Genomic DNA, 72,089 nt, shown 5'->3' on the forward strand with positions numbered 1-72,089 from the left:
TTATTTTTTTACCTTTTGTAGCCGTCTAGACAAATAGGCAAAGTCGCAATATGTCTGTATTAATTCACAAGGAAATTACACCGGCAAACGAATGCAAAGTTATGTCGGGCGCGATTCCAATGCCGCGGCCAGGCGGTTGAATGCCCCCGTACAACGTACGGATTAGTGCTTGGTACTAACGTAATCGTATGCCTGGTGAATATTTCATGAAGCGCGGAAAAAAGAGATGACACCTGTTCGAAAACCGTTAGCGTACTCCTTTTGCCCGCCAACGACGGGGCGGCGATGGCAAACGGACGTTCGGCGACTTATTTCGATGCAAATTTTTAAAAGAATGCTCTTTGGGAAGCGGTTGCGCGCCCCGTCTCGTAACATTGTGCCATTCGCATACCAAACGCGTAAAAAAGTCATTTGCGAAAAGTATCTTCCTTATCAACAAAATCTGATAATTAATCGAACGCGTAGACTATCGAGCAAGATTAACTTTTTATAATATATTGAAATTTCATTCATATTTTTTTAAATTTTTCTAAAAATTTCGACCAATAAATTGGCGGCAAATGTGTCTAATTATTGAACTACGAATTTAACGCGCCTATGACGCATACTAATATGGACAATATATGCAAAACGTATACCAAATGTATTTCATTACTTAATATAGTAATATTAATATATCACTTTGAATTAGTGAATATACTCTGTATACGTTTACTATATGTTACTCGTATTTGCATGTTTCATAAATGCATCAAATTCGCTAACGATAACCGATCATTTAAATTACAAATATTTTAATACGGTAGTGTAAAATGGCAAATGTTGGTATAACTGAAAAATGATCGATAAAATGCTTTTGATTCTTGTGAAATAATTGACAAATTATGGCACTCTGACGAAAATGAAATTGATATGTTTACATCATACTCTTGATAGAACTAGACAAAGATATCCTCGAGTATTCAAAGTGCTGGACGATACCTTCTTCCTAATCAGTTTACGTGAGTTATTGGGCAGTCGGCGAGGATCCAACGCGCGTTGTTTAAGTGCTATCGATGATTTACGATTTTAGAGAAAAGCAAAGTCGCCGCGGGTCGACGAACTCGACCATACTTTGAAGCTGAACACGATTTACAAGCGAAGTCCTTTCAGTTATGGCTATATTTTATACACAGCTTCTGTCACGAATTTTCAACCCATCCTGGACCGGTTGGGTGCGTTTGTTCATGGTATAGTTCAGTAGTACATAATCATCGTGTACGTTAGCAGTAACTGTTTATTCATACAGCTAACAAAATTGGACATCTCTTTCGCCTTTCTCTTTTTTATTTTTCATTAAATGCTAATATTCGCGACGCGTTTCGAACGACGAATTTCGTGAAACGTTCGGCGTATGCTTTAAACGTAGGACATCGATTCCTGTTTTGAGATAAAACAGCGAACCGGTATTCAAATCGCGTGAGATACTTTTAGTCGGAATTCGCAAGTTAATCGTATTCGAAGTGCTGTTTTAACCAAATTGGATAGCAGAACAAATTAATCGACGCCACGCGTTCCACGAGATTGCAAACAGACGGCAAAGATGTGACTTTACAATTTATCCGTAAGCATCTACCACCATTTGTAACCTAACGCATACCCTTTCCATTTTTACTGTTATCTGAGTCTTCTTTTCTAGAACAATTTTATTTCTAACCTGTCCTTATCTTCATTTACAACATCGTAATCAAACGCAGTCTATACTGAAATGTTTTATATCGAAATTTGCAAAATAACGTCGACAATTTGTCAGATATGCGAGCACTTTAATATAACATATTTCAGTAGAGATTTACAGACTGTGTTTTATCAGTATGGTTGTTTAGATAAATGCAAGACAGTTCTTCTAAGATTAATTTTTTCAATAAAGGAAGGTCATGTAAAAAAATTTCATTTTATATTTTCGATTTGTTTTTGCACAACAAATCTCTTTGCTGGGACGCTCTGTACGTAGTGGGCGACGAATGTATTAAAATGTTGTATTCAGTATGGCTTCCATGGGTGTCCTCGGAGAAAGCCTCTCCCGAATGGGTTCACGATGCTACGGAATCAATGACACGGCGAATCTCCGAAACGAATTCTTGAGCGGCTGCAGGTGTACCTCAGGTGTATGGAGTTCTTTTGCTCGCGCGTACATACTGATGCTCGCGTGTATATTCGGTGCTGGGACCACGTACCGAGCGTACCTGAATCGGTCGCCCTAGTCGGGCTCCTTTGCAGGACCGCATAATAGGTCGGTAGCTGGGCTTACACCGTGAAACGTGTCGAACGGAAACGAACTCGCTGACATCGCGTAGAATTCGATCGTTCACGGGTCGTTACAGTCGAGTCGATTATTACCGTTCGATTCGTACAGCTCAACAAGTTCAACAAGACCCCTGAAGGAGTAACTTAAGCGTGGATCGAGTAATGGAGGGTGCAAACGTACGACGAATCTACAGCCTAGACGATTGGTTTTTAACTGGCTTTTTACGACGGACTAATATTCTTAAATATTAGTTAAATCAATGTTTTCTAAGAGGTGATTTAGTTGATGTTCTCCAACCTAAATGGTTAAGTTGCCGGGTTCATTTTGGCTAAATCGACTCTGCTCCATGTTGGGACCCCTGGGGCACGGTACAGAATGCGAAATAATGGGTGGCAAGTGAGTAATGTGTGAAGTGATTTGGAAGTGTTGTTGCAAATCAAACTCGATCAAAATTTAAAGAAGACAGAAGGGTGAAATCCTTGAGAGGTCTGATAGTTTCGGGTTATGGTCCCTGACAGTTAGATAGAGCCACAGGGTGGATTCGTAGATCAGTAAAGACAAGGTTCGGTCAAGTACATGTAAGCTCGATACATTTTCGAAGTTGATCCCTTTGATAATGGAAAATCCTACTACAAAATTTCGTCGAAATTTTCGATTTAGTTTTGCATAAAGAATCACCCCCTTTTCTCGATAATGGTGGGTCACTCGAAAAAGTTTCAATTTATTTTTGCATAAAGAGTCATACCCTTCTCGGTTTTACTACGAAGCAATCTGTATACTATGAATATCAATTTCTATGATCGAATTTTAGCGGCACAGATGGTATAGGAACGGTTCGTGTGCTTCGAGGTAAAATGAATGATATTATAAAGTTTCATACATAAAGAAAATCTTGAGGACGTTTTCATAATGCGAGTAAGGGGTAAGACGCTAAATTGACCAACTTTAATAATATTTTCAAGTTTAATATTAACCCTCGCCCAGCAGACTCCGGGACCATTAGAACCCATGCCGAATAGTTCAGTATCGTGATGTGTTGTCTTTTAATAAATAACGAATATATTAATTCCCTGTCGGAGTACGGAATAATACAATTCAGATTTGCATCTAAAATGAACCCGTTACGACGGTCCACCCCGAGGGTTAATTTTCTACAATTTTTCACATTCAACGCCATTTTTTAAACGGTTGTCATTGCTCGGGCTTGAAACTAAAAAGGTGTTCGCTTTCAGCGTGCGAAAAAATACGGGGAAAAAGAGTGAATTGGTCCGTGGTAGCGAAGTAGTCGTTACGTGACAGAAAGATGGGGGTTTGCCCACTCGCCTATTGGCGGGATTCCGTCAACGCGTAACACGTCACGCGATCCCCCGTTTCCGATGTTTGGTCGTTGGAGCACCTCGCCGGTCGAATCGAGTCCCTGAATGACAGCGGCAAACGATACCAGCGTCGAGACGGGAGGAACAGAGCAACGGTTAAGCGTTCGTCGGACCGCTAACCGGAATGCGCGTGCTAACTCTTCAGCGTCTCGGGGCCCCGCGAGGCAGTTGGGTGCTCCACTCAGCTTCGACGAGGAACAAGAGACAGAGAGGCAGGCCCAATAGCGAGCAAGACGGAGGAGAAGAGAGCGGAAAAGAGGCCCGCGGGAACGGAGACCCTGCGTTCGCGATCGAGGGAGACGGCGAACGAGAGAGAGAGACGCGACGAGGGGGTTTGCCACGGAGGGAAGGAGAGACAGTTTCGAAGCACGTGGAGATTCGAGGCACATTGCGCCCAGAACAGCGGCACGAAAATTTGGTGAGGCCTCCTTGCTTGCCGACCGACCACATTCCCTCCCCACCCGATTTCCTCGTACGAGAACCTTATCCGCTTGGCTGTTTCGCCGTGGTCCGCTCTATCCGCGCGCGCGTTTACATCGACAGCCCGGATCATCGGCCCGGTTTGCATTAACTGTCGCGACCGGGCAGTCTGGCTTCAATGGGAAGCTCGTTGAGCGATAACGGACGGCCCACGATGGGATATTCTTCAGGGGCACCTGATCAAAGATCTTGGAAAGGGTTTTCATTGATGCCTCGTCTCCTCGTGCTCGGTTAACCGAGATTTAACGCTTTAACGCTAGCTTGTTTCGGGCAACGTTCGATCCTCCCAACGATTTTTCGCTCGGCGATTGCTTCAGCGTGGATATCAACGTTCGCACGAGGGGTTGTAGCTACCAACAACTTCTTACAATGTTCTGGGACCAATAAATTTTTATGAATGTTCTTAATATTGTCTTGTATCATGTAGTTTTTAATGTTATTCGGTGCTTCGCTGTAGGAGAAAGAAGCATTTCAGAAATCTTTGATCTTCGTCCAAGCAGGTTACAGTCAGCGAAAATAGGATAGGTTTACTAGGTTTTATTATACTTTCCGTTACTTAACACAATGGAATCATTCAACTTCGTATTCATGGGTAATTTCAAGGCGTAGTCACGATATAGCATGACAGGAATAATTTACTGTTACTTTTTATGGCGTAAAAGTTTTATTACAGTAGTATAATGGTATGATAAAAAAATACGTTCGCTCGATAATAATTAATTGAAACATTGATATTAAGTGTCATTTTTTTATTTCAACAAATGCTCGTACCAGACTATAATTTCGTTTCAGATTGGATTCGGATGCTATTATGTCGAGTAACGTAAAGTACAATAAAACCTAGCGAATCTATTCGGTGGTCTAGATCTTTAATACAAATAAATGCTTTCTGTAATGGATCTCTGTTGTTTTTCTGTTATATCGTTTTAATTACTATAACGTACTCCAAAGGAATAAGTTTCTAATCGGTATAGAAATAAGTTCGACTTATTTTTTGCAACAATAAATGTCGTCTCTCCAGTAAATCCGGTTTCTTATCACGACAATTTCATCTACAATTACGTATTTGCTTAAGATCATTTGACAAAGTATATACCGCATAATTATTGTGTTTGCTATAACTTTTAAAGTGACGGTTATCAAGGAATTCGAGATAACTTGAATACCTTCGCACAATATTATTTTAATTAATAAGAATCTTAATATATAATGCAATTAAATTATTGTATGAATACATTTATTCAGCAATAGATAGAATAGGGTTCCGATACTATACTATCGATTTTTTAAGTAATACTTCATATTATCTCATCTTCTTAGGATAATTTTCACGCTAGAAAGTTAGTCTAGTTACCCTTATTTTTAAGTAGGGTAATGCATCGAGTATGAAAAACTATAGTCTATACTACCAATTCTTTTTAAGCGTATAAATGTGATTAGCAACACGGTTTTATGTCCGACAAATCTACAATTTCTGACCTAAATTTTCTCTAACTTTTTCACTTCCTCTACAGAGAGTAATTCACAAGTAGATACTATTTTTACTGATTTTAAGAAAGCATTCGATACGGTGGTTCACGTAATTTTAATATGAGAGTAGAATAATAAGGGAACTTGCTATTATAATCAAAGTGTTATTATTATTTGACAAATACTAAATTTAAAATCTTAATCATTCCCTATAAATTCTATAGATCCATTCCTAGGATCGTTTCTCTTCAATATCTTCGTAAACGTATATGTAGATGACCTGAATGTACATATGTGGATATTAAATCTCGATTAGAATCATAAATTACAATCCAATCTTTCTGTATTTAAGAAGTAGTTTATCGAAAATAAAATGGGATCAAATTCTTCTAGATATCATGTTACTAGGTCGCTTACGTAGTTTTTCATTTACTATATACGTACAAAACTTGACAATTTTACGTTAACAATTGATAAAGATGCGTAATAGAGGCCACAGACGTAACGATTTATATGTCCTTTTACTTACTTATAGACGTCCTGCCGTCTAATAAATCTAGCCAAAGAGTAATACGTTTCGTCATAAGACGAAATACTTACGCATCGACTCTTCAGTTTCAAAGCTGAAATCTTACATAAATTCTTTTCGATTGGTTGCTAAACAGCTTCATACGATCGAATCTGCCATTCAACGAATAAGTAATGCCGACAGAGTTTACGGCAGCTCCGTACTATCAACCAATACGACTGTACGACAGGTTATACAGCAACGTTAGACATTTAACAAGTATCGTTCGAACGGTCATAGAAATTATGGTACGATAAATCGTTACATAAAACTCTTTATAAAATAGATCGTTATGTCTATGGCCCCTATAAAAGTCGTTTCCTCAACTTTCGAATATGAAAAGACGTGGAAATGACTGCGTCAATAGCACCTACCTCGTGAAAACGAACGGACGTGGCAGTATGTGATCCACCGTTAAAACGTTAATAGGAATTTTTCTATATTACTGGTTCCTTCTTATTCGCTCATCGCTATTACAATCTCTTACCTGCTAGCGTCCCACTACTTTTTTTCTCTAAACACGCACCTAAGACTTCTATCGTGAACCATCCCTTTCTTTTTTTAACCTAACGTTCTATTATAATAGACATCTGTTCGTGAATCGGCAACTTCTACATTCGTACCATTAAACTTAACAAGTTCACTGTCCGGGCCTCGAGCGATGGTTCCATTCGCACGTCCAGAGAAGCGATAAAATTCTCATAGCATAAACTGCCTTCTTTTTTAAACACTATAGCTACGTTTTCTACTTTAACGAGATCTTTCATAATATATACAAGGGCGATATTTTTGTATATTTGAAATTATTTAATAATCGAAGCGAATTCGTTCTATAAATTGCATTGTAATATTGTATAAATAAATGAAATAGAAGAACTGTGCAGAGTAAAAATAATACAGGGACCAAAATACATCTATCGTATGACGAAAATCTTCTGGATGTTTCAGTATCTTTTTATTTCAGTAGCGTGACGATGAGCATGGACATGATCCATATACAGGACATAGGACGTCTGACACGAGGACACTACAGCTGTCTCGCCGCAGATTTTCATAATATTTGAAGGGGTGTATATTTCGTTCCAATGGGTATTTTTTGTTTATAAACAAAATAAAGAAGGTCTCGGAGATTGAAACTCAGGATCAAAATTTGCAATTGTTTACAAAAATATTCTTCGAAATATTATTGAAAATGATATTATTCGACTTTCTACGTTCATCCTTCCAAATCTTCGATGGAACAGCTGTAGGTTCTCTTCGTGAGTCAAAACCGCTATGGCCCGTATATAGGGCGTGGACAGTAAATGTGTTAATAGTGATGCAGCTGAACATAGCCTTGAATACCACTCTGTAAATTTATTTTCGTCTCTATGGTGTAATAAAGGCGTTATTAGTATTGCTATTCCCAGTAACGATTCCCTTCGTTCTTCTTTTCTGGAGATCTAGGCGCAAAGGTCGGAAATCGGTGCAACTGTCTATTGACGGCACATCGATACGTTACGGTTGTTTGGCGTAACTATAATTTAGCTCAGAGCGAAAAACGAGAGTAAACCAGTTACGGATAACGAGCACCCTGGCGCAAGAATAAGGCTCACCTAGCGATCGCGGAGTGCGTGCGGAGTCGCCACGTGTTAGCTGCAGCTTAGCGGCTCCTCGTGCCGCATCCCGGCAGCCGCTTTATCGCCTTATCAGCTCCGCCTTCCTTCCTTTCGCGGTTTCAACCCCTGGGGATGGTTCTTCCTTGGTTCTCGCCTCTCGTTGCGTTCGTCGGACCGTTGCAAACCCACCGATCGACAGAACACCGTTTGTCAGTGGTTTCGTTGCTCGCGTTCCCGCGTCCTATCGTTTCCTGCTTGGGGTCACTTAACACAATTCACCGACGACCAGGCTACTCTCGGCGTTTTACATCGGCGCGATCGCGATCATCGCGCGATATCGACCGGCACACCGTTCGGTGATCGTAATTATTCGCGCGACCAGCTCGATGGGATATCACTGAGCGTCGATCAAGATCGATTTCTTGACGGAAAGAGACTCCGCGAAGGAGCAATCGCTGTCTGCGAATCGTTCGCGTCCGGGGAATAGATAGAGCGGTAGGATGGAGCCGAGACTCGAGAACTCCCGTTTGATCGTGGCCGGTGGAACCGAGTATCGATAACGGCAGTGGTACCAGTAACGACGAATAGTATCTGTCAAAAGGTTCCGCGAGGTTGGTCAATTTGTCCTTTCCTTCGCTGCCACTACTTCTATCTCTCTGTCTCGTTCTCTCTCTCTCTTTCTGTCTCTCTCTCTGTTTCTCTCTCTCCCTCTGTCTCTTCACGAAAGAATGAGCAACCACACTGGTTTACTGTTCCGTTCGCGACGAAGATGTTCTGCGGACTGATAACCTGCCGTCTACTTACCTCCGGCGAACGCCCCTAACGCGCCGAACTCCCTGGCACGACAGGTGCTCCGAAGGAGGAGTGGGAATAAGAGGATGGTTTCGCGGAGGGGACAGGGATAACCTACTCGCAGCAGCGGCGGCGGCGGCGGCGGTGGCGGCCGTTGCCGGTGTGTACGCATTGCGAGAGAGAGAATGTGAGAAAGAGGGAAGGAGGGGAGAGGGAGAGGAAAGGTTGAGAGAGAGAGTGATGGGAAGGAGGGCGAGACAGAGTGAGCTGAACGACGACGGCGGCGGCGGCAGGCTGTGCAACCAGCACCGAGCAGACCGAAGAGAAGAGGGCAACGACACCGCATCGCGGGTCGGTGGGCTTCGACACATTTACCGAAAACTACATCGCCACCACCGCCGCCGTCGCCGTCGCCGCCGCTCGGATTCTCCGAATCTCTCGATAATTGATCGATCGCGACACCCGAGCAACCACTACGCGATCCACGTACCCCTTCGAGCGGACCGTCATTCTCATTTGTACGATGAACCTAGTTTCTCTGTCTCGAGCACGGAAACGGGAATCTTTAGACGTCGACTATCCGAACCCACCACCCCTTCGAGCAACCCGAGACGGTGGATCGGTAACGGCGGAAGTAGGAGGCTAGAGGAGGAATTGGGGTATCAAGATTGTTATTATTTAGGGGGACGTCGGGTGGTCATTCTCGATCGTTGGCCTCATCGGGGCCCGGCCATTTCGTAGCCGGGCCGCGTTTTCCACCTCCCATCCTCCTCATCTTTGCCACTATCGTGCCACCTCATCCTCTACCTCCTCCGTCTTTACCCTCCCCTTCTTTCTCCTCTTCGTCTTCTCCCGTAGTCTTATACGTACATGCTTCACCCTTTTTCTTCCTCTCGTCCGTGCCTTTCCTCTTCCTTCGACTAGGGCAGCTCCGGGAAGACCGATATCTCGAGAACGATCTGCGATGTGGCCCTTTCCATGTTGCGTTCCACGCTCGAGAAGTCGCGATTACTATTTGCGAGGGCAATATCGTTCACGATCAAACATCGTCGATCGGATCGTCATCCCTGACGTTCAGCGGGTGCTATCGGTCATTCGTTATTTTACTATCTGATTGACAATGATTCCTGTCCCGCAGGCTTTTTCTCCCTCGCGTTCGCTGCCCTAGCTTCCGCCGGCCAAGTTTCATCTTCCTTCATTTTTCTTCCGCGCGATATCGGTCTTCCTTTTCAGCTATCGATATCTGTCGTGCCGCTCTCGTCCTTTCTCATTCTTCCAATTGTGGCATTCCTCATTCTTCGTGCATCGTATTCCGGGTTTGTTCGACATCTGAATGACGTTCGCCATCGATCATTCTTCTTCTCCCCTGATTTCCGCGTAGCTCGCCTAACTGTTCACCGTGACACATTCCGACGGTGTGTGCGTGCATGCGTGCGCGTGTGCGTGCGCACGAGTGCGTACGCGAGTTCGCAAAAATTCTCGAAAGTTAATATGAAATTTAATTCGAATTATTAATTCCGTGGCCCGATAAATATTTATAAGCGCGCTCGGATAGGACAACCAGTGCGCTCACCCTTAGCCAGTGAGCATCAGCCGCAACTCCCGAGGACGAGGCTCGAGCGTGCGCGCTGATGGGCGAGTACGGGCAGCGGCGTACGGTTCGACGAAAAAAGAAACATTTTCCGTTTTCAAGATCGCGCTAAAAACCCGATGCAGTCTCTAGCGCGCGTTCTGAGAAGGATCGGGGTCGCGGGACCGTCGGCACAAGCGTTCCTGTACGCGAGAAGATGCGACGCGAGGCGGGGCAGAGCGCGATGGGCGATCCGATCCGATCCGAGGCGAGGCCAGGCGAGACAAGACGAGACGAGGATCAACCGAGGCGTCGTCGTCGTGCGCTTAACTGCCCTAAAAGGCAGTTCTTCTCTCTTTGCTACCTAGTCACCGTTGTCTCCAGGAGTACGATGCCTATGGCGAGGTGTCCTGAACGCGCGCCGCGTGATCGCGCACCTTCGATCCGCTACCAACGCCTCGAATTTCCCTCGATCTCCACTGTACAGCCTTCCGTTTCCCTCCATTTTTTTTATTATTTTCCAACGTAAGTGTAATAATCTATTTGTTGCCCCGTCAAATATCGCCGATACAACGTCGAACAAGAGTAGAATTTATTGGACTATCCGGAGCAGTGGTGGCCAAACCTTGTCACGATAGGAGCCTCGTATCGTTTATCAGAAATACTTGACAGCATTGGAATGGCATTTTATATACATAATTAAGATACTACAGCACAGGGTTTCTCAAACCTTGCCTCTCTGCTGATTCGCTTCTATAAATGACCGTTTTTGAAAAAAATGTATATGTTTCAATAGTTTTTATTCAATTTTATACTTATCTGTTTTTAACTTAAACTTTTATATTGGGCACGTTAAAAAGGAGACATTTTAAAATTTATTTAGGATTATTTAATAACAATAAATTTGTTATTGAATAATAAGGAAATGCATTTTAACGAGTAACCTACGTAGTAAGAATTTAATGTGGATAAATACAATGCTCGTCGTTCGAAGCGACTACTCGTAACTAATAATTTCGTTCTATTATAAAATATCTATCAAAAGTTTAATTTGAATTTGAGAAACACTGCTGTAAACAACGGTCACCCGGAAATCGAATAACGAATGCAAACGACACGTCGATTTATCCGTGACTTTTCCAGAAGTGAAGAAACGAGACTCGCGCGTCCGATGATTCTCGATTTTTCGGAAAAATTCTCACGGCGGCTTTCTGGCGACAAGCCGCAATCGATCCCGCTCGTTGATCCTTGGGACGTGTCGGTAGTCAGAGAGCACGTTTGGTCGCACGTGAGGCGCATTTTCGGTCAGGGCGTCGCGTCGCGGAGCAGGATCCGCAGACGTCGCTGGCCATTGTCTTATTCCCCTTGTACCGACGAATCCTCTTAAGCCGCAAGCCGCATATCAATGAATCGGCGAAAAACGCGCCGGCAGTCGCGCCACGATCGTCGTTTAAACGGTGTCACGCTGCGTACGCTAATGACTTCTCGGTAACGAAGGATCTCGATCGCGAATCGCTTCGCGCGATTACGTTCCACCCGGTTCAAGGAATCGTTCGTTCCATTAAAATCATTAGATTCGTTCGAGTCGTGCGGAGCGATTGTATTACCAGCCGATCTTTGTTACCATCGGGGACGTCTTCCGGCATTTCAAACTTGCGCCAGTCAACTAGCCACCGGAATTTCTTTCGGAATTTTTATCGCACGCAAGAAGCGCACAGTAAGCTATTGTTCGAGTCTTCGCCTCGCGCAAGATGCGCCGCAGGAAGTTCGTGACGTTTCTTGCACGCAGGACTGACTCATAATTTCCTTATTTGAGGATAATCTAAACGCTGGGGGAATTAGATGGATACGCGCGTTCTTTTACGACAGGTAATTCAAACTCATTTTCGCTGGAGGGTCATTTTTCACTTTGTTACGGTTTTACGATTATTCTAGGACGGTCTAAAATATTTTAAGTTACTATACTTTCGTGCACTGCTCACTGCGACTTAGGGAGAATGTCAGTGAGTTGTTACCCATTATTTTAATTAGATTACCCAGTTGAATAAAGAAAGAATTAAACCTTGAAGTTGAAAACTAGGTCTTCATTTTTGTGATTATTTTGGAAATCTAATTTTTAATAAGAATAAGGGACAAATTTTCTTTGAAATTTGAGAAAGACTAGAACTGAGTCATCTGTTCACACATTATGCGACTTGAAGAGCTACGCACGAATAATTCGTTAGTATCGTAGAGTTCAATGGCATCGGACGCGATAATTGAAAGCGCTAATTTCATATGGTGAGAAGTAACTTCAGATGTTCATTCAGAGACTGAGTTTCGTAACGATTCGAAAGTATTACAAACTGTACACACCGTGTGTCTAAGCCGTAGATAAAGTTTTAACTGACCAGAGACGGACCCAGGAACCATGATTTACAAACTAATCGTTTCCAGCTTTACATTTTCTGAGCTAAGTTATTTGTATCATTGTACTTAACGTGGAATGATAAATGTGTTTAAAATAAATTATCAAATTAGCGACCATTCATTTTAATAGATGATTCAACAATAAATATCGAGGTCACCTGTTATAAATTGTTGATATCCTGAACCCTCGAGATATCAGTCATTGTACAATAATGATACAATGATCTTAATTTTTGAAAAATGATTACTTTGCGATTTTCCATTTACTGACACATTTTCGTTTGTTTTTATTCTATGAGGTCCATTAGGCTATAGTTTCGATTGACTCTGTATAGGATTTTATTAGATTTTCGATTTTAACGAACCCCCCTCGATATTGCGAAAAAATATTGCATTCCGCGGGTATGCAGTCGATCAAATTGATCGCTGGAAGTTATTTTCCGAATAACTTTATTATTCCGACGAATGAAGAGGAAATGGTTCAATATTTTCACGAAACTCGAGTGTACCAAATTTTTTACACAGGTTCCATTTTTTGCAAAAGTTCTACCAATCAGTGGAAATATGTTCCAAGCATCGTTGCTGAAAATTTACCTCGTAGTTTTGATGTGAATTAAATTAAATAGTTCGTAAACCTGCTATTTTTAGGTCCCTTTGCACACTTCTTTAATAACGTAAAAGCCTTATTTTTTTTTAACAACATTAATAGGATTTGACGTTGTTAACAATTTTTGTTTGGATGTTAATCGACAATGGGATGATGTTTGCCATAAAATTTCTAATAAAACAGGTTTTATTTACTTCGTAATAATACATTTCATAAATTCGCGCGATTAATTCGACGCCAGATCTCGGAAGCGGGGTCGTGTATCGTTGATCGAGGTTGTGAAAACTTCGTAAGTTTTCAATTCCGTCCGCGACAAGTTGATTTCTTCGAGAGCGTGAGATATCGACTAGAGAAATACGTGGAGGTGTAGCGTCAGTATCGTGTTCCTCGTAGGATGGGTTACCAGATATCCTTTGCGCCTCGGGTGACATACAGATATGTAGCTACCACTAAACTTCGACCAGGATTCAAGAGCGTTTCTGGCCAAGACCCCGCGGTAACTTACGGCTACGTGATCCTCATGCAATGGCAGGTATCGCTTTTAGGTCAAAAGTTCGAAAGTGGTGCACACGTCGCTGATTCGCCGACTGACGCGAGCCTCGGTTGAACAGCGAGTTCGCAAGGATCAACGATGAGTCTCAGGACGTTCAAACTGTATCCGACATGGGCACGTTCGATCACGAGTTCTATTTGAGAGCGTCACGATACCAAGATGAAAGTTGATGAGATTGTGGGTAAACAAAAGATGACATCTTGAACGTTTTGATAACATTTTTTCGTTAAATATCTGTAGAGATTCAAGTCTCTGTTTTAGTCCTCGCCATTTTCAATAGAATTCGAATTCAGTGATCAGAATTTTTACAATAGATAATTTCTGTTGGGATTTCATACTACACAACGTAACGATTTAATAACATTTATGGACGAAAACACGAATTTCCTTTCTCGCAGTGAACGTCACTCGGGGGTAATCTTTATTGCTGCGTGTAATTCATGCGTCAGAGAATCGAGAATCTTGTAATCCTTGTGATCCGAGCAGATGACTGTTTCGATGATAACGGGGAAAGTTTCGCGCTAATATTGCCACGTTTCGAGCTGGTTTCTAGGCAGCCCGGTGAAACCCGGGATAAGTGTCTCGTCGGTGATTTTAGCACGGAACTCCGGTGTTTATTGGTGCGGATCGAAGTATTTTCTAGACAGACGCCGATGGGGAAAGGAGGCTGAAAATTACTTTCGCACGATTTCCCCCCTCGGGACCAAGGACGATCGATGTCAAGGTCGTACACTCGCGAATCTTGAGCCAAATGGAAGAAGACACCCATCGGCGCAACGAATAAGGCAATCGCGGGATGCTCACCGGAATAAACTCTCTTTAACTCGGCTCGTACATGGAGCGATGGGGGCCCGACGCCGCGACGGAGCGCTTTTACGATAATTCACTGAGAAACACTTTTCAGCCACTCTTGCTTTTTAAAGGTCTTGTCTTGTACCCTTGTCGGAGACACGGTCGTTTTTATATTTCAATCGCGCCCCTATTCTAACTACTTTTGCTATTTTCTTCTTCAACTTGATTTTTTTTTGCATATCGTAACTCGAGGCACGTGCTCACCTTTTAAGGTTACTTTGTACTTTTGAGAATTTACATTCTGCCGCAAAGGATCAAATTCGGAGCTCAAATCTCGGAGCGAGCAAATATGTTCTTGTAAAACAGAAATCGAGTCGAACGAGACAAGTTTCATCGAAATAATACCCCACTTTCTACTTTTGTTTATTTGAATACAATTTCTACTTGTTCTAACAATTATGAAATTCGTATAAAATATTGTACATATCTATATTTACATACGTGTGTATAAAATCAAACGTCGTTCCACTTTCTTCGTGCACCAATTTATTTTTCCAGTATAGTACTATAAATAAATAAATTATTATTTCAATTTACGTCTGTCCGAAGAACTGTTAACATTAAGGGAGTTGTCGATTTTCTTTTCGTACGGTGCAGATACTAATATGAAATATACGTAACGTTGTTAAAAATACTTAATGCAATCTACGTGCCATGGTGTTCCGTAAGAAAATGTATTCAGCCTCGAGACGTGCGCGCTTTACGGATAGATGATTTTTACTCGATCGATTTTACTACTCGACCCCCGTTTCATGTGGACGATTTTACTTAGCACTTGCCATTAGTTAGCGGCCATAATCATTTCTAACGCGTGCATCTAGAATTCTACGATCTCTACGCACCGGTGATCGTGGCTGCGCGACCGAAATCAGGAATCAGGAACAACCGGACGTAGAAGAATTTTATACGTGTCGTGCACTTGGCAGGCATGTATGTAGAACGAAGTGCAGTAAACCGGGCGCGTTGCCACGAATAACGTGACCCTAACTCTGCGTCACAATATTCGCGTCCACTTTCGGGCTTCCGTGTGCGCGCATTTTGTCTCAATTTTCTCGCTAACAGGGAAGTTTCGCAATTTCGAATTAAAAAAATCGAATTATTACATTTTTTTTTTGATTTCGTAAAATTTGAAATATTAACGATTTTATGTGTTCGCTGGGTCATAATTCAGCTACAAATTTCCGTAGATCGTTACAATTAATATTGTTTGAATAACAGTTGCTAAACGAGTGCGTTAAATGGTTGCCTTAATAGAGAAATTATGCGAAATTGATAGGAATTCGTATCTCCGGTTGGTATTCGCATTCATTTATGCAGAATGAATTACTGAGTCGTTTTCTTGTTCGCGGCTAACATTTCTAATGGCGGGGCATTTAATTTATCGCGACACCGAGGACATATCTGGCTATCGATCGAGGTTTGAGATTGTATGAAAAAGTAATTGTGAGCGCGGCTTGCCTACATCGTGGCCTGTATTAACGCGAATCGCGCTTTGAAAACGTTCTTTTACATTCGTGGAATTGCTCTTGACCCACTCTCTTCGGTACATAGTAATGGCTAGTAAATTTACGATTATAGCGTGAAGCCGGATACTCGACTTTTCGTCTTCTTCACAGCAGGACTGTGAAATACAACGAGCAGCAGAAGCGTGAACGCTTGTCTATACGACCAATATACCTTTGTTTATGTTCCAAATAAACGGTAGAAATTATTGTATCCTGTGATATATAATTGATCTTACGAACGTTTATATCAAAAAGGTTTCTTTTCACCGTTGTTCCTTTGTCGTTAAAAGCATGATAAATTTATTACATGACTTTGTATAATGTTGGAAAATTCATGATCGTTGCTAGAATACGTAATTTCAGGTTTCAGAGAAAACATTAACGTTTACTAGCTTTTGCCACATGCTGTTGCCGCGACTAAAAAGGATCGCGAAATGCTGCTTTGATTTTTAAAAGTAATCTTTTTACTAATCCTTAACTATTTTATTCCCTACACGATAATCAAGTGCAGTTTTGTTTTTTCCTATCGTTATAACTTACAACATTTCTACTAGCTGGTAATGCGTGTACTCTTTACGTTGTCGTATTGTTGCCAAGCGTAGGTTTAAGCCACTCGACATCGATTCCAGCAAGGAATCCTCGAGTTCCCCTCGGCTCATGCGTACGCCAGGAGAGAAATTTTAATTGCGCTCCCTTGCATTACTCCAGCAGGTTCCACGTATTTCCATTTATCTCTTGGTGCCGCTAAGCAGCCGCTACCTGGAAGAAATCGTTCGCCGAGTGGCTACCGTTGAATATGTGCGCGTGCCACGATCACGTACGAGATTAAGAGGATCTCCCGTAAAACGAGATCGGTATTTTGAATCGGCTATCACGGTATGCGTTCTGCATAGGGTTCGATCGCGCGGATCACCAGGCCCGTCGTTGTTAACCGTTTCCGTCGTAAAGCTGAATTAACTATTTCAAGGAGGCGGTCTGTTATCGTAGTACGCGAGAACGGCGAACCCGAAGAGGGAGAAAAGGGTGAACTGGCGCTCGCAAACACGTCGTTGTCTGAGTGGGTAGCCTGCTATTTGTGTAGCTCGCGAGTTAGCTTCGTCCATTACTTCGCATTAACAGAGTGGTCTGTTTCTTCTTTGTTTCCCTTTGCCCTTTCTTCGTTCCTCGTCTATGTACCTTCTACGGCGCGCGCGTTCCCCATTGATAGACTTGTTCCGCGACGCTGAGAATACTCCGCCTAATTTGCCTTGGATTCATCATTGCTTCATGAACCATGCAATTTGAGCATTACCGCCTGAACCTCCAGGGTCGTTTCTTCGGTGCACAAGACGATGGAACGCGCAGAAAGAGCTGAACACAGACGTCGTCGGTAATTATGGTCATGGAGACTCTAGCCACCGGAAGCCATCGTGCTCTTTGGTAGCAACGTTTCTTGCGTTCTATGATTGATTAGGTATGATAAGGATCTCGAAGCCTACTTAATTTGTCGAGTATGAAAAATTTTTACCGTTACGACTAAGTACGGGGTTATTTTTAACACGTCGACGGCCGTGTCACTTCGATTACGTAGTTCAAACGTAATATGGAGCACCACGAGATCTCGACGAGTATCAAATGGTACTAGCAAACGCATGAATGATCTTTTTATGCAGAAAAATATTAATTTCGAAAAAACTATTTCTTTGCATTTAACAAACTTATAAAATAGTGTGTTGCATATTAAATATACCCTGTAGTTCCTCAGGAGGTTACGTCACTTGTGTATGAGTAACCATTGGCACACCCAGAAATTTAGCAAGAATGGTCTAACTAAACATTAACAAAGACAAATACGTCATAATATATTCCGACACTTTACACAGCTTTATTGGAGAAAATAGAGAAAAATATTAACTCTTTCCATTCGGCTGTTCCCTCTGAAGGGACATCCATATTATTGTTTTAAAGTGATGATATAGGACAAAATACATAAGCAAAGAATGTAAAAAAAGATATGTTTGCTTGGAGTATTTATTATGTATTTCGTAAGACAGTGTGCTCGAGTTAGTGGTAGGTGAAACGACATGTACTTTTTAATTTTTGAACTCGTTACTTGAAGAAATTCGGTTGTTAAATGAACAATTTCTGAGAGCTACCTCCTATTTTGATAATCTGTTCGTATATACATTTTTCGTCAACAAATTGTTCATTCTGTTGTCATCGATATTACTCCAGGGATATTCGTCTTTCTATCGGAACTACAAAGCGGGGTAATCTGACCAGCAACCATGTATGTATTAACGCCGACCTTGAGTTATGATAGCAATACACAATGCAAGACGCAATGCACGACGCTATAAAGCGTTAATACGCGAAGAAGCATTCAATGCAGGGGCAAATAAAACGCAGAGAACGATGCTCATATATTCCAATGCCGTTTCTACGATCGCACGGAATCCTTTACATAGGTTTCACGAGGCACGGTCCAGACCTCCGTGGAATCGACGCGAAGCGTCTCGACCGCCATAAAACATATCGATGCCCGCTTCCGTCAGACACCTCGGGGTGTCAGCTCGACAACGCAAATAGCATGTCCCGGTTGCACATAAACCGGCAGACAGTGCTCGTCGCGATTTCTAAGATCGTCCGCATTGCCTCGGTGGATTTATCGCTCGCGACTGTGTTTCGTCGCGCGAAGGCGCCCATCGAGATATCTCGATTGCGGGAACAAGTTTTAGATCTGCGATAGCGGCGAGCTAATTATACGTTGAGTACGCGCGCCCGTCTCAGTCAAGGAGCACGTGCCCGCTGTCACGGTTCCTTGATTATTCACGCGACCCGCGAAATATGTTGACATGGAACGCAATTTTGTTGAATTTTCTAAATAAAATTCAAATAGAGTTTTTAAATATTTACATTTATACAGGGTGTTTGACCAACCCTGGGAAAAATTTTAATGAGAGATTCTAGAGGCCAAAATAAGACGAAAGTCAAGAGTACTAATTTGTTGATTGAAGCTTCGTTAAAAAGTTATTAACAAAATTATTGTTAAAAATTATTAATAAAATTTGTCCACCACACGAATTTTTTTCTCGAATAGTGCATAGGATTTCGGGGGTATGTGTGTTGACAAAAAATGATTGTAATTGACCCCTGTAACCAAAAATAATTTTTTTAGAATGATTTTAAATTTTTGAAAAATTTGTCCACCTTCCCGAATTTTTTTCTCGAAAACGCGTAGAGTTTCGAGGGTATATCTCTTCAGTAAAGATGGTTGTAATTGACCCGTACAACCAAAAATAATTTTCTTAAAATGATTTGAAATTTTTTAATTTCGCCGAAAAATTTTCCGGTCGGTATGGAACTTTAAACGTTAATAACTTTGTAACGAAGCCTCAATCAACAAATTGGTATTCTTGATTTTCGTCTTATTTTGGCCTCTAGAATCTTTCATTAAATTTTGTCCCAGAGATGGCCGAACACCTTGTATATTTTCCATTTCATCGTATTACTGTTTGTCATTTGTTAAACGATTCTGTTCTCTCAGAACATCTTTTTGGGCGATAAATTTATCGACGTCGTTCGTTATAATGGGGAATTAATTCCGTTTTGGAGGGTCTAACAATCAATACAGCAACTAACATTCTTAATACTGTTCTGTTTAATGCTACCAATCGTCAGTTTATGCGAGCCGAAATATTCACTAACAGCGATATAACCTTTCCAAAAAATTCTGGTCGCTGAACCTGAATTCTATCTAGGGGCAGTCGCCCCAGGTCCCCAGTGTACTTACCAAGCGATTGAAACGCGGTGGTAATAGAGTGACAGGAAGCAAGGCAGATTTCAAGCTGGGTTCGGATACATGCAACGCCCATGAGACGAACTACTTGAAATGCTTATAAAGGGTTGGATTTTACTTTAAATCGAAAATATCTCGATAACCATCGAGTAACCAAAGTTTCCTTGTCCTCTTGTTAGGATTTCTAAAGGTCAGGTTCATGATACGGACGAGTGAACGCTGCTATTTTTGAGAACTTTTTCATAATAATGTTTTAATTATTGACAAGGAAACTCTTGGCCATTGCACTGTAATAAACACGTGTGTTTCTGGCATCCTTACCCTAAATCAATAGCAATTGACGCACGATAAACCTGGCAAGCCAAAACAGTAATTAGACGCGCGGAATCTTTGGGCCTAAGTCACCGATGAACTGTCCCTTAGCGAGCATATATCACAAGTGGGCTGTGACAACTACCCTCGAAGAATGACCGCCCTCGGCAAGGAGCAGAACCCTGTTAAGGAGCCTTTTTTTTAAATTGTAGTTTTAAGGACAACTTTAAATGTAGAAATCATTATTAAGAAAAAGTCGACTATTCGACGGACACTATCGCTTTGAGAAAGAATCGACAAACGACTCTTTAATATTCATACTCGATATCTTGTAAATATTGTAAATAATAAATTACAGTATAAAAACAAATTCTCGCCGCGAGTTGGCACAATCGTCCAAAATTACACAAGATCCAAACTGACTTCTTAATCAACGGAGGATTTGGAATCTTTTCTTTGTTTTTTTTTTTCTTTAACGAGTTTAGAGTCGCATCAACAACGGGGGTTATTAGCGACTATTAATGACCCGATTTATCTATCTATGGTAGTTATTTGGTTGGAATCTTGTGGGGGAAAATTTATAGGATTAGCGAGGGTGGTGTCATGGTCTTCATAGATTATCTAGAATTTCGATGGATTTGCAGAAAAGTAGTAATATGTTCTGGAACACGGGTGAAGTGGTCGCCTCGGTGATATCGTCCATGATTTTCAGGCCTCTTCCGATTTGATCGTACTTCCTGCAATCGAGGATGATGTGGTTAACAGTTAAGGGTGTGCTGCATGTTTCACAAATCCTGGTTTGACTATTATTTAGGAGGTGCGAGTGAGTTAATTTGGTGTGTCCAGTTCTGATTCGGGTTATTGCCACTTGCTGTTTCCTATTGAATTTTGTACTTGTTGTTAGATCGTAGAAATTGTCGATTTCTCTATGGAGTGGGCTCGCTTTATATTTCCTCCATGTGTGATTCCAGTCCTGTTTCCACAATGATTTAATGTGTAGCGTGACGTCTCTGGAGGTGTTGATTAAGGGTTGACCTTCCTCATGCAGTGTAGATGCAACTTTTGCTTCAAGGTCAGCTATAACATTTCCATAGATATCCATGTGGGATGGGATCCATGCTATAATTATTGTTTTGCCAGTCTTGACCAATTTGTTATACATTTCTTGGATTGCTATATACATTTCCATGGTTTGCTTTAAATTTTAGGTTTTTACAACGGTGGACCGTGAGTCCGAGAAGATGACGAAGCTGGATTCTGAGGAGCTATCAATGAAGTTGAGCGCTAAGTAAAGCGCAAATGTTTCAGCTGTGTGAATACTATTAAAGGAATTCAGGCCGTATTTAATTGTCTGATTTTGGGTAAAAACTGCAGCTCCTGTTCCAAATTTATTTCTAGAGCCGTCGGTGTAGATATGAGTACAACCAGGATACTTGTCACAGAAGGTCTTAAAACGTCTTTTCCATTTGGAATCTTGACACCTCTCCTTGTTGGATAAAAGTTTGAAGAAAGCGTGGATTAAATGAGACAGAAACGGGGGGTTTTCCTGTGGCTGTAAGGGAGCACGTGCCGACTGTCTCTGTTCCGTGATCCTTCGTGCGACCCGCAGAGTATGCCTACTTACTGAGCGGTTGAAACGCGATGGTAATAGCGTGACAGCGAGCAAGACGGATGTTAGGCATGATGCCGCACGTGCGCGTCAGTCCTATCCGTTGGATCCGTCATCGTAGGTGTAGTGGTGTATCCGCGGCACGGACGTGCCATTAATTAGGTACGCCGGGCATCGGGGAGGCCTTTAACGGTATACAAGAGACACGTCGCCATTAACACGAACGCCCCGACGATTCGACGCCCGATCGCTCGTTACGAGAGATGCCTAGGAGCCCGCGTCTACGCCTGATCGCGACCGGTCACGCCTCGACGCGTGGGAAAAAAAAGGACGGACGATGTCTCGGTAAATATAGGCGCAGTCCGGCGCGTAGACGCGGCAAAAATCGCCGCGCGGGGCAATGTTACCGAATAACAGTAAAAGAACGGTTTATTTGCATTTCGTGTGTACAGTCGGTTCTGGACGGGCGTATTCTTTCAACCGGCCAATTAGCCATTCTGCGCTTGATTTTGACACTTTCGGCCGTTGTCCGGTTTCACGCGACCGCGCGCGTCTCAAAAGTAGATCCAGACGCGCGTGTGCCGCCTCGACAACGAAACTGTTAGCAAATATGCACTCCGTCTTGGCACTCGTCTCTTTTCCTTTTAGTCGGTTCCTGTTCCCCGTGTCTCCGAATTTAATTAACTCTGGACTAGTCCGGCGCAACCTGGCAAATCCCAGTCGTCAAATATTACTTCCTGACTAATAAGAGAATGTACGTGGTGCGTCACGATTCCGTCTCCGCGATGTTTCGAGCGGTTTCTAACAGTCTGACGGAAACATGATTTCATCGAGAGTTAGTTTGTACTCGTATGATGATTATAATGAATATTTATCGATCGTAATTGGCGAGGGTACGCGACTGCGTTAGTATCATGTTTCGAAAAAGTCGCGAAAGAAATTGTAGGTAATCGAAGATGAAGCAAGAACGGTATAATAGTGGCGTTTGACTGGGAAAGATAGAATAATTAAGTAGGTAACCTAAGCGGCCATAAAGCTGTCCTTGTTAATTGATATATTCGAAACTACCTATTACTGGTCATTCGGTATTTAAAAGTTTACGACCACGATTCCTGAATCTTCTGCTACAATGAGGTTCGTGACCACGAAGCATATAATGATATGCAACAATTCTGGTGTGCAATTATATGAGAATCTACTTATACGGTTCAGAGTTGCATCGTTTTCATATATCAAGAATCTATTAAAAAGGTGTAGCTACGCGGTCGAAGGCCTGGTAATTGCTGCGTGGGATGTCGCGTGTGCTGCAATATCCAGGAAATGTGGGTAAAAAGGTTAATTGGCTGGTATTGATTTACGATGAAGTCTATGAAACTTCACGGAAGATATCTTTGGAAAATCATAAGCATTATTTTATCTTACGTTACTATGATTTTGTCGCCCAAAGTGCTGTTTCTATATTATTAGATACTCGTAGATGTCGGTATCAGGTCGTAACTTTGAAGAATATTAGTTCTCCTGTCCAATAAAATATTTTTCTATAACGCGTGTAGAAAATAAATATAAAATAGTTCGATATAGTTTGAGTTGCCTAGGAACGCGATCCTCTAATTATTATGAGCGATGTGATAAGGCACACTTGCTCGACAAACCTTTTTTTGCACATCGCGAATAGCTCGGTGTATCGTTCAAGTATCGCAACGTCCCTCCTCCCTACTCCCCTTGATGTACCATCGAGAGTAGAGGAAACAGTGGAAAGAGGGAAAAGAAATTCCCTGTAAAGACAGCGGTTAAAATTATAACCATTTAACGATTGTGAGAACACGGCGCAGAATGTTGATGTGTACGAGGACTCTGAATCGGGAGATAAAGAGTCGGATAGAAAGGAAAGGAGGAGGGAGCAAGGGACGAAGGTGACCTCTTGTCCGTGGCATTGTGGGTCCGGTGGCTGTGGAGCTGTGTTTCTTGCTTAGAGTAGCAGCGCACAAGAGCTACACTGCTTCTTGGAGGCCGCTCGGTTCTCCTTCCTGCACACGCGATGCTCGCACCTGCCAACTAACGTACGCGCCAAATATTTTGATTGTTCAAGGCCATGGACTGGCACATACCACCGTATCGTATTCTCCTAAGACGAGAGCCAGAGAAATCCTACTATCACCAAGCCGATAAAGATGGGAGTACACCAAGAATGAGAAGAATGGAGTGACGGAAAGTAACTTTGACAGCCAAGAATGATCAGTACGCGTATGGGACTAAACTTCGTTTACTAATAAAAATAAACATTCGTATACTTGTAACTGTATCTTCGCGAGACTATTACCAACAGATTGTTGAAGCTTTCCCGATGAAAATGAGCCCAAACACGACATGTACGTATTTTCATTAGGAACACATTTTTATTTTTATTTTCATTGTTGAACAAAATTGGATTCCACGTGTCCTCATCGGTTCGGGTTGGTTCTACCAAATGTACGTAGACTGAGTATCGTTTCACACGAATAAAAACGAGAAGTAAAAATAAAGACTAGTAAATAAAGAAAACAAATTTAAATAAAGAAAACTGAAGCTCACTGTGATACTATAATAAAGGTATTTTCGTGATTTCGTTGGCAGGCGCGAAGCTGACCTTGAACGGCCAAAACATTTGGCGCGTACCTCGCTCGAACCTGATTAAACTCTGCCCTGTGTGTCGCGTGACATGCCCCCTGTACTCCCAATGCCTTAACCTTCTCCACATCCACTTTCCACTTCCCGTTACCCCCTACCTTCTAACTTCAGTCATTCCCTCTCCTCCTCTACTTCTCTGCATCCGTTCTATGATCCACCTCCCTTTATCTTTTCTTCACTCCTTTTCCTTCTTCACCGCGATTTTCCTCTCCGTCTTTCCGTCACGATCTCCCTTTTTCTCTCCACTTGGACCGCCTCGACCGTTCAGTAAGGCAGGAGAAGAGTTACAGGATCACCGATACCATATCCGACCTGCTCGCGATTTCTTCGCCGACGTAGAAATACGTTCCAGTTGGCCAAATGCTTCTTCCCGATTCGTTACTCCGCGAGATGGTTCGCTCGAGATTAGGATGCTACCCTTTCGGACGGGAATTGCAAAAGACCGTGTTCGAGTACCTGCTATCTTTGGTGCTTGCCACTTTGCCAGTCTTTGGTAGAAGTCGATCAGTCAGGATGCTTTGAGACCAGATTGCATGTGCTTTCATAGAATTTTTAGGAGAAGCTTCGATAGGTTCGCACGAGAACGCTAGTTTCTTCGGTGCAGAAATAGATTTTTAGTTAGTGTCAAGTTTTGAAACAACAATTCACTGAGCCTTCGTTCGGAAAATTAAAACTCTACATAACGTTAGTGTAATTTACACTTTATCGAGTGATATTTGACAAAGTAACAATTTCGCGTAAAATAAATTGTTTAAGCGGTCTTTAGTCGTGATCGCGATGGTAGAGGTAAAAGAAATACTCTAACTGTTGCACAAATCGGCAAACGAGTTCCCTCAAATAAGGGGTAAAACGTGACCGGCGGATAGGTTAGAAATTCCGCCAATCCTCGACGTCCGTTTCTACTAATTTGATTAGACGATTAACCCGTGTGCCGTGTTCGGTTCAGTTTGATTACGCTCGTCTCGACGCGATGCATATGTCGTAACGAACTCGACGAGGCGGCGCTCGATGTAAATGAAAATTACGCAAATCTCGGTACAGTTAATCGAAATCCCCGCTTTGTAATTTGTAAGGCCTCTGTGCTCGGATGTTGACCCACAAGTTGAAACGCTGTCGGATTCTATGGAATAATTTTCATCGTCTCTGCGTTGAATTTGACCCCAGAATGAATACTTAGATATTAGGTAACCACACTCAGTTACAAATACTTAGTAATTTTAGCAAAATTAGCATGGAAAATATTCAAAAAAGCATCATACGTGGCCAAAGAGTTAAACTTAATTAAACTATCGAAACCTTTCATTTTGTTGGATAACTTTGACAGCCACGGTACTCCATCCTATGAAATGCTAGGACAATGTATGCTTAGCATTGTAAGACCTCTATCTTTCTGAGTCATTATTTCTCTCACACCCTGTATATTTTCCACGAATGCTATTGCAACCGGCATTTTACTCGGAAATGAGATCGAGTGAAAAAGGCAAGTTTCCTCTCGGGAGTGCTTCTGCCCTTTTGCTGCAACATTGTGAAACGCCTAAGACACGGCTCTCGACGAAACGTGAAACCTAGATAGCATTGTTTATAAATATCATCGAAGCATTTAAATATATACACACGCGATTCGCGCATACGCGTGCAAAATTGTTACGTTTTTATTTGGAATTGTGACAGCGTTCGATTTTTCCTACCACCAGAATGTTCCTTTCGTTAATACGTCGTATCATTATTTAAAACTTATGGTTCGCACTATATATTACTGCTGGCCGTATTCACAGGAAATTGAAGCTGCTGAATTTAATAAACGACGTTGAACAATAGACGTGGTATCATTCATCTCCGCAATAACGCCAGACCCGATATTGCAAAGAAAACTTCGTAAGAGTTTAACAATAGGAAAACCTTTAACAATAGAGCTGACGTGAAGCAGACATTCATAAATTCTTTTTAAAAAAAATATGTTTTTTTTTCATGGCATTAATGCATCGATTTGATTTCTTCAATAGTATAATGCGTTGGAAATTTATGTAATAATATACCATATTATAAATGTATTAAATAATATAATTCAATGGGCTGACACCCATTTCGTGAATTAAAAAATATTCCATCAGGCATATCAATGTATTATAAAGGTGAGTAATTTTTAAACTTGCTATGCCCCAAAGAATTGAGGGTATAGTTTATATTTACAATTGTGTACAATTATCTTTAACTCGGAAAATTCTATGTATGTGGCCTGAATTAAAATAGGTGTGAATGCTTAATTATTCTATAATTAGCAAATTATTACCGCGTGATGAAGTAGCAGGATAATTAATGTCTCTGCGAACGAAATCGCTTTTATAGATGTTTGTGAAGTACTAAAAGACGAAACAGACTAAGCATACTACGAGAAAGGAGTAAGCAAACAACGCGTTAATCGAATAAAGCTCCCAATTCAGTTGGTAAAGTTGACTGGGGGTTGAAAACGACAGAGAAAACTCTGCTACTTATCGACCACTTTCGAACGCAATTAATTAATCGTTGCTTGTAATTGATTTAATTCCGATCACGCTCACCACTGTGGAAATTAGAGGGAATTATACAAGCAGCGCCGCACGACATAAAACCGTCGAACTAATAATTTACCCAGGAGTACTTGTTGCACGTTTCGTGAGATGGCGCGTCCTGGCACTTGTTAAAGAACGACATAAGGTCATGATTTAGGTCAGAATTATACATTGTCAGCATGATCAAAAATCTGACGAAATTACTTTATAGAAAAATACACAGTGGGTATAGAAAGTAGGGACACAGACATTCGAAATCTCGAATCTCGCTATCTCGAAATCTCGAAACTCAAAATGTTCGAGTTCTCGCAACTCGAAACTCGAAACTTCAAGTTACAATTGTGATTCGAATATAAGGTGGACGAACCAATTACTGTTACCTAAACGATCAACTCTGACAATATTTCATTGCTTCTTTATTTGCTTATTAAAAATATAGGGTTTTTCTTATTCAATGTCTTTAATTTAAGGAAAAAATACTGTGACGCTTTGATTCAAAATTTTTAGAATCCAGATAAATAATAATTTGTATTAAGAAAGTTTAATAATAATCCGAGGCATATAAATTTCCTTTTGGAGTTACTTATTGTACTCTTTATACTCACTGTATTTTAGACTTGAAAAAATTTTAAGAACTGATTTGACATCATACAAAAAATTCTAGACTCTCAAGGGAGAGTTATGAGAAAGCTATTTCAATTTTTATATTTATATAGTCTTCGAACATCCTGGTAGAACGACAGCCAACAAATACTTCAATGTCTGCTTCGATAGAAATACAGAATCATAGTTTCGTTATCTTATCTTGTCAACAAATATTATAGTATGGACTTGCGGAGTCAGATCTAATTACAGTATGAATGAGTCCGTTTTTAAAATTAATTTGATAATTAGTCAAACTTATCGGTGCAATGCAGAGGTTCACAGCCTCCATCACGTGATTAGGTAATACTCTCTGATAAAATTACAGGTATAGACTTCTAAGTACATTCCCACGTGGCTATGATATTTCAGTTTAATAACTAGGAAGTCTGATTATACAATTTTAGACTTTCTATATTTGATAGTTTCTTTTACGTTTCTCGTGACATATTTCTTGTATTTTTTTCATCGCTAAATTTTAATTTTTATTCAATTCTCAATTAAACATTCTATTTTAAATTTTAATAATAGATAAAACGGCAAAAGAAATAGTCAATCTAGCAGCAATTAAAGTATCATGACTTTTGAAATTTTAAAATCAAACAAAATTTTGTTAGAAACCTGTGACACGAAACCGAATCATTAGTAACTAATTAAAAAGAAAATTAACCGACGAATTTAGTATTTATTGCAGTTGAGAATATTTTTAATGTATTTTGTGTATTATGTCGATCGCGCGTTGGAATTATACGAATAAAATTTTGCCCATCCACGATTTCGAAGCAACCTGAAGCTAAATGCAGTCTTTCATGCGCTGCCCGACTTTCATTCTCTTTGTTCTCGGCGTTCGCTGTTTCACAACCACGTGCCACCTTCATTTCCTTCGATGACGTTTGTCAATAGTATGCGTTCTGTCGCGAGACGCCCATAAATTTTTAGTTAATCCGATTGTAAATCGCCTGTCATGATACGGATAAGAAAGATAAGAAAATGTATCAGACAGAGTATGTCACTCCTTGGGTTCAGATGCGGGCAAGAGACGAGAATACTCTGAGAGCCGCCAAGTTTTACCCCGTGGTAAGAGAAATTTTCGAACGAACGTCAGACTTTAACAATCAAGGGAGTAGTTTGGGCCAAACAGCGCAAATTCATTATAATTACACAAGTTTTTAACACAAAAGACAATTCTAAGTCAAAACTTCCCATCGATCGGTTGACTGAATCTTGAGACATCTTATTCACCAGTCCAAAGAATTTTCTTGCGAGAAAAATGGCTATAAAGTTTCGGAGTGTATTGTTAAGATATGTGTTCGGTTCAGAGACTTATAATTTTGACAATTTTTCGAATATTTACGATCCGTTTATACCTGACATTTGAAGAAAATGCGAAAGATCGATATTTTCAAAGTTTTATACCAGACTACCCCCTTTAATGCTGGCTGTGCACTCGTTGAACGTTCCATTTTGGACATGGTTCGTTCGCAAGGAAATCGAAACTGCAACGTGAGATACGGCAAAACAATTTTCGGCTGCATGGAGCGACTGGGAATGCATAATTTAATACGATACTTTCATTACGTTTGATAACACAATCCCTCGCGATGATACGCGGATTAACTTTCGCTGAATTAAGTTTTGTAAAGAGCGGATGAATCTAGATTTAATCTTTTACTTGTTTCCTTTGTTAGAGGTTTCTATAAAAATTTTTTACTCGAACCAGTTTTTAGAGATAGGTGGATAAAACAGTAAAAGTTTTAAAAATCTAAAGTTAATCTAAAACTCTGATTGACATCTTATCTGTTAGGATGTAGACAGCCCTTGTTTCCAGTCATACCTAAACCATTAAAGCTAGGTTTCCTGTTAGGCAAACCTCATTTTCATCCACTTCTAATCTGCGACCCAACAGTAGTTTTCATTTAGCGATATATGACTGCCACAATTCACGTCGACCAAAATATGGACATTCTCTTGATAGTTTTCATTGAACCCACTATCCAGCTGCTTGATCAGTCATTTACTCGACATTCATGTTCGTATAGCCGCTCGTATCAGATTTACCCAACACTACGTATACAGAGTGTTTCTCCTAACTTGTACGGTTGAAATATTTCTTTCTCAATCAATAATACTAGCCTACGTGGGCTGCATAACTCATTACTCTCGACTTTTCTTTATAGTGTTGCTATTGTTGTAGAGGTTAATAATTATACTCGATACCAAATTGAAGCAAATAATTAGAAAATCTTCGGATCGAACGAATCTCAGACTAGTTGTTGGAATATAGGTAGTATTGTGCATGATTCGCTTTGCTGCCGTTTGCTTATAGCAATTACCATCTGTATCGAACAGCTGCTCGTCTAGATTCGTGTTGGATTTAAATCTATCATTGTTGGCACTGTTTGCCTTCCTCCGAACTCTGACGTCAACGCTTACATATTACAGTGTCAGGCCATCAAACACATACTTCGTCGCTACGCTAACATAGATGCCATACTCGCCGACTATGACCGTACAACACTCTTGCTGATCCAATACTAACGATGACATTTTTTCCTATAATTACTGTTGAAGATTTCCAATACCTCGATCAGCTGATACGCTGTCAAAATAAATTTTTGTCTGTTTTACGTTGCAACAAAGGAACCTCTTCTCCCGTTAGAGTAGCAAGAAAATAAATAAAATATTGATTTCAGTTGGAACCGTTTGCACCGCGGTATTCGATCTCGTATTTTAACAATAATAAAGAAGATAGCACGAAATCGGCGTACGAGCGTCTTCACAGCGCGGTGGATTACGATCCTGCCAAGCCACGCTGCGATCGCACGAAACCTAGCCTTTATTGGCTCGAGATTTCGAAGGAGAACAATTGTCACAAGGTTCCAATGACTTCTAATCACTGGTACGGTCGACCGAACAGAATCCAAGTCGACTTCCCCGAGAAGAAATTCAATCGGTCGAGCAAAATGCTGGAGTTCTACAGTCGGGCCGGTCTGAACCTAATCAGCGAGGACGAACGGCGGGCCGAAGTCTGTTAGGCAAACTTTTTTCGCCATTTTTCTCGTAACAATCGTTCAAATGTTTTCCGGTCGAATCAAGAAACGGCGCGAAAGGACGGGGGAAAAAGAACAGTATACAAATCGTTTGAAAAACTGCGACGCCTAGGTGTGAAATCGAGGATAATGCAATCAAATGGTTTACGATTGCAATTTCTGAGCAATTAATAATCACAACGAATAACGATAACTTTCAGAATGCTAATAACAACTGAATAGATACTTATTAATACATTGTATTACGGCGCGAAATAATAATTAGGACTTATTCTGGGTTGCAGCGTAACAGTAAATTCATAAAGCCAGCGGATGTAGAGTCACACCTTTCATACAATCAAGTTTTGCCTATAACCAAATGCCATTAAGGCGGCTAGTTAATTATCAAATTCATTCAAATCTGCATGGCCCTCCAAATCCAGGCGTTCTATGACTTTACTACCTGCAATAACATCGAAAACCGGTGCCAGATGTTTTATGGCGAATCAAGTATCGCAGGAAACATCTGGGCCCGTAGCCACCTCACAGAAAATCCCAGACGTGGGAAAATTATTAAAACTAACAGTTACATGTCGTTTCCCACCGACCAACTTCGCCTCCAAACTGATTGGCCGGCATATTAGCAATTTTGGACCAATCTAAGACCGATGATTCCTCCCATGGCCTCGGGTATGTCTATGACGATATTAGCTTCTTGAGCAACCTTGGTCCAGACAACAGATCAAAATTGACACTTAAGCACAACTAATATCTGTTTAGTTGTTATTTTAAGTCCCTACTCGCCAGTTGTTCGTTATTGTAAAAAAAATGTAGTGTGATGTATTCTATAGTTATTGAGCAAATAAAGCACAGAAAACTCGTAAAAACTCGTTGCACCTTAAATAATCGTCGTCCACTAATAATTTGGCGGGTAGTTGTTGAAGTACATATAAGAGTTCTAGGGAGTTTGAACAAAAATTTGCTCTGTTCCTGGTATTCCTGGGTAGCTGGCTTTTTAAACTTTCATTGCAATCATTTATTTAAAATATTTACTTGACGAATAAAAAATAATTAATGACACAACAATGCCCCGACAACGTCGATAATTTATTCACGTTAACGCTTTTGAAAATCATTTTCCATAACAGCTCGAAGTACAACATTAATTACCATATTTTACATATTACCTGTCCCAATGAATAAAACTAACCGAGAAATACAATTTCGCGAGTTGCGCACTGCTGTTTGCGTTTAATCCGTGCCATATGCCGATTCGACTGAAAAATTATTCGCTTGGCGGAGCTCTGTTTGCATAAAGAAATTAATTCATTTGAGGCACGGGGCCGTCGACGGCTAGTCCAAAAATGGTTTTTTCGTTTTCACGTGAAACTACTTACAGTTGACACAGTGCTCGGGTAAACACGGCCAGCCGATCGTTTCCCTCAACGACCAAGGTTAGGGCGAGTAAATACCAGTCGATTCATTCGCGGAATAAATTTTCGCGCGAACCAACTTCCTCGAGACTGGCATGGCGATTCATAAAGGATCACGGGAACAACACTTTGCTTTAACATTTTCTAAAGCAGGGATCACGAATCCTAAAAAGGAGGACGCTATTATATGACTTAAAAGGGGCGCGAAAAAAAATTCTTAATGCAAAAAAACGTGGTTAACCTGACCCAGAATTTCCTTTTGAAGCATAAAAAACTATTGAATATAATAAATAACTAAAGAGATAACTTTGTCTTACATCGCGTAAAAATAGTACATTGAATCAATTCACTTTTAACTTCCACCAGAAGTTCTACCATAAGATACTTATAATTAGTCATTTTCAGAAGAAAGTTAAGTTGTTGTACATATATTTAATAATGGACGTTGTACAATAGACGAAGTGTTATTCTTCTTCGTAATAATTTCCGAATTCACGTTGCGAAGAAAACTTTGCTGAAGTTTAACAATAGGAATACCATTAATGGAGCAACCGTGGAACAGATATTCGTGAATTATTTCAGGAGAGAAACCTGATTTTAATACACTTGTGTCAAGTTCTAAAATATGTTTAATTAAAGAACTTTACGGTAAAATGAAACACGACGGGGCAAACATTTCCTTGAACAGAAATCATGTGCAAAAGAGTATTCATGGACTTGGAAACATTTGTGACGTTTATTTTAAGTACACTTCATTAATTTTTTAAATATAGTTTGACTTAAATCAACCTTTTCCTGCGAAAATACAAAATGCCCTATTCGTATTTACAATATCCTTCTTATGAACAGTTCTTATTATTAATTTTGAAACAGTATTGTAAATTTCATAACAATTTCCATAAATACAGTCACGAATTATTTATAGTCCGTAAGTCGAATACTTTTCTAGAATTCAAACTTGAAACAGTAAAAAGTTTCATTTCTATTCGTCTGTACGTTCTTTTAATTTCCATCCTTCACATGCACTGACGTTTCTATACATCTCTTGTCATTTCTTTCCCCGCCACAATGTGTTTGAGTTCAGAGCAGATTTAGATATCAGGACTGCGCCGTTATACAGAACAGAGAACAAGATTGCGTTCATGGAAATGGCGCGCATACGCGATTCGACATGCCCAACTAAAACTGGCTACAACTCGATGCTTGGAAGTTTCATCGAGCGCACCTATAATTCCCTGTTCCGACATTATGATTAAAATTCCAACATTTTAAACTATTCCAAATAGTTGTAATACCACAGACAAGCTATGTAAGTAGTTCTTACACCTTATAGACTTCGTGAACGAAGAGACTGCCATAACGACTTAAAAATTGGAAGATGCATATTTCGCGAAAACAATTTTTATAACGAGGCCAGCTGTCCCAGGGTGCTTCTTTATGCTGAAGCAGATAACAATGTTATATTTGGACATTTTATTAGTCGCAACTCTCCATCAAAACAAACGCGATCAGTAAATATTCGCAATGCTACTCCAAAAGCAAACGCGAAGAATACAACCGATTGCAACTCCAAAAGCAATTAAAATCGGTTCACTATATTTCAAACGAGATTTAAATTTATATTTCGCAGCACTGACGCGATCCGAGATCAGTTCACATACGCAACACTACACTGAAATAAACCGCAAAAAATTCTCTTCCTTCGTAACTCTAAAGTTAACTATAAAACTAATTATTTGCAAAAATACATAGATAAACAATGCGAATAACATATATTTCTCGCACCTCTAATGCAAACCACGACCAGTGCTTACTCACGACACTATTCTGAAAGCAACTGCGAAAATATTCATCGTCCATAACGCTAAAAATAACCGCGACAAGTTTAAATTATTTGCAACACTATCTTGGAAGTAAACGCGATCATTCTCATTACGCAACACTAATACAAAATCACGATTTACCCAAAATGTTGTGGTACAAGTATCATCTGAAAAACTACAAATACAGCTACGGACCAGTATAATGACAAAGTAGGAACGAAGAATGACTTTTCATCCCCATCCGAAAATGAAGATGAAGAGCCACTTGTTGTAGTCCACTCTTGAGACAATTTGTCAGGGCCCCTTCGACTGCATCGAGTCTCTTCTTTCTTCGGCGGTCCTGTCGATGCCTGAAACTTAAACCTACGCTCGAAATTCTGCGCAATACACAGTCCTTCAACGATTCTAGGAATCGTTGTAGGCACAGGTGTGGCGGAACTTGAGCGGGACGAACGTTTCGTGGGGGGGCTACCCGCGAACGACCGCGAACGGGAAGAGCGACTGTAAAGACGCGCGATTCCAAGAATCGAAAGTAAAACCAAAACAAACGGTACAATTCGTTTGAATCGGTTAACGTTTCGACTCTCGAAATCGAACTACAGGTATAGGACCTATGACAGTCCTTCCCTGACCCTACCTACTTAGATCCAACACACTCATACCAGAAGTTAAGTGACCTACCTACCTAACCCTATATTTAAAAAATTGCAAAACGCATTCTCGCAAACAAATACTACACGGTTCTCTCACAAAATGTTCGGGCGCGGCCTAAACTAGAGAGGAAGCCCCGGGGTTCCCCCGACACCCGAACATTGCAAACATTCACACTCTAAGGTACGTACCAAACCCTGAAATCAACTGACAAAGACTAATGACCTTTGCGTATTACAAGTAATTTTCAAGTAATAGAATCTTCGATAAAATATACTACGTAAATAATCGTAGTCGATTTCATTTCTTTTGTTGCTCAAGATCAGGAAGTTAATTGTCATTTAGGTTTCATTAAATGTATTGTGTACTATAATCTTCGAGTATGCAACAAATATGTACAAATGAAATAGAATTCCCATTATAAATTATACTGAACTTTTAAAACGACGCAATTCCACATCCTAACCACACACACATGTGAAAATTGCATCGCGCACGATACACTAGCGCAATGTCAGTCACACATAGAAATCATTAGAAATTTGTATAAACTAAGTCATCGTGCCAATTGCCTTAACTCACGCAAGTAGCACCTGGTCACTTGGGCGAGATTAGGTAATGAACACGGAAAGGAATTCTGAAAATCCTCAATTAGAAAAAATGATTATAGTAAATACTAGCGAATAACAATATACTAATTCTTTATTCTTTCTTATTTGTGACAAACGAAAAGCAAAAATTTAATATACGTAAATGATGAAAAATACAATTAGTAAAGGAAATTATTTTGATTAAAATTGAATTGTTTAAGACAAAGAATTTTCATCAAAATTTTCAAATAAAATAATTTACTTTGAAAATTGAAGGAAAAATTATTGAAGCAAAATAAATAAAATACTTAATTCCTGAACAATTCTGTCGTCAAAGTGTATCTTTTAAAGATGAAAATAATACATAATGCATGTTCCTTTGAACCCATCGCGAAATGTCTTTTTGTACATAAATTGAAACATCAAATTGTTCAATACATAAGGAAAGACTTTGGTATCTTTGATACAAAGTCATCAAATTATGCTTAAATGTTAGTCATGAATAATATAAAAAACAGCCAATATTCAACATTAAATATATAATAATCGTCATTTACAAGTAAAAGAATTTCTATATTCAATTTACAATATATTATAAGCATTACTCTATGTTTACTTTATTACTCTATGATATATTTTCATGTCATATTAAGAATCGCGGAGTACAAAAAGATCCTAGTCTGATCTACAAAATAAAACAATATACATATGTACGTTCCTACTCACGGATATAAAACGTATATACCTGCGGTCATTATACTCGCCACAAATACTACGTTTACAACTGGTCACCCGTGTTGTTTCGGACTTTTCGTCCTACAACATGATTGGGGACCGGAGGAACAAAACTCGTAACTCACCAATTGTTGACTACGATGACGCAATACCTCTGCAACGATGACGATGCTGTCGCCCAGTGAAATACATCAGAGAAGTCACCTGCATGGTCCTACTGGTTTCCAGGATATAGGGAAGCGATCTACAAACTGCAAAGCACAAGAATATAATTATAATCTACCATAAAAATTATAGACATTTCATTATTTAACATAAAGATACTACATTCAAAACTAATCGCAGGCTTTTCATAATTCGAAAAATTTTAAATCGTTAATAAAGTTTGAAAATATTATTTTTTTCCAAACGTGCATAGAATAAAGTAAGATGGTACTTACATTTCTTACACGTAGACTTTCGTCCAATACATACTTCTCTTCTGTGATGCACTGACTCTACACCGGTAACGAGTAATTTTAATTTGTAAAGGAAAAGTGAAAAAAAATATTAAATTAACGCGACCGAAAATCAACATCGGCGAACAAATCACTCTACTGCCGCGATTGGTATACATATAAAAAAAAATTAAAAAAAGTAAATGGCAAAGTAAAATTTACTAGCGTGCAATTAACATTGACTCGACTTTCGCGTTTCCCTAAATTTCAAACGATTATCTAATCGAAGCAACTGTGCTTCGAAAAACAAAAACCTATTAGACGAAACAAATACAGACTCTATCGACCACTTTGCGCGCGGTCATCAATATTTGTAGTTCTTTGCCCCTGCAACATGATCAGAATAAATGTTAAATATGTTTAACAAATACAAATTTTAGTGCTAAAATATTATTGATAAATATAATTAAAGAGTAAATACCCGATCAAAAAATATTACATTACAGCTTTTTGTTATTAGAACTGAAAGTACGATCACATGTCGTAATAAGAGGTTAATTCTGCCAGTAATCCGTGTGAAATTCTGTCGATCGATATTTCCCAGTATCTTGGCTTCGAACATCGACCTTGAACTTGATTCGTAGTCAGAGACAGCAACGGAAATAAAATACAAATTACGATCGAATATATGTTTAAATATTTATATCTATATAACAATTAAACAACAATTAAACCCGACATATGTTATAAGAGATTTTAATGTAAAAATATAATGACAATTGAGCTCGGTTAGGTGTTGAAAAAGAACCGCGAAACCGATATAACTTTCAATCACGATGCCAACTAAATTTATAATAGATATGTATTAATATTAAATAAGGGCAACGGTCGAGAGTTACGGAGAGTAATAATAGTAATTAGAAGCATTTAGATACCGATAGGTTAAGATTATGTGTTACCTTATTAATTGCGAGACTGTCGCACCACACCAGCTTCCGCGGGAAGAATGACGAAAGGAAACCAGAATAGCCGGATGGTGGGGGTTGGGGTTAGGTGGTCACGTAGTCCAACGTCTCGATTCTTGATTTGTTTTTCCAAAAGAAAGGTTAAATCTTATATTTTGAATAACCAAAAATAAATTAAATGGATAGAATAACTCCAAAAGCATAACAAATATACAATTAATTACTTAATGATTTATTATTGTTATACTCTCGTGACGTCACAATGTAAGTTGGTCATTGGCTCTGCTTGAAAATGGAATATCGATCTGTTATTGGTACATACATAAGTGACTAGATCAATTGAGATATATAAATTCTAACCATGAAAACATATAAATGTGTAAATATTAACATTCAATGTAAATTTAACAAACAACATTCATTAAAACAAAGAAACAACAAAAAATTTTAAACAACAACAAACAAATAATATGTATAGAATCTACAAAAACATTAATTTTTCACGATGTTAGTACTTTATGTCGTAGGACACTGACTCCCATTATACTATAATGTCACAGTCTACTATTCGTCTGTACCTATTTCTTGTGTATTTTACAGTATTTTTTGAAAGTAATTTTATTCTTACCATTGCTAGCACTCGTAAACCAGGGTCAGTAATTCGATACGCCTGGTGTCTTGAACGCTCAGTTAGGTTGTGTTTATATTCTCGGACGCCGGCCACTCGACTTCACCTTGGAGATGGACTCATGAATTCCTGATCTGCGTGACACTAACACTGTTGTTTTATGCGTCTATACTATGCATTGTCTGTGCCCTTAATCCCTGTGTTACGAAAAAATATCGCGTTCGGCGTCTACTTCACACTTCGTTTATGCCTGTAGACGACTTCTTACCAAACTGCGTCAAGTTCAATGTTATCGACAACGCGTCAAAGAAGGTTGGATATCTAGTGAGAATTAAAATAAATATCTTTAGAAAATTTAGTAGAAACAAAAGAAACTTTTATATGAAAAACTGATTGAAATTTAGATTGAAAGTTAATACTTACACATTATATGGTTATAATTAATATATTTTAATTGATCTAGTTATATATGCAACCAATAACAGATCGATATTAGATGAGTCAATGACAGCTTCTCATTGTGACGTCACAGGAGTATAAAGATTATAAATCATTAATTAATTGTTTGTTTGATATCTTTTTATAGTAATTTTATTTTCTTCATGTCTTCATTTTATTTATTTTCAGTTCTTCGAGATATAAGGTTTAACCTTTATTTCGAAGATACACATCAAGAGTCGAGACGGACTACGTGACTCCCTCACCCCACTCCCCACTCCTCGCGCGAGAGACGTGTCCGATCCTGTTCGTCATTCTTCGTCTGGAAAGTGGTGTAAGAAGTGCGTTGACAGCTTTGCGTCTAATTAGGTACGTATTTTTTATTTTTAACCATTTCTATTCTCCTCGTCATTCTCCATCGATGCAATTATACAATATTAATAAGTGCATATTAACAAATTTGTGTTTTATTTCTGTAAAAGCCCGTAATTACAATTCAAACACATGGGGCGCTCAACTACGGTCAAACGTATTTTTCATTTTTAATCGGTTCTCTTCTTTTCGTCATTATCCATCGATGCATTTATCCAATATTAATAAGTGTCTGTTAACAAATTCGTGTTTTATTTCTGCTACAGCTCGTAATTACAATTCAACCACATGAGACTCTCAACTGCGGTCAAACTACGGTCACGCTAGAGACGCGACGCCATAATGCTTTGAGAGTTTGTGAACACGTTTCGACAAGAAACCTGTATCTATACGAAAAAGAGTATTTGGCGATGCCCACGTGCGAAAAATGTAAGTATTCTTCGTATTTTGTTCCGAGTGCGCTTAAAAAAAATTGTTTGATCTAAATTTGTCATCAAGTTTTCAAATACGGTAGAAACCTTTTCGTAAAAACATATACTCTTTCTTTCTAAAGGATCCTGACATCTCATCATCGTACTTGCGGATTCAGAGAAACTCGACGATGATCTCGCTGCTAACCTTGATGCTGACTTCGTTTCTAACGTCGCTGATGACTTCGCTGATGACTCCTACTAGGCAACATCGTCGCCCGGGTGCTTGAATTCTACAGTTGGTGAGTCGCATGCTATTTTGTTTCCTCTGGTCCCCAACCATGTTGTAGGATGAAATATCCGAATCAACACGGGTGACCAGTTGTATACTTGGTATTTTTGACGAGTTAAGTGACCGCGGGTATGAAAAATACCCATGAGTTATATTTTTTTAGTGCAGGCTAGGGTCTTCTTGCACTCGCGTTTTTTAATGATATCAATAAATATTACACAATATGATTATTACACAATTTTGATAAAATATATGAAATATGTTTATTATCTTTATATGAATTAAATAATTGAGTAGAATATGAATTAATATAATGTGAAAACATTATATTAATCGTATGATTGAGTAAAATATCTTACATCATTAATATAATTATTAAATATTCGTTTTATTAATTAATACATCATATGATGTATTTTATGTGCAAGAAGGCGTTTCGCGACTGGTCGATTTTCAACTCAAAGGAACATGCATGTTAATTTTATTTTTTTTTAAATTTACTTTGACGACAGAATCGACCAAGGTTAATTGAATATTTTGAATAATAATTTAACAAATTTATTTCAATTTGCAAAGTAAATTATTTTATCATGAAATCTTTATTAAAGTCTTACATTTTGAACAATTAAATTTCAATCACAAATTTTTCTTGAATAATAATATCTTTCAATATTAACGTACTCTGTTGTTGATATATTACATATAACAAGTCGAGCCATTTTAACTGAGAATAGATACCGTTTAGTTAATTATTAATAACCAGTTGTTTTAGTCAGGATTTTCAGGATACTTTCCCGTGTTCGTTGCCTAAGTTCATGCACATGCCCAAGTGTTATTTGCACGAGCGAAGGCAACGGGGCACGATGACTTAGTTTGTAACATTTATAATAATAATTTATCTGTGCGACTGACAATGCTAGTGTCTCGTGCACGATGTACTGTCCACATATGTGTGTTTGTGGTTAGGTTGTGGAAGTGCATCGTATCAAAAGTTCATCACAATTCAGATACAGAATTTTTTGACATTAGATTCATAACAATCACAATAATAATATTAAACGTATAGTTATTATTTACTTGGCAATTGTTCGTATTGCATACACGTCGATAATATTGTAAAATGCATAATGAATTAGCTTTTCAATCTTATATAATCATATATGTATAGAGTATATTTTAATAAAGACTATATCAGATATATTAAAATGTTTTACATAAATAATAAAAGTACGCAATGGGCACTAGCTTTGTCAGTCTACTGCAAAAACTGGTACGTACACAATTAGAGTATGAATGAGGTTGTGTCCAGGTGTCGGAGGAACCCCGGGGAGTCCTCTCTAGTTTAGGTCGCGCCCGAACATTGAGAATGAGAACCGTGGAGTGTTTGTTTGAGAGACTGAGTTTTGCATTTTTTTAAATATAGGGTTAGGTAGGTAGGTAACTTATTCTCTGGTGTGTGTGTGTTTAAACCTAAGTAGGTAGGGTCAGGGCAGGACTGTCCACATTAGTAATTCGGGTAGGCGCGTTTTGGCGTGGCAGTTCTGTTCCTGTAGTTACGATTTCGAGAGTAGAAATCTTGCTGATTCAAACGGTGCACTTGTGCTGTTTGTTTCGGCTTTATTTTCGACTCCTCGAATCGCGCAACTCTTAACCAGTTAACTGTGGCGATCTTTTTGCAAAGCGTGCACCAGTGTGTGTCGCGATAATCAAACGATGACGGGTATAGACATCAAACACAGAGTATGTGTAATATGAAATTAGGTTGTAATAAAATGACTTTTATTTTTTTCATTTCATTACTCACATTTATTTATTTACTGAAATTAACATAAATATTTTGTATATGAACGAAAAAAAAAAATGAAAAATCAATTTCTTACTTTAACTTGCTGTTAGAGAATGGCGTTGAGCGAAGCATGGTACAATGCATAATGAATATATGAATCCGTAATTGCTTCTGTGATGACTAATAAAAGACAACGATACATTTACGAAAACTAATTCGTAGTATATGTGGTTTTTTTATATTAATTATTTATAATTTTTATTTGTTTGTTTCATTTTGCCTTGACCTCGAAACATTTTAAACATATTAAAATTTACGAATATAATTTAGTTTTCGCCAAAATTACAATTTAAATATCAAATTGTATCAAAATTTTACGCATGACGGATATAGTCGTCATGACACAAAATTCTGCTACATCTGCATGACGGATATAGTCGTCAAACACACTTAACTGGTTAAAGTCGCTCTCTCGCGCTCGCGGTCGGGATTAGGTCCCTTTCGAAACGTTCGTCCCGCTCGAGATACACCACGTATGCTCTTGCAACAATTCGTATATTGTTGGAAGACTACGTATTGCACAAAATCTCGAGCCCGGTCTTTCGTAAGTTTCAGGCATCGGCAGGACCGCCGAAGAAAGAAAAGGCTCTCAATGAGCCGAAGAGGCCCTGACAGACTGTCTCAAGAGTGGGCTGCAACAAATGGCTTTTCATCTTCATCCTCGGATGAGAATGGAAAGTCATTCCTGTTACTACTTTGTCACTTAACTCGTCTGTGGTTGTAGTTAGTTTATTTTTCTGACTCGCTCACGTATGCATGTACCTGATGGTACATGATTGCACCATACATGCCAGCCATCCGTTCCAATAACTCGCGGTTATGATATACATAGAGTTGCGAATATCCAATAATCGTGTTTGCTTGTAGAGTTGCGAATCACTGTTTTTCGCGTTTCCTTTTCAGGGTAGTGTTGCGCTTTGACACGATACGCGATTGGTTTTTTGCAAACTTAAGTACCGAATGTTTGCTTAAAAATAGCGTTGCGAATTATTGATAAACGTGATTGATCGTAGAGTTGCGAAATACTATTTTTCGCGTTTGCTTTTCAGGGTAGTGTTGCGAAAAATCACGATTCGCGTTGCTTTTTTACTCTTTTATACATATAATAATGGATGTCAACCGCGTTTGTAATTTTCACGTTATAAATTAGCGTTGCGATCTTGATCAATCGTGCGATTTTTTATTTAGCGTTGCGATATTTTCAATGCCCAAATTCTACCCCAATTGTAGTACTAGTAGTAGTTAGTTTATTTTGTGGCCAGTACATGTCTATGTACATGTACCAATAGCCCCTGATTAAAGTTAGAGTTGCGAATAATATACAATGTTCGCGTTTGCTCGTAGAGTTGCGAACAAATATTTATCGCGTTGATATATTAGTGCTGCGAATAAATACGATTCGTGATTGTCTTTATGCAAACCTAGGAACCGGGCGTTTGCTTTAAAAATAGCGTTGTGAATTTTTAGTAAACGCGATTGCGAATTAGAGTTGCGAATTACTATTTTTCGCGTTTGCTTTTCAGGGTAGTGTTGCGAATAATTACCGTTCGCGGGTTGCTTTTATTCTTACAAGTCGCGTTTGGAATTTTTTCTATTATAAATTAGCGTTGCGATTGTTGATTTATCAAGGTTGTTGCCCCGTAATGTTGCGATATTTAAAACGTCTAACTTCATCCCCATATGTGCCACTCTATTGTAGTTTGAAGTAGCTTGATGTAGTTAGTTTCTTTGTACAATTTTATTTATTGTCTGATTTATGTTTCAGGGAAACATCGTGGGATTAATCAAGACACCAAGAAGAAATATTTTTTCATATTTATTTGTTTTATATGAGTTATATATTTTATTGGATATGAGTTTTTGTTTCAGGAAAACATCGTGGGAGTGACGAAGACACCAAAAAGAAAATTTCTTGTCGTATTTCTTTGTTTCATGTCGGTTATAATTTATTGTATATTAGTGTATGTTTTAGAAAAACATCGTGGGATTGATGAAGACACCAAGAAGAAAATATTTCCTCATATTTCTTCATGTTTCTACTTTAAGAAGGAACAATTAATGATAAAGTACATATTGATAATTTAGTAATCAGGATTCATACGTGCAGTTGCACATTCCAATTTCGTTTCTAGAAAACATGTACTGGATTGTCTCACATGTATCAACATTTCGTTAGGTTTACGATCTCTTCATCAGAGTTCGTACGTGCAGTTGCACATTCCAATTTCGTTTTTAGAAAACATGTGTATCATTACACATGTATTGACATTTGGTAGGTTCTTCGTCTCTTGATTGGGCAGTTCTTTTAAGAACTCTCCTTTTCTAGCTCGTTTCTAACTTTTCGATAGCTTCTCCCTTAGATAGGTATTCGAATTTCTCGCCAAAGGAAGGGTGGTTGGGGCGAGGCTAGGGTGGGTCTTCAGTCGCAGCAACCTCCACGTGGTGAGACCACGGTCATATTATTTACTATGTAATTAATATAATTATTAATTACATAGCAAATAATATGAGCTAATGGCTGCGTTCTTCTTATAGTTCCACATACCTTCTTCGTCCTGGTGTGCGGTCTAATAACACTGATTTCGAGTCGCAGATGCGTTTTTGCCGAGTTAGGTTTTAAATAAATAATATATTACAATTTAAAATAAAAAATAGAGGATTTGCGGTGTATTTATCAATGAGATCCTTACGTATTTTAATAATTTTGAAATCTTTAAATAATCTCAATCGATTGGTTATTCCAATGAAATTAATCGATTAATGTCCAATGATGAACCCTACAGCTTTAATTCCGTTCAAAAATAATAAAATTTATGTAATTTTATTTTCTGTCTCACTTCCTCTTGTGTTAATTTCTGAATCTGTTGATAACGTTGCGAGTGACACGAAAATGGTAATGGGGTCCCGGGACCGCAGAAACTCGGGCCGAAAAATTACATTAGGTGAAAGGTCTATTCATATACCTCGTCTGTGGTTATAGCCTGCTGTAATGTACCACACGCAGGTATAACTGGACATAAAACTTTAAGTTGCTTTTCTACTTTGTGGCGTTAAAAAGTTGAATTTGTTTCGCATTTTCTTGTAGTATGTAGTCTCGAAAATATATCTACCAAATATTAAATTAAAATTTGAAAAACTAACGAAGTTATAGCCTGCTGTAATGTACCACACGCAGGTACAACTAGACGTGGAACTTTAAAGCTGTTTTTCTCGAAACTACATTTTTCGGCACTGTGTATGTGATAACGAAAAAACCATTCAAGATATCAACATGAAATTTATACAGTATCTTTAGAACTGGTCTCCCTATAGCATGAACTAGGATAATTGCGATATATGCAATACTTTTTCTTTTATTAACAAAAACGGAACCAAATATATGAAAATATTCAGTATTTTTTCATAAAATAGCTGCCATTTTGCCATTTTTTGTTTTTTTGAAAAAATCCTAGTTCATGCTATAACCACACTCATCTATATTAAGAATATCGTTGGTTTTTGGATTTCGGATAACTTGTTCGCAAGATATCACATACGCAGTCGGCGCCGTTTGTAAAATTGTTGTCTGTTAATCAACAAAAACAGCTTAATCAATAGATATTATGCGTTGCAAAAATTCGTAAATATTGCTAAATATATAATAAATGTATCTACAAAACACGGAATTAATCGCTCTTTAATAGCCCGCAAAAAAAAATCACAAAGAAACATGTATTTTTCGTGCCTACAACGTAGAATGACCCCTTAAAATTTGCGAGGGAAGAGAATTTTTCGCGTTTTATTTAGTTACAAATATGTCTCAAGTCGTACGAAAGATGGTTTAAAAATATACTTTCATATAAAATTAATTTTTCTTCCGTCCCAGCAAGTATTCCGGATTCGTTTCTACTTCGTTAGCAATGGCTGGGTGAATATTTTTTCTCACGTATCGAGTTCGAGGAGAGTAATCTCGCTTCTGATGCAATTTCATTCCGTACACCGCGTAATTTCAGTTTTTAATTGATGCCGGGGTATTAAGAATTATCTGGAATATTACTTGCGAACGTAGCAAACAATTTCATCTAGTATCTTCAAAGATATACGCCAGTGTCGACCGTATTCCACGGCATTTTTGTTCCCGCTGCCATATCCAAGCACGGAAGGTCGGTTGATATTGGGATTGCTACTTCCGAATACGGGGGTGGAAACACCACGGAAAGAGGTACGTGCGCCTGTATACACGGATGCATACACGATATATACTTCCACGTCTCGCTGCAGTAAGTTGGCTTCAAGTTTCGTGCAGAGTATCGAGAGATCGCTGAAACTCAAAGGTCTTATAGAAAGTATCGATACGAATCGCAGGAACTTTATGTAATCTAGATCGCATATATCGGAGCCCGAATGTGTGCATTACACTTACGTCGAAGCCATCGATTGACGCTCACGGATTCCATACGTGTTTGTTTGGAACAGTACGGTAATTCACGCTTTCGAGCGACGAATTTTACACTGAATTCGAGCAACAGGAATCATCCACCCGATTGCACGGCTAGATTTCCTGAAATATGGTCGAAATTCGAACAATCAATTTACTTATACTTCGGATACGAGCTCAATGATCCGTTCCGAAAAATAATACAAATATAAAAATGATTTTATAGATACCGCGTGTTTCAAAGCATAAACGAAAGGTTTAGTTATTTACGATGATTTTAATTAAGCGAGACTTGGAAGTAGTCTTCATCGTTGTATATTTCGTAATTTTTTTATTCTTGCAATCACACACAACCAGTAAATTGGAAGCTATTGGATAAATTCATTAATTCTTGAATATTAACTAAACCCTCTATTTGTAAATGCATACTTTCGTAAAAATTCAACCAAAATAAAATAATGATACCATATTGTCGACAATGCCAGTGAAATTTCGTTATTATTCGTATTAATATCGTGAAATATGTTGTGCACATTTTCGATAAACATTTATTCCAAGAATTTTTTCGTCCAACATAAAAATCGCTCGTTTGCGAAAAACGAAACGAGAGATGTGTATCGATGATTCAATTGACGATTATTCGGTGATTAAACTTTTTATTCATAAATTCCAACGTTCGTTTTATCATACCCTGATCTCGTTTCTGAAAAATTCGCTGGGTTAAATCTGTCAACAATCCCGAATAATTAACTTAAAAAAACCGTTCATTATTTTCAAGTAAAACATTTTTTGATATTTACTTGTCGTTTATGAAGTAACTAAAAGTTTGGTTCGCTTTTTACGCAGTCTCTTTTATTTTTCTTGCGAATGCCAGCGGTGATGAAAGAGGTGGCTGCTAATCACTAGAAATTTCGTGTAAATTTATGAGCATAAATTCCCTCTCTCGTATGGTCCACCTTTGGTGTTCGTCTTATTGCACATAGAGTTCTCTATTGTCGATAATTAATCGTCCGCGGTCACGGTCGGCAACACCTAGTCTTGGTATCGTTGTTTCTTTTGGATTCGTTAATTAAAAGTTTAATTAAAACCACGTCAATTAATCAGAATTCCGTTTCGGAAAAAGGAATAGTTCGCTCGGGTAACTGTCAGTGGCGGTGGCCTGTTGCTGCTACGTAACAAAACGGGCAATTAATAAGCCGCCTCGGGAAGAAAATTTGTCGTACAAGTGACGTCTGTATGAAGTCTCCGAGAAGCGAGTTTATTGTTCGAAAAACTTCGAATTTCGCCAGTACCGTCTTGTATGCCAAGAGTTTGACGTATCGGTCGCTTTAATCGTGTTTCTTCAATTTCTTCATTAATACACTCGATTCTCTTTTTACTTTCCGACTTATAAATGAGAAAAATATAGTAATCGAGAAAAAATTCGATAAATACGTTTTCCATTTTGAAATCAATCTGTTCGTTTATTCTTGTGATATCATGGTCATCAATTTGAAAAACATGTTTTCGAGAAAAACAGGTTTAAAGTTTCGCGTGCATTTAACATTTGTCGACAAATGCGTTTCTGTGGATACAACTGCCTTGCTTGTTTATACATATGACGAATGGTTGAGATTAATAACGTTCTTTGTTCCATTTTCCCTTTTCTCTTTTCTATCGACCGCGATGATGTTTGTTAGTGACGTTATTTATCGTTACATACTTTACCAACAAGCTAACGATTCGACGTGACGATTTTTCACTTCCAAACAGCCTGATCGCCACCGCCACACGGTTATACACTCGTGTAATGCCAAATAGACATTTCGTTTAAAGATCGGAACAGTTATGAAACTTCTTCAATAGGTTCAATTGCAACAGTTGAAATGGAACTTTTATAATAAAAGTTCTCACGTTATAAGTTTCGATACGAACAGATAAGTAAAAGTTCTTGAAAATAGAAGTTCGAGATTCAATAAAATTTTTAAGAAATAGAAATAAAGCTTCATGCGTTTCAACGACACCTGTTGGCTCAAATTTCGCACATAAGCGTCTGAAACGGAGCATGAGAATTGCATAAAGAGTTGCAGATTTGTTGTCGATCGATGTATTCTAATCCATTTTGTCTTTTATGATAAGAATTCTAAGTCAAATTCACTTGTATCGTTGCATTAAAAACAAGTTATATCGTCAGAGGATAGTTCTCGTGGCTGGATTCAATATTTCCCTGTATCAATTTTTTGTATCTTCTCTTAGAAAAAAGTTACAGCTTGCCCCACTTTCTAGAAGTACTCAGTATAAATATTGTGCAACAAAACCTACTGCTGCAAAGATGAGTTTTCAAAATTCTCTCATATTGCAAAAAAACGACTCCGAACGTACGCGCGAAATTGAAACGGAATCCTCCAAGAAAAGTAATATTGAATTTTTGCCATGGCAACCTCAGAGTTCTTTCCTAGATTCAATTGAACATTTATGGGATGATTTAAATGGAACCGTAGCTGAACGTTGGGGAAACTATCAATAGACGTTTTAAAAGATAGAAACACTATTTTTATGCTAGGCGTGTTCATTATTTCTAAATGTCTACAATCAGTCAGTTTACAGTTTGTTAAGTTATTTTCCTCGCAACAACTAGTAATAGATATGATTAATTTAATTGTTTTAACTTTTAGGTAAGTCTGTCTGCGCCTTTGTGAAATGACGTTTTCTTTTGCACTTGCCTTCTCACGGTCTTGGCAGTTTCCTCTCAGAAAAGTGCTTGCAAGCATTGCAGCTAGCTTCTTCAGGGATCAAATAACATTTTATCCCTAAAGCATCGGTGTACCATTTGATCTCTAAAGAAGCTGCAACGCTTGCAAACACTTTCCTAAAAGGACACGTCTTACACCAGGGAGCTTCGATCGGTATCAATTTATAAACGAGCATTATAACAAAATTGTCGACCGACGCAGGTTAGATTACCTTCGTGTAGTTTGCAAGGAATCCAAAACCTCGATAACGTTTATTGTTTGCTTGTTAATACTAATAAACGTGTTAAAGAGCGATTAAAATTGTGGCGGTGGTCCGGCCTGAAACGATGGCCAGGAGATGCATACGAAAACTCTATCGGGGAATAATTAGCCCGCTTTGTACATCGAGCAATATTAGCGAGTTCGCTGAGCCTTCGTAGCTCCGGAACACAGTTAATCGAATTAGCTTTGGTACCTAGAAGTAACGAAGTCGAAGGGGGAGGGGGTATGTAGAGTGTGACCTCATTAATACGTTGCTCCCCAAGAAGTTAGATGCGTTCTCGGCGAGCGCAAATAAATTTCACCGGCTACGAGGGGGCCTTGAAGTTTCTTTGGAATTGTTTTACAGCACCCCGCGGACTTTGACGCTTTCTCTCTCTTCGGGATTACGCGACCGTTGTGCTTTCTCTTCGCTTTACGCTTCCTCGTTTCTTGACTTACTGTTACACGCGGCCACGTTCCTCTCCCGTGGAAAATTCAAGCGATCGATCAGCGGTAAATTGGATTTTATTAGAGAAAAAGTTCCGTATTTGATTATTAATGCTTCAAGGCAGCCGTGGCCCCCCTTTAATTAATGATTTAACGAGAATTTATGATTGACTTTTTGACTTCTTTCGTCGTTCGTCCGATTTTCGCTATTGAGGAACGACTCCCGTTTCGAAGGAAATTGTTTTCAAATAGGATTGTTGTATTTTAATATCGTCGAGTTTTTCCATACGCACCACTGAATTTCGTTTAATTAAAGTTGGAATAAAAAACGACGAATATCGTTGAAATACAATTTATTGTTTAAAATACCTTCTCTCTAAATTTTACCCAGCCCTGCTGAAACATCGATTTTAACAAAGGTTTAGGAAATTTAAAAACATTTCGTGATGAATGAGATTTTTAATAATGAATAAATATTTCGAAATTAGTTTAGGTTACATTAAAATATACGTTGCTTTGCATTGTGAAAATTCAAACTTTATTGAGAAGAAACGTAGTCAAAATATTCATTATACAGAGATTAAATTAGAATTTATCTTCAAACAAATACTTATCTTTCTCTCATCTTATTTCACTATCAAGGTTGACTTATCAACATATTTTTAGATCACTCTGTGTACATAAGATGTCTGACAATTTTCCACTCAAAACGTGTCAGTCTCACATTCCATCTTCTGCATCTGGCTTACTTCTAAAAATGAACAATTTTTCTCGTAGTTTTATTTTATTATCGTTATTATTAACCGTCTTCTAATGTCAAATAATGTAACGATGAGGTACAAAAACTGTCTTTAAACTTGACTTATATCATTAGGCCATCGCATAGCTAATGTCGTTTTTGAAGTTCATTGTAACTGTGAAAAAATTAAAAATTATAACTTTTAATCGTCAGTATATTGGTTAAAAATATTTTGGAACTTTTCACAATCAACATTGTTGAATAATTAGCCAAATAAAACATTTTACAACGATAAAAATAAATTGGAAGGTTCTTTCGCGATTCATTACAAATAGTCGTTTATCTACATACCACTATACGTACAGTAACATCGTTTTCTATTTCGTGTTATCCAGTGTCGTTTACGTTTGGAATTTTTTTATACAATTTATTCTTCATCGTTGGTAACAATTCGTTTAAATGATTGTATTTCCGGTCTCGCAACGGAGCACAAATGTTCACGCGTTGGATACATTTCGGCACTGACAGTTCGTGTGGAATCCATTTTCCGAATCTCGATAATTTTCCAGTCTTTGCTAAATCTTGATGCGTATTAGTGCAGGTAGAATTCAGTCTTTTTGCTATTTCATCATTGGTTAAACGTGGTTCTACTTTGAGTAGAGCCTTCAATGCTTCCTCGTCGAGTTCTAGCGATCTCGACTCATCGGGAAAGTTCAGAATACCGCTTTGAAATCTCGAGAACCACTGTTGACACTTGCTTACGTCTAAAGTATGCTCACCGTACACCTTACAAATATTTTTAACCGCATCCGCAGCCGTGTTGCCCTTTTTGAATTCGTACAACATGCAATGCGTCAAATGGATTTCGTTTACGTCCATTTTCTGATTGATTTAGAAAAGTACGCGCGTTGATGCTTCGAGCGCTGGATTTAGACTGAAGAAAGAATTTTGAAATTCGTCATGTAGTATACGACGGGCAAACAAGATATCTGTGTTTATTTTCAGACGTGATGAAAAACGACATTATTTATGGGACGAGAAGTAAAGTATAATACTTGGACAAAACATCAGGCTTTTACCACTAGCATACCGCGTGCATTATTTGTTTGTGTCAGAATTGAAAATTGTGTATTGACTAGGTTGTGTATTTGGTACTGTGATATATTACAATTTATTAGCCTGTTTGGTCATTGCAATAGTGTATCACTTCATGATCATATAGTCGCAATAAAAATAATTAGTAGCCACTACTAAATCATTTAATAAAGTCACAAAATTATAAATCAAACAGCAACAAAGACTGTCTGCTGGGGTATCTTGATATTAATAAAGCCTTTGATAAGCTTTGAAACGTTGGATTTTTATACAAACTAATGGATTTATTTCTCAAACAATTCTATCTTTAATTAAAATTTTATCTTGGAGATACTTTCAAGTCAAGTGGAGAAACATAGACTCTTATCATGATTAAACCAGCTGTGGTGTATTTGTAATGTACACCTTTGTTATGTCAACTAGTCCTAACACGACAAGAGCAATCTTTGCCAATAATTCAGCTATAATGGTAGAAGATGAAAATCCGCAAAAAGGGACAAAAGAAATAAACAAAAGTATCACTTGCAGCAAAAGAGACAGTGAATTAAAATAGAGTTCAGAAAAATATTCTGGCTACTGTCTCTATAAATGGAATACAATTATTTGAATCAAAGACATTGCTTATCATATTAAATGTACCGTTTTGCAACCAGTTACACAATTCACAAATATCTTAATACAAACTATGTCACTAAAGAAATTCAAAAATTTGAAAAATCTATTACGATAAGTTCCGACAATATTTGAACGCTCAAGAGTGCAAATAACCACCTTGCAGTGAGAAGATAAGAGTAAATTGCCTGTGAATTTACTTCCAATACTTTCGTAACCATTCAAATTTGGTTATATTAGGAAGTGAATATTTATTGAGAAGTAAATGATCTCCGACCATTAATATAATATAATTTTCATGTATAATAATACAATAACATTTATTTGTCAATGAATATTCACTTGCTCATATAACCAAATGTGAATATTTATTAAAAAATTCAAACAAACAAAATTGTTAATAGATTTGATTTACGTCCACCTTTTGGCACAAAATAAGTTGTTTCTGAAGAGGTAATGCATCGACGATAGTCTGTATCTGTAGCTGTGGCTCTCGTATACTTATTCAATGTATTAAGTCTAATCACCAAATATGAATCGAACTTTAAGCAGATAATGCCCGAACTATAATTCTACAAGTCATGTACAAGTAACTAATAGAAGAAAAAATATTGATATTTAAAGAGTAATTAAAATTTAGAAGGCATTTTTTTAGTCAGAGATATTTATAGCATTAACTGTATAAATATACAGAGTGATGCACGAAAAGCGTGACAACCAAATATTTCCAAAACCCAATATTGGTGTATATTTTTGTTTATTTTATATAAAATAGTTCGTTTCTGAAAATGTGGAAAAAAGAATCAGTGAATAGAATAATCTTAGAATTCCCTACAAACGTCCCGAGGCCTGATACTAGACTCTTTGACGGCACGATAACGTTACTTCGATCCAACGTGTATCTTCTAGTAAGCATCCTCTAACATTTAGTTACGTCTTAATTAACTTAAAAAGTACTTTTTTTCTGTTTGACTAAAGCATCAAGTGTTCATCGTAAAAGTATTACGCATTGGCGATTGCACAAACGGTGCCTTATCTACGCACAGTTTCGAAGCAGTTTCGCGGGGAAACGAAGTGTCCATTCTAAATCAAACAATCGGTATCAGAAAACGATGGGTCCGAGTATCTCGATTTGGCCTGCAGCGCGCTTCTCGACCACGAGAACTTCAGGATGATCGTTACGGCGTTTGTATAAACTCGATGGTACGCGCCATCGGTAAATTTTCTTCGCGCAGGCGCGCTATCGCGGTCTGGTTTTTTCCCCTGAAACGACATAAATCACCGAACTCGTTTTCTCGTCACTTCTAGAAAGTATATCCGACAGATTTACGGGTGGATGTATAAATTACTAGAACCGGGATGTTTGTCGAAGCGGTGCTCTATTGAATCGTTTACTTGCATCCGCTCTCGCCGCGTGCACTCCGCCTCCCTTGGTCCGTCTGTCTACCTGTCCTTTCAAGCTACGATAGCAGAAGCCGTGTTTGTCGAAGTATCATTCGCGAGCGCTACCTCAAACACATCAAAATGCTTATTTACGATCGCGTGCAAGCAACGAACGCGAACGAAATCGTATATAAATTTGGTATTTCGCCATACGGACGCAGCCCAACGGATTTCTCAGTATGGCGACCGTCAGTGCCGATCCAGCTTGTTGTCTGACCGACTCCAGGTCGAAAATCAGTCCTATCAGCAACAGACCCGCTGCGCTTCTCACCGATTCCGATATCGTCAAGATCGTCGAACGTAAACTTCGTTCGAATAACTTTCGCATTTTGCACTGGAGTTTGGATAACCTAGGGGAGGTGAATGGATACTTAGGATCGTATTACACGTTATCGGTGACGGTGAAATTCAACAACAAATCAAAGGAACTGAAGTTTTTCGCGAAAACACCGCCGCCGAGCACCAGCCCCCAGTACGAGTTCCTCGTACGTTACAACACGTTCAACAAAGAGATGATAGTCTACAGCGAATTAGTGCCTACGATGGGCATAGGAAACAGCCTGAAATGGATACCAGATTACTATCTAGGGAAAAATAATGCTATAATGGTCCTGGAGGACGCGAAGCAGTCGGGTTACGTTACGCCCGACAAGTTCGTGCCGTACGACGAGGATCATTGCATCTGGGTGACGAAGGCTCTCTGTATATTGCACTCGAGATCCTTGATCCTGGACGAGAAGCTTCGACGTAGCACCGGCCAAACAGTCATGGATCTTTACGGACACCTGCTGGAGGAGATGGCTTTCGTCCAGGACGACGTGTCGGCTCGGAAATATCTCGCATCGTGTACCATCGGCGCGCACACGATGGTCGATCTTATCGAGGGTCTGAGCGACGTCGAGAGGACGACAGTGAAGAATCGGATCTCCAGGTGGGTCGACAAGATTCCCCAGTTGCTGAAGACGACGAGTAAATACAGGAACGTTATGTGCCATCGGGATGTATGGGCGAACAATATGATGTTCAAGAGAGATTCAACGGGTAAGCCGATCGGTTGTTACCTAGTAGACTATCAGTTCCTGAGATACAGTCCACCGGCAATCGACTTCGTCTTTTGTCTTTACCTGACGACCGATCGCGACACCAGGCGTCGTTGCTTCGACTCGCTGGTCGAGATTTATTGCGATACGATGCGACGAGAACTGGCCGACGAGGGCCTCAACGTCGACGACTGTTTACCCCGCGCCGATTTCATCGAATCTTGCGACATGGCCAAGCAGATAGCGTTGATTTTCTCCGTCACGAACATGCAAATCATGCTGCTAACGAAACAGGCGTCCGAGAAGTATTTCGTTAAGAACACCGACCAGCTGGAGTACGTTTTGTACGGTGACCAACGATCGGAGCTGGTCCTTAGCCAGTGCAAAGCCGTAAAGGCTTATCAGACACGTATCATCGAGATAATAGAGGAAATCAAAGACCACTTGCCCGACAACCCGCCGAATTGTTAGCTCGCGAGAAGGAACAGGGATGCAGAATGGTCTCGTGAGTGTCCTCGTTTGTACCTGCATTACAATCTGTGATAAAGGACTTTGGAACGGAGCCAACAAAGAGGAGGTTGCCCTTATTTCTGGATCCACGATTCGCGGATGTGTCGTTTAGTCTTGGAAACTTGCTGGAGCTCGCAGGAAAGATTGTGGCCGACCAAGGCCAATCGATAGAAAGTGACTTTTTAACATTGTGGTACGGTGGAGCCTAGATTGCACCGCTCAACAAATTTTAAATAATAATTTATACTGAGAAACATTATTTGGCTCTAGTTTGACAAATACTAGGAAGGATTTATTCAATTCAAGTACAGTGGATGCTAAAGTAATACTAATCGGGATAATAGTATTTATTAACCATTCATAGATTATAAAATCATAGTTTTACTGAAACATTTTTTGCAATGTTCCAGCGATAGGCTGCTAAAAGATTGTAAAAATGCACTTTTTTGGGTACGACAAAATTACCAGTTTTAGTCCCAGTATCGAATACTTATTAATCGAATAAAACGATCACTTTGGCAAGGAATACATATTTTCCATTCACCAGTGTTATCGAAACGTGATTTATGACTAGAAAGATCGAATCTTAAATCCACCTCCTCCAGCTTGTTTATGTTATCTTTGGAAAGCGACCTTTAAAGACAAGTATATCACGAGGGAAGTTAGGAATATATTTTTTTTAGTAAATTCTATTTTATCGGTACCTTGTAATTTTATAAAATTATATATCTAAATCTATATATCGAGTTCTCGATATATCTGGTGCTACGTATTTATTGTATACTATTATTGTAGTAATCAAATGCTTTTTACATGCATGATTTTCGTAGTTAGAATAAATTACATTTTATTCTTTTACGTGACGCTTCTGTTACACATTTGTACCTCCCTCTTCCGTTTGGCTCCTCGTTTTACTTCGTTTTGCTATACAATTGGATCGTTCATATCACAGGAGTTCATTAGTTCTTCCAAACTAGTTATTGATTTTTCGTACAAATAACCGAAGTTCACGTTTGAATAAGTGGATTCAATCACCCTGGAGTTCAGTTAATCGGATACGGAGTCAAATTTCGTTCGAATAAATGAAGTTCCACCGCGAAAGCATTCATTTCCATTCTATTTAGTCGTCTTCTGAGAGGCTGAATCGTTTCGAGCAGTGTGTTCCGCGGTAGATTGTAACTCCCGATGCGAGAGTCGCGCGAAACAACTTTTCGCGCGCACGCAACGATCGGATCGCGGTGTGTATTTTGCAACAAAAGTTGAAAACGCCAAGTGGCTGGTATTTTTCTATTAACACGTGTACGCTCGCGCGGCAGGGGTTTTAAGGTAGAACTGCTCGTTGGTTATAATTGATGACGAGCGTAGCACTTTGAATAGAAACGAACACACAAGAGCCTTTTGCTCGGGAATTTCGTCCCGTTCGTATTCCACGTTCATGCTGCCGCATCGTTTCTCTTTATTCCCCACTTCAGATTTTGCCGGCAGTAATGCGTACGAATAAAGCAAATACGTCAACCCGCGGTTTCCATCGCTATGTATTATTTTCCAACCCCGTTTGTTATGATTTGTTCTTCTTTTTTGTTTTTTTTTTTAACAAATTGCTCGCCATTCCTCGGTCCTCCGTGGCTCGTTGGCGAACTCTGCGTAACGTTTCAGCGTAATTATTTCATTCGGTCGGACTTTATACGGCCACGCGCATACGCCCGCGGCTTTGTTAAATGGAGAATCGTTAAGAAAGCTAATTTTCCGCTTAAAACCATTGTGTGATATGGAGCTTTGCCGGCTTAAACGGCGTCATCGTTCCCTGTTAGACGAACTCCGTCGTAAAAGAGAAAAGGGATTACGGCCGGTAATAAACTTTGCAGAAACCGTGCAAAAGGCGGAAAGATAGGGATGTCTAATATTTAAAGTAACATTACGCCGTGACCGACATATAGGCTCGCTGCGTTTCATGTTCGGTACGAGCAGCGAAATAAGTTAACAACTTTTGGTATTATTAGCAGCGCATAACGTATCGTCAATTATTTTCTTATAAAAAAATCTAAACGAAATAACTAATAAATATGTTTCATGAAAATAGCGAAAGGGTCTATATATTTTAAACGACTCAGATATACTATTCAGGGATCGCAAGTTGTTGAGGAATCAAATTTTTTTCTTTACTTACATAATTATAATTACCTGTACGATACTTTTAATCATTGGCGTCTAATTTCTTTCTATTTTGATATTTTAAATACCTTCAGATAATGTTATTTACTGTTATAATACCGTTTCACTTTGGCACTTTATTGGCGGAATCACCGAATTCCTAGCCAGAAAACTTGCTTAATGGTTCGCATCGGAACGACCCGGCCTTAAAGCGTTAAAAAGTAATCGGAGATAGAAACAACGATCGTGTCGAATTGTTCCGTACGCGAACTTATTTTCCAGTGATAATCAAACGAGCTGTATTTCCCGTTTGTCGAACGGTGACAGGCTAGTTCTGTTCAACGGCTTGTGACGTTATGTCACACTAAAGGCAGAAGTTCGTTTTATGGCCAGCAATTCGAAGCGGCCGTAATCGTTCCTATGCCGAGCTAATAACATAAGCGTGGAACGTAAATTGGGTTGCCCATCGATAACAGAGTTGCTACGATTGTACAGTAAACACAATTTCGCGCGACGGTTGAACACATTGTTCGAGCACGGCTTTTAATGTTTATTTTATTTCCAGCAATTGCGAATTGTTTCTTTCGACACGGGAACTGCGCCGGGTTGAAAAATACGATGCATACGAATGGCGTACGAACTTTCGCCACTTTGTTCGAGAATAGAAAATAAACAACGAGATCAATAAAAGAGCTGCGATATAACATTACATCAATCGTTGAATGTTTTGATCGGCTATTGTTACATTCGTGAGAATATTCGAAGCACAAAAGATTCTCCGGTACAAAGAGTCGCCTGTGATATGATTTTTATAAAATCTTTAGACGTAAAGATTTATTGCTTATTTTAACATTCCAACGTAGGAAATAAGTCTTCGTCTATATTTTTTACGTGATTGTTTAGACGTTCGAGGGTTAATTAAAGTTTCCCTTCTCCATTAATTTTGAATCAGTTAAAATAATCACAATACAAGTTTGTTATTTATAAAATTCAGATTCCAGAATTTAAGATCCAGAAATTATTATTTTTCCTTTGAGTTATACATCGGGTTTCTCATTTGACGTTTTCGGAGCCAATTCCTTAGAAACCAGTTACTCCATCATCACAGACAGAATTATTACGTGCAATAATTATTGCATCTCAACAATCCGTACACAAAGCGAAAATAGTTATCGCTCTAAGAGGGGAATCATGCTGCGGGCTGTACGATTCGGAGCGATCAGTGCAAAATTACCATCCCACTGAGAGCAATACCGCACCAAGCTTGTTAATCACAGAAGCTTAGTGTTTCTCGTATGCTCATTATACTTCACGGGCCACGAGCTTTCCATCGAACGCTGTAGAATTATCATCGATCAGCCAATAGCATTGCGATTCCATTATCCGCATCCTTGCGGAGCTCGGACTGACTAACCTCCGCTCGTAAACAGGAGTCTTCCTATAACCGTGCTACCTCGACTATATTACTTTGGGGATTCTATCCGTGTCTGCGGATGCGTTTCCTGACTAACAGAGCTATTTAAAAATTCATTCGAAGCTCTCGCGAAAGATCAGCCTGAGACAGGACTCTCGAACGTGGTGAAACATTTTGCATCAGTTTCCGCGTAATAGCCTATCGACTGTATTACTGGAAAGCGACGATAACACTGGAACAACCGGCCTCGGATATACAAGGTGTTCCATAATTCACTGGTACCCTTAACAGTCCGCTACCGATGCCAGATTATTTCCGACCTCGGTTGAGATGCAATATTATTGTTCGGTTGCAACCGTGTTAATACAAAATACATTGTGTTACTGAGATATTCGCGTTAAAAAAGTGATTAGATGATTACATGAACTCGTAAATTCGTAGTTTGAAAGAAAGACTTCGGACTGAAATAATTTAAATTTTGAGCTTAAAATTTTATAAAACAAATCCTGGTGAATTGGAAAATAGTAAAGCTCGACAATTGTTTTGTTCATTTATTCTACACTTGCTCTGGCTGAAGTCTGTTTTTTTCGAATTTTTTGGTAATTTAGGAAAATGGAACAATGCATGCTTGCGAGATCCGTTTTGTTGTTTTTGCTGAAAAATTTTGTGCCAGAAAAATAGTGCTATACACAGAGCACTGATTGGAAAAGCGATTTGTCTAGCTACAGTGGCATCACGTGTCATTTCGAATAGATTTGGCTTACGTCATGTTAGAAATTGTACAAAATTAAGTAAGTCTTATTCAATTTTAACGAAAATTTTTGTTGTATTTATCTTAAATATAGAATCATCCATATCAGAAAAGGAAGTGTTCCATTATTCGTAAATTTCCTTAACTGATAAATAATACAGGCACCGGTGTTCCTTTTTTTTTGTAAAAATAGGAACGTTTCATGCGCACCTTTTCACGAGTAGCGCGGATAGGTATTTTTCAACCGAATGTGTATCTTGGGCAATGCAAATGTCGGCGGCATAAATTAGATTTCATGCTAAATAGCGAAAATGCAGAGTTCTATTTAAATTGTCATAACTCTGGGGGAAAAGGTCGTTGCTTTATTTAAAAAAATATAGTATTAAAGTGGGAACTCGAAAGTTTAATGCTCCGGAGATAAAAGTTACGGGAGAAGATTTTTAATCGCGTACGTGGTATCAAAGTTGAGGAATTTTAAATGATTTTATACGTCTGGAACAGCATCGCTAGATAAATTGCTTCGCAGGATTTGAAAGCTGCTGCTTCATATTTCAAAACGCCTTCTCTTTGACATAGTTGTATAGCTTTCTTTTTCAGAAAATTATAGCACTTTGACACGTTGACTTTACTACATTTATCCCTGTCTAGGTTCATCCTCGACATTTTTAGAAATCATAAAGTGATAAATTGAAATATTCAATAGTCGAGTACTTGTTATTTTGTAGTAATACTGATACGAAGTATTATATTAATATTTACTATTTTCCAGTTGATTTAAAGTGTTTCTTTAATTTTGTTGCGAAACGTAGTTGTTATGTATATTAACGTAACATGATTTTAAAACACAATTTTGTTATATTCTATACATACAAAATACAAGAGGTATAAATAATTTTTTCAGTAGTTATAAATGTTCGTATACAGAGTTGTATACTGTGCTAATATTTATGTTCATCGACACCGGAGGTCAATACATGATGGAGTTTCCCGGTGAGACTGACCGTCACCCCTCTTGCAAGATCACACTACACCACCTCCCTCCAACAAGCGCGTCAAGCATTTGAAGAGGGGTGCTTACAACAAGATCCACTAATTGGCTTTTCCAGATACTGACAATTACTAATCTGTGTGTGTTAGAAACATGTGAGGGAGTTGACGATCAGTGGCGAAAAATTTGCAAAGAGACTAGTTCAAAGAAACATCGAGCAATTTATTTTTCGTCTTAGATATTTATATCAGTTACAACCAATATTAAATATTACAACCAAGTGCTGGGCAGTGTCCAATTAAAAATTGTAGTAGTTTCGTTGGGCTCCCTGATCGAAACAGCTTTGATTTGCTAGTCGTTTATAGGAAAGAAAGTGTCGAGTGCAGGTGGTTAATAGCGTTCGTTGGACAGCAGCACATCTGCTTGTGAATTCGTCGCGGAGCAGACTGGCGCGTTAAGTAGATCGCACGGAAGTCTCGTGGCTCGTGAAGACCAGGTCGAAGGGCGCAGGCGTCCGGTATCCGGCGTCCGGTGGCGGCAAGCGGGCTCGGATTTTCTCTAGTGCCGCGTCAACTGCCGCTGAGAGAGTCGTGTGCGTTGCACCCCGTCGTCTCCAGCAACCCTCATTTCGCGTGACTTCGTCACGTTCCTACCTAGCTCGCAACGAGTCACGTTCGTCGCGAAAACGTTACGATTCAGGTCTCGTGCCGATGCAAATGCTCTTCGACGATTGAACGACGACTTTACGGACGTTCCGTCGCTGGTTCCCCTCGATCATGTTAAGAAAAACACATCGGGGAAGCGTGTCGCGCGAAGCCTCGTTCGCGATGCCGCGATCGTATCACGGTTAACAATCGTAGCGCAGTAATTTTTAAATTTTCCGTCTATACTTGAACCAAAGTGGCGAGTGCGTCTCTGTTTCGTGTGAAATTTCAAGGTCGGATGAAAGTTGTCGAACGAGTGTGTGATAATATTTTAACCAGTGTGTCGAAGGATACTGTGGAATTGTAACGCGTCGTTTTTAGTCTTCTACGAGCCACCCTCGCCGCAGACAGTTTTAGGCCGCGTTCGAGGAGGTTCTGGCGAAGGTTCGGATAAAGGTTTCGTGAAAGTGCGTCTACTATGAATATGTGCAAAGTGCTGGTTGCCGTGAGTTTAGTGGAGACGTCGACCGACTGGAAAAGAGTGCTTTTATTGGGCGTCGAAGCATGAGGGACGTGGCATCTTCAACGTAATGGTGAGTCCAGAACTCGCTTTAATGGATTCGGTGATCCAAGGTCCAGGGTCCACGGTCTTGATTTTACGCACTTTGTCCGGTCTCGAAAAAGGCTGGAAACGCTGGTACCGCACACCGAGCCCGTATAAATCTTTTAGAAAAAAGTGGCGCGTGTACGCTGCCCGTTTCGGTTTCCAGAAACGTTTGTACGCTATGGTTATTGTGCCGTGCGATGTTTCGGATAAAAAATTGCGGGAAACGCTGTGGCACCGTTGATTTCAGTGTACACGAAAACCAGCGTGTTTCGAAGAACTGTAGGTAGTTGTGACTTTTAATTTTTTACACTGTTTCGAATATGTGTCGCACGTGTAAAGCATCGCCGTTGAAAGCGGAATTTAAGCAATGTTCTAGGTAGGTCGCGTGTTACTTTCTTTTCGAACGTATCTGTTATCGTGTCTTGGCGTTATTTGTGCCCTATCACGGTGAAATCTTGCCACGTTGGTGCTCTGATTTTTCAGTGTAACTCTTTTTCGGTAAACGATGTCTATTTTAGAGAATTCTTTGAAACAAAATCTGAGGTTGACTGTTTTTATGCTTTCAAAATTTCGTTTCTGATGTAAGTGGTTTATATATGGTTTCTTTTGTTCTTTGAAAATTGATGTAAATAATAGAAAGACTTTGCGACACGTTAAGTGTCTAATTTTCGAGAAGACTCACAGATTCAGACTCACATTTCTATTTAAATATATTGTTTCGTTAAATGTTGATTAAAATTGAGCGATAACTGTATTTTTAATGTAATGTTTGGCATCGTAATTAAAACGACAGGGACGAATAACATCGGTCAACTGTGATGGTAAAAATGATACTTACATGTGTCTATTAAGATAGTTTCAATAATAGGTGAGGTAATTTAACCGAGAAAGTCCGCGTCACGAGGTAACAAAAGTGATAATACTATGCAAATGGCTTTTCGTATTAAATTCTAGCGAGAATCGTAATTTGTCTCCATTATTATATTAAACTCCAACCTCCAGCGATAAATCAATACAAAAGGATAGGTGGGAAAATATTTTATGAGAATAATATACCTACAATGACAAAGTATATTCATAATGTAATAAGTATCCGAAGAATTAATAATTAATGTCAGTCGTCATTGTTCCAAGAATCGTATATATCTGAGAATTACAATTTTTAGCAGAATTTCATGTAATATATCATATTCGGTTAATTGCAAATAACGTTTAATTTAATTAAATCGATGGATTCTCATTTACATAGTTTCCTGTTAACAAAGTTATTTCGAACAAATGTACATCGTTGATATTAATAATTTTAAATATACGTATAAAGCACTTTTGCAGATATTCTATAAAAGTGGCATAAAACGCGTCGGAACACGATCGCAAAGGGCAGTCAAAAATAAAGAAAAATATTGAACTGATTAAAGGATATCGGAAAATACTTAATTTTCGCTTTAGAAATCTAAAAACAAAATCGCATCATTTATTGCACGATAATAGCACATTCATGTTTTTTACTTAATCGTGCCAATATTCGTACAAGAATTGTTATTAGAAAAATTGGTATTTCCTTGCAAAGCTTATCGATTTACACAATTTAAAATACGCGAATGTATCGAGTATGGTAAAAATGTGATACGAAAATTTTTTATTTACACTGGGCAGTCCGTGCACGATTTAAAGCTTTCGCGGATGCGTTGATTTTTTTCGTTGAAAGCTCTAGCTTGCTATTTGTACGAAAGTGTGGAAGAGAGGGCAATCAGCCATTAATGGCACGTGTCGAGGCACGCAATTTACATATCTGAGTACGTGTCTGCTCTAGATCAGACACAATGGTGCTCACGATTTTAGAGTCTACATTATTCCACTTTACGTCATACACATCGATGCCTGGTAACTGAATGATCTGGCTTGAATGCGCTAACGGCTTAATCGCTTTATCCTAACTGTACAATCGAAGAATGATGCTCTGACCTCGGCGTTCTAGTAATTAGCTTAGATATCGCTTACATTGACAGTAACTGATGCAGTGCTGATTCGATAGCAATTGCGCGTGAGCAGTACCTGATAAGAGATTGTTAATCCTTTAGGGACCAATATCGGAATATTCTACTTACTATTTCTACTTTAGAATAGTATCTGAATTATTGTGTCAACGTTAAGTACAAAATAAGTAAAAAGACATATTAAGAAATAGTTTACAGAGTTATATACGTGTGTTCTATAAAAAAAAAAGGAAAAAAATGATTGAAATCGATATCTTCATTGGTTTTTGAGCAAACAGCTTGTAACGTTTTATTTTGACTACAGGATATGTTGCAAATTAATAAATTGTTTATATGGAAGCATTAATCGATCATTAAAGCACTCGAAAGTAAAGCTTTAACAATTCCAACACGCGCGGCAACGACAATCAGCAACTTTTCTCGCGAACGAGATGCAATTACCTCGCAGGCTTTCGGGTGATGCCCGCGCGTCCATAATAAAGTTCGTCGCGGAAAACAGGCATCCGCAATTAAAGGCGATCAGATCGATGATTAACAACGACCGAGTGGGAAACTAATTAGAAAGTTCATCGATTTTTCACCCGTTCGTCCAATTCACTATTTCCAGCGGACGAAGATTTATCATCGTCTCGATCTTCGTTTGTTCTGCACGCGTGAAAAATGATTTCGAATTTTCCAATGATACGGCATAGCAACAGTCACATCCGATTCAACTGTCGAGTCAAAAGTTCCACTATTTGTAGTAAAAGATCGTCGTCGCGAGTTGGAGATATTATTCGAAAATATTTTAAAAGCAAAATCAATTTTGACCAAACGTATTTGAAATTACGTTATTCAATATTTAGTTTACGAGCGAACAATTTCATGAGTCTGATTAATGGGATACTAATAGGAACAACCAACCTATGTATTCCGTAATTCTAATAATTTGTTGTACGGTCGAACGAGCAGCTTGGAAATCAAATTGCTCATTTATTATAACCTTATTAGCCTCTAGATAATGTCAAAGCTGATTTGGGACGGTTTTAAAAAATATTTTATTTAACATACCGGCTTGACTATTTCCGCGTTGGCATGCATGCGAGGCACGTGACGCGAGTTACCATTCATGCTGGCACTCGTGTCAAAGTGCATTTACAGGCATTGCACTCGTTCCAGGAACTTCTTGAATTGTCGAACGCGCGCCTTGGAAATTGATTTCCCGTGTCACAGCGTTTCACTGGCTGTTTTCGCACGCGTTTAATTATCCGCTCGAACTCGTGCTCTTTATTAATTGCAAACACACGGACGGAACAGTGACAAGGCGAAAATCGCGATATTTGACCGATCGGAGAATTCTGTCGATGCGTTTCTGACATTTTCAATTGTTCCAAGACATTTTCTGGAAATGCTCGCAGACCGTGCGCTTATTGCTCTGGTTTCTGGTAGAAAACCAAGGAAAATTTTCGAACGAATTATCATTGCTTCCTTAGGAACAGCATTGTGCACGTTCTCTTGGTTTGGATAACAATTTTGGGCAATTTGTTTGATTGAATAAGGGCTTAACCGATCAATTGTTCGATCGTATAAATGTTGCAAATAAATATCTGTAGAGAATTATTGTAGAAAATATAATTGTGACCATTGCTTGCGTAGAAGAAAAACTATGTTTTATATTGTTGTGAGGGGACCATTGGACACGCAGTAATGTGTGATTTTACAATTGTCTCTTGGCGCCCGGCATACACTCCATAAACCGAAATGAGCTCTTAACAACATAAACGACCCAATAATGAAATCAGGATTATAATCGTTGTCAATAATAGGTACTTATTGTTGGTGTTAACGCGCCATTTACGCGGTTATGCCACACTGGCGGCGTCAAAGCATGAACGTATATTGTACGACAATATTATAAACTCGATTGAAATTTTCAACACGTTACAATTTGATGTGCTTTTTATTTTATAATAATTGATAAAAGTTTAATGAAATCTTTTTTATATTATTGTTAATTTTTAAGCTTTAAAAACAACGAATCTATTACCGAATCTCACCCTTTATATTAAAAATAGTTGCCTTTTCTTTTCTTTTCTGTTTTTGACGTATACCTGTGTACAATAGAGACGAACTATTATTATTAGTTTTCACCTCCAGAGTGGCATAATCTCTTAATAACGATGACTAGAGTAGAAATAAGCAAACAGCGTTGTGTATATCTTTGGTTGCATTACATTTTGTGGAGCATTTCCTGTTCGGGGAATCGAGAGATCCCAAGTGAAACTTATTCTGGAATGTAAATATATTTCGATGTTTATACACCCGCATGGTTAAACGCGCCGAAAGTGCTCAACAATTTTAGTCCGGTTGTCAAGCAAAGCTGTGTCAATTTACTTTGATATCTCCTATGCGTCGGTACGCCGCGTGATGTACTTGATACACATGGAACTGCTCATGTACGCTGGGTGAAGATAAATGGTGTTTGTGAACTAATAGCATCAGAGAGCGTTTTTGCTATTTAATCGTCATTCGAGCCGCAGCTGGGGCCGTGAGATATTAGGTTAATCGTTTTCGCGCGTTTCAAATATTTTAATTACAACGCGCACGTGTAATAGCGATTTAATACGAACCGAAATTGAGTAACTACGTTCTCGATACAGTGCTTTTAATTAATGCTCTTTTCTTTTTATACGTCTCTAGACTTTAACCGCGTTCTTTTACCGGTTGAATATTCTCGTCGCTATTTACTTTGGTATATGACGAAAAGTAATTTGCGTTCACGAAGAGCAGTGAAATTTCCTTTTAACGAAGCACTTCCGTTCACGGTTTTCAATCAAAGTATAGAATCTTATTTCGTGTTCCACGGTTATGGAATGTCAGAATTAGAAAACACGCTTCTAAGGGGAAAATATTTTCCTCGTACGAACTTTGCGCACTTTGTAGAATTTCAATCAAATTTTTCATTTATTCAGTGCACCTCGATAGAACCGTGAAAAAGATTCCCACAGGGATTCATCACACTTTTACTGTATTTCCTTCGTTGTTTGTTCGTTTAACAAACGGGATATAAATTCTTTAGTGTATCACGGGAGGACAACATTTTGCACGAATATAAGTCACAATTTATTAGCACATTCATTTATAGGCTTGCAATGTTCAGTCATGCAAGTTTACGCAATGAATTGTTAAATGATGAAACGGAATGCAGGGAAAAAATTAATTAAATGGTTATATTCGTGTGACGACGCGACGAATGCGACTGAACGAACCTGCAAATTCGAGGCCAAATAAATATACATACGTGTAGCCATTCGATGAACCGTGTTATCCGTACCTACGTTATCTAAACATTTTCTTGCAATTTGTTTTCTCCGGTTACATTATATTTATTTAGAAATTTCTTTCTCAAGATTTCAGTCATTTGTAAAAATAGAATTGCCTTTTTTTATGGTCTTTCTAGACACTTATAAAATAATTTTAATAGAAATAAAAATAGTGAAGAATTTTATTTCTAGATTGCGAAATCTACGATAAAATACTTTCAACTTTTGAAATTGAAATTCTTAACATAATACTTTGATCCGCGTAATATAATGCAAGCCTCGTATCGTAAGTTATACAAAATTGAAAAAGTAGATGCACGTTTGTACGGATATACAACAGCAAACATTTTGCACGAAAATTCGACGGTTCGAAGTTTGCCAGGGAACGTCGAGCGTATTCGTTGGTATGAAATTCACACGTAGATCAGCAGCGATGAGCACGTCGATCAAATACGCGTCAATGTATCGCGGGGATCGACTAGACGTGCACGCCTCAAACGCTTGTAAGAGTGCGCATTTACGATCATAGCACGTGTTGCAACACGGAAGTACGGAGACCGGGTGGTGTACGTTTTCTTGGCAATCCGAATGGCTCCTGCAGTGGGGAAGAAGTCATAAACCCCGGCTTGTATACTGCGCTCGACTTCGAACGCTCGATAAATAAAGCTGCGATAGTGGCGTAAATTTCGGTTCACACTAAGTTATAGGGGTGCAACGAGTGTATCGTTCGAGGACTTAAAAGTCAGTCGAAAACTGCGCGCCGCAAGGTATATTATCGCGAAATGTTTAAACGTCGAAGATTTTTCTATCTCTGAATAGCTGTGGTCTAGCGGCACTGTTAACGATTATCGGTAAGTTATCAATATGTCCTCGAATACGAAGAGTCTACGGGAAGAAGGGAGGAGGTGGTCGTGCTTTAGCATTTCTTAAAAAAAATATTTATTTTCCAATACATCGCAATTTTATATTTTCTCGAACCACTTGCCTTTGACGATAAACAAAGTGCATTGAATAAATCTTACTTAATGAAATAATATTAGGATACAGAAAAATTTGTTCTTAATTTACATATTTGTACAGCTGCGATATCATAGCTGATAATAAAATACCTCGGTTTTCGAACGTGACTTCTACGCTCTTTTTTATCGAACGCTGAAGCTCAATGTCCCCATTTTTTTCGCTGAAAAATAATACAAAGAATTCTTTTACTGCTTTTGCGGGGTTTTGCATAATTTCAGAGATGTAAAGCAAAAATTAGGAAAAGGTACTTTCTTCTGCCTTTCTTTCACGTTCTCTTTTAAATTCTTTTCTGTAAAATGAAGCATATTGAATTCGTATCTTGGTACAGATACTGATGCAATGAAACTTCTACTTCTAATTATTGCATTTTTAAAACTGTGAGGCCTGGATTAATAATAAGTTAGGTTTCATCGTGTGGCGCCTTTCTGGCCCGTCGCCAATTATACAGTCTTCGTCTAACTTAAAATCAAATATGTTCGTGTACGGTATCGTTTTTATCTCAAGAATCTCACGGCAGTAAAAAAATATAAAAAAGTTCTGTTTTCTGCTTCGATAATTCATTAGTAACTTGATACATCGTCGTTCGCGCGTTGAAGATAAGACTGAGACTTGCTCAGGCTGCACAATATTTTAAACGAGGGAGTTTATATTGTAGAAAAAGATATTAACTTATTAAGTTTAACATTTAATACTATAATCTATTTGAATTCAAAATGTAATTGATTTATGCTCAATACTGAATTACAGTGGCCTTTAGCGTTTCAATAATTCTGGTTTCAACCAGCATAGCTTATTATACCCATAGATATTCGCAACAAGTGTTTTGCATCTCTCAACGTTATTTACTTGACAATTTGTAAACACTTTCACTATCATTATGCTTAATGAATTATTCCAATCCACCTATTTATTACTTATAACATACCAAGGGGGACTATGAATAGTTACGAATAGTACTAATTAGTAATTTCTATCTCTTGCTGTAGAAGTAGATGAATAAATATGTAGTTCTGGGAAGCTACTGTAGCTTATAATTAAAGATTAAATCAATATGTGTCAATGGTAATCCAATAATTTCTGGAAGAATACATACCAGACGAATGTTCAAACTTACGTTACTTGGCACTATCGTCTAGGGATTTTAACATGTGAGAGTATATTCGAGTTATCATACGTGTTGGAATGGATGGTGCAATTAGGTTCATAAGGCTGCATGTAGGAGTATTGGGGAACTCCGAAAACCACCCTCGTCGTACCTCATATATCGATCCTAGTGTTCTACCTGCAAATTAACCTTGGAACTATACAGAAAATATTGTTTTAATACATTTATAACGTGCTAGCAACATTCTTTATAGAATTTTTATAAAATATTCCATAGATTTCCCATAGAACGTTTTACAGATACATATTGTGAATATACACTTTTTTGTATTCTATATTGACCAGTCATAAAACGTGAAGAGTAAACAATTGAACGGAAAGAATTAACTGTATTGTTGGTTCCATCCAACATTGTTCATTGTACTTGATTCGTTGAAAGAATTTCAGAAGTAAAACGCAACGTCCAACCAATATTGATTGCACAAATATTGAAATATTGTTCATTTATATAAGGAACCAGTTGATTCAGATACTTGAATCCGGTGTAAAAATGGTCGTATGAAAGCGGAAATCACTGTAGTATAGACTTGCTCTTTTCTTCTTATTTTGCACCCAGTGTACATTTCTGCGTTGCCTCAAAACCGTCTTTCTTCGACATTTCACAATTTATCTTTTAAATACACAGAGGTGTACGCAACGAATTGAAAAAATGAGAAAAGAACGAATGCCTTGGGGCGAACGAAACGAGATTTAACTAAATCGTAATGAAAAGCGACGGCGAAAAGGAAATTAAAACCTCCTCTTTGACCTATCCTAATCCGCCGCGTCGCTGGTTCAACGGGTTCAATAAAGCTTCCGTGATTTCCGGCGGTTAGACATTATAACTTGGTAATAGTTAGTCGTGGAACGTGTTATTATGGAAACGGCTATTTGCAAACAGCTAGCCGACAAAAGTGAATGGCAGAAAAAGAAAAAAGCGGGGAAATGGCGTGAGAGTTCATCCACTTGCGAGTCAGAAAGTATTACATTGTGTAATGAGTTGGTTTAGTTTTTGAAAGCGCATACAGTAACAGACAGAATTATTTTTACGGTAGAAAAACCGAGGCAGTACGTGGTAGAATTTTTAAATTTGTGATTTTCTCCCCTTTCTTTGTGGGCGTAACGCGAATGAAATATTACATAGAAGCATTCTATCTTGGAAAAATAATATCATTTCATGAATTTTGTGACCATCTTTAAAATTTTCTCGTGAAGTTGGTTCCAATTAGCAAAATTATAAAGCCCATTATTTATTCTTTTCATTTGAAAATAAACGGAGAACATAATTTCTACGCGTATTAACTTGGTCGTTATTTGTTTTTATAGTCATTAATAGTTAGAAATAATGAATTCTGAAATTGTTTAGTATAAAGTAATAAGAATAGCAGCTTGGCCATTGTTCATTGTAATCTGAAACTTTGTCAATTTGTAGGGAATTTTGCTATCGAGTTTATACGAAAAACAAAAAGCCTTTAATCGAAAATATTTCCAGACTATTTAACAAATTTTGTAACGTAGAAGCAATTGGCAATCTAATGGCTAAGTACTGTTGGAGGTTGAAGACAAATGTTTCGTGAGGTACCTTGAGGTAAGAAAATGAGGTTCTCAACTCCACTTCTGACTGCGTTTTCTTATGTCTGGCTCAGGTATTATCTGCTAGAGAGTACAGTAGTTTGAATTCAACACTGACCAATATATTGCAGGCGTTGCTTAGTCGTACGCGTTGGAAAGGAGGGATCAATATTCTGATTAAGATAAATTTTGTTTGCTTCCACGATCTTACATTCGAGCCAAGAAACGTTAAACGGTTATAGAGCCAGATTGCGCGCACGACGTTCATCGAAGACCGTGTCAACGTAGTAGCGATTGCCAATTTGCCAAAAAATCCCCACGAACTTATTACTCGGTCCAATAAGAAGCATTTGAGCGTCCCGACGCTCGTGATATTCACCGTCGGCTAGCATAGAGCGAACGTACGACGCAGAATCGATCGGTACGCGAACGTAACTTTCGCGTTTTAGCTTACACAGAAAGAACAGTGGCTTTAACAATCGTATTTAAGTCGGGCTTAAAGGGAAACCGGCTATTCGGTGGGCTATACAATTACAAATGTATCCGAACGAGCAACACAGCGACGAGGAAAACAGCCAAATTACCAATGGACACGCACGTACCGCTTCCCGCGGCGCATGGTTGCTCTTATCGTCCAACGAACAATGCGATAAAGACATGTACGTCGTTTCGATTTCGCGTTTTACTTGTTTCGAAGCTATAAACTTAATAAATGATTCTTCTCGTGGAGCTTGACCATTCGCCCTGTATCGCTTTCGAGCATCCGATAGTTATTTCTGCTGTTTCCCAGCTAGTTTACGGCGTAAACAGCCAACTTCCTTCTCTCGTACGTGCGCGAAAAATTCGTTAACCCTCGAACGACGAACCTGCACAGGATGGGATAGGTCATCCGACCCATACTGATGATTCTTCTTGCCTCGTTCTGAATTAGCTCCAACGTCAGATTCTTATTTCATTATGCTGGTAAATCCTTTTCCTCGAAAAAGCTGTTCGGTACACAGTAATTTGCGATACCGGTGCTTTCAACGTCGAATATATTTCTCCTTTCGATCTAGAAATATTTTAAAAGTATTTTTTTTCAGGGAAGAGTACGTTTCAAGATCCTCTGATCACGTTTGCACTAGCAAAAGAAAAATGTTTTATTATATTTTGCATAAAAATCTATTCGTTGCCGTAAATCCACCACGTTATTTATCGTTGATGAATAAACTAAAGCCTTTAAGTGTCCTTACGAAAAGAAATTCAGAGGATTCAAGTCAGGTGATCGATGAAACTGTTCCACTGAATCTCCTCGTCCAATCCATCTTTCACCGAAGATTCGATTTAAGCGTCTCGCATTAATTGAAAAATGTAGTGAAACCTCATTATGCAGAAACCTCGCTCATAATCTCTTTCGATTCGATGCATCGTCCAAGACTTCGAGTTCATTGTTCATTTCTTTGAATAATCGTACAATGCGTCAAATGTCGAGCTAATTTTGTTTCACTTTTCATTTAGAAACGCGTCTGTTTTGACAAAATAGGCCATGGAGGCTAAATCTAGGCGCTATCGAGCATCGCTAGGGTAGGTCGAACAGGCTAAGCATAGGTTGAATTCGACCTTCTTTTGGCCCAAAATTGGTGGAAGTCGGAAATAAATTTCCATTCGAAACTAAGAATAGGCCAGCAGACTTGTTTAAAGTATTCGAATTCAACATTTTTCGGCTCGTACAAAAATGTAGACCGTGAATTTCGATTCGGGAAATTTTTGCCCTCGCGATTATATTCCCTTCGAATCGAGGACGAGAGACACAAGAGAAGAGAAGCTTGCACACGCGTTGCATAAAATGTACGATATGTAGATGGGGTAAGATCTACATGGTTCCCGGCGCGACGAATTCAATTTCATCGTTTTAGCCAATTTCGGCCGAAGCGACACCAAAAACGTTCGCGTTTACGTAACAAAAGGGGCTG

General features: G+C 38.8%; 3 protein-coding genes across 3 annotated transcripts; 2 read left to right on the forward strand and 1 right to left on the reverse strand.

Moving 5' to 3' along the window:
• Window positions 1-28,614: 28,614 nt before the first annotated feature.
• On the forward strand, window positions 28,615-30,659 carry LOC122404120. Its single transcript, XM_043408022.1, has 2 exons — window positions 28,615-28,701; window positions 30,318-30,659. The coding sequence occupies exons 1-2, from the start codon at window positions 28,615-28,617 to the stop codon at window positions 30,657-30,659; spliced, it is 429 nt and encodes a 142-aa protein (XP_043263957.1).
• A 19,576-nt stretch (window positions 30,660-50,235) lies between these two features.
• On the reverse strand, window positions 50,236-50,727 carry LOC122404121 (histone-lysine N-methyltransferase SETMAR-like). The gene has a single exon (XM_043408023.1). It carries the CDS (start codon window positions 50,725-50,727, stop codon window positions 50,236-50,238), a length of 492 nt encoding a protein of 163 aa, XP_043263958.1.
• Window positions 50,728-53,170: 2,443 nt separating this feature from the next.
• LOC122404119 lies at window positions 53,171-54,840 on the forward strand. The gene has a single exon (XM_043408021.1). The coding sequence runs from the start codon at window positions 53,178-53,180 to the stop codon at window positions 54,507-54,509; it is 1,332 nt and encodes a 443-aa protein (XP_043263956.1). The 5' UTR covers window positions 53,171-53,177; the 3' UTR covers window positions 54,510-54,840.
• The last annotated feature ends 17,249 nt before the right edge of the window (window positions 54,841-72,089 follow it).

Source organism: Colletes gigas, unplaced genomic scaffold, assembly GCF_013123115.1.
Source record: "Colletes gigas isolate AHSC1104 unplaced genomic scaffold, ASM1312311v1 Colletes_gigas_Sc00105, whole genome shotgun sequence".
Lineage (NCBI taxonomy): Eukaryota > Metazoa > Arthropoda > Insecta > Hymenoptera > Colletidae > Colletes > Colletes gigas.

Bases quoted from the DNA above. Each gene is read 5' to 3' on its own strand.
- LOC122404120 (XM_043408022.1), top strand. From the start codon at position 28,615: ATGTATCAGACAGAGTATGTCACTCCTTGGGTTCAGATGCGGGCAAGA. The intron at 28,702-30,317 runs GTAAGAGAAATT...TATTGATTTCAG, and splicing joins CCGCCAAGTTTTACCCCGTG to TTGGAACCGTTTGCACCGCG.
- LOC122404121 (XM_043408023.1), bottom strand. From the start codon at position 50,727: ATGGACGTAAACGAAATCCATTTGACGCATTGCATGTTGTACGAATTC.
- LOC122404119 (XM_043408021.1), top strand. From the start codon at position 53,178: ATGGCGACCGTCAGTGCCGATCCAGCTTGTTGTCTGACCGACTCCAGG.